This window comes from Staurois parvus, unplaced genomic scaffold, assembly GCF_062004578.1.
Source record: "Staurois parvus isolate SC_StPar_1 unplaced genomic scaffold, SC_StPar_1.0 ptg000283l, whole genome shotgun sequence".
In the NCBI taxonomy this organism is placed as follows: domain Eukaryota; kingdom Metazoa; phylum Chordata; class Amphibia; order Anura; family Ranidae; genus Staurois; species Staurois parvus.
In genome coordinates this window covers 5,927,900-5,992,686 of record NW_028318079.1, presented here as the reverse complement: position 1 = coordinate 5,992,686, position 64,787 = coordinate 5,927,900, and the positions used below count along the sequence as shown (strand labels likewise).

Genomic DNA, 64,787 nt, shown 5'->3' with positions numbered 1-64,787 from the left:
TGCCTTTGTAAAGTGTATTTATTTTATAGTTTTTTATAGTGGTGAGGGATTGGAACCTCTCTTCCCATTGATCTCTGTCCCTGGGTCAAAAAGTGAGCGAGAATCCAAGATGTTATATTTGTCACCAGAAATGGACGAGAAGAGTAATTGAGGACACTTAATTTTGGTGACAGCTTGTAGCGGACATTGCACTTCAGGCAGGGTCTGCATAAGCAATGCAACCCCCTTACTGATGCTGCATAAGGCCCCATGCATACTAGGTTTTTTTACCCTGGTGCATATGGCTTTGACCTTTAGCTGCTTGAGGAGAGGGTCCAGATTGTAGACTTCTTGCATCAACGACATTCATTTCTGGACATATTCAGCGCTAAACATTCATAGGGCTAGGTGCACCGTCCAGCCCCACCAGCTGTCATCCTCTCATACAGTTTGACAGGCTCCTTGCAGTGGAGCTGGAAGGTACACACAAATGCCACAGCCCCATGCACCGGTGCTAAACACTCAGTGGGCAGGGGCCCTAAGGCTGGCCATATATACAATTTTCCTTTAGATTTACCAAGACCATATGAGGTCAAACCTAAACATTTTCAATTTGTAGGTATTCAGGCAGGCCCTTGCACTACAGAGGTGAAAGTAAATCTAAAGTAAATTGAGTAATAACATTGTATAATGTATGGCCTGCTTAAAAGTGCATAAAATAAACTGTGAAAGGAAAATAGTTTAATATACTCCCCTTTTCCCCACCTTTCCCCTAGTGCGGTGGGTGACATAATCTTCCTCCAACAGGATCCCTGGGAGTAGCCCAAATCTCACAAGACGCATCAGCATAGGTTAGGATCATCTTCTCATGAGATTTGGCTTTACACACACTGCTCAAAAAAATTAAAGGATCACATTGAAAACACATCAGATCTCAATGGGGAAAAATCCCCTGCTGGATATCTATATTGATATGGATTGGGTAATGTGTTAGGAATGTAAGGATGCCCCATCGTTTGATGGAGATGAAAATTACCAACCTACAGAGGACTGAATTCAAAGATACTCTGAAAATCAAAGTGAAAAAATGATGCAGCAGGCTAGTCCATTTTGCTGAATTTTCATTGCAGCAACTCAAAATGGTAGTTTGTATGGCCCCCACGTGCTAGTATGTATGCCTGACAACGTTTGGGTACGCTCCTAATGAGACAACGGATGGTGTCCCAGGGTATTTCCTCCCAGATCTGGACCAGGGCATTACTGAGCTCCTGGACAGTCTGAGGTGCAACCTGGCGGTGTAGGATGGACCGAAACATGACATCCCAGAGGTGTTCTATTGGGTTTAGGTCAGGCGAGCGTGGGGGCCATGCAATGGTATTAATTCCTCCATCCTCCAGGAAATGCCTGCATACTCTCACCAAATGAGGCAGGGCATTGTCGTGTACAGGAGGAACCCAGGACACATTGCACCAGCGTAGGGTCTGACAATGGGCCCAAGGATTTCAATCCGATACCTAATGGCAGTCAGGTTGCCATTGTCTAGCCTGTAGAGGTCTGTGCGTCCCTCCATGTATATGTCTCCCCAGACCACCACTGACCCACCACCAAAATGGTCATGCTGAACAATGTGACAGGCACCATAATGTTCTCTATGGCTTCTCCATACCCTTTCATGTCTGTCACATGTGCTCAGGGTGAACCTGCTCTCAGCTGTGAAAATCACAGGGCACCAGTGGTGGACCTGCCAATTCTGGTGTTCAATGACAAATGCCAATCGAGTTCTATGGGTCTGGGCAGTGAGCACAGGGCCCACTAGAGGACGTCGGGTTCTCGGGCCACCCTCATGAAGTCTGTTTCTGATTTTTTTGGCCAGAGATATTCACAACAGTGGCCTGCTGGAAGTCATTTTGTAGGACTGATTCTGGCAGTGCTCATCCTGTTCCTTCTTGTGCAAAGGAGCAGATACCTGTCCAGCTGATGGGTTAAGGACCTTCCACAGCCCTGTCCAACTCTCCTAGAGTAACTGCCTGTCTCCTGGATTCTGCTCCATGCTCTTGACACTCTGCTGGGAGACACAGCAAACCTTCTGGCAATGACATGTATTGATGTACCATCCTGGAGGAGTTGGAATGCCTGTGCAACCTCTGTAGGGTCCATGTATAGCTTCATGCTACCAGTAGTGACACTGACCCTAGCCACATGCAAAACTAGTGAAAAATAGTCAGAAAAGATGAGTAGGAAAAAAAAATGTCAGTGGCCTCCACCTGTAAAACCATTCCTGTTTTGGGGGTCGTCTCATTGTTGCCCATCTAGTGCACCTGTTGTTAATTTCATTAACACCAAAGCAGCGGAAACTGATTAACAACCCCCTCTGCTACTTAACTGACCAGATCAATATTCCAGGAGTTTATTTGATTTGATGCTATACTCTAATTAAAAAGTGTTCCTATTTTTTGAGCAGTAGTGTCACGGTATAGGGGCCGATTAATGATCCGGAGTGTCACAAGTTCTCTGCCAGCCCAGTTATTAATTCCCAGTTATTAATTCCTTGTTCCTTTAATCCCTCCTGGCCATAGGAAGAGCATCCTCCAATTAGTATTCTACTCCTGTAATTAACGTGCCCCCTCCACAAAAGGTCCCAAATTCAATTAGTGTATCCTCCCCATTGTTATCCTGTTTACAGCTACAAATCCAATTATTGTGTTTCCTTGTCCATCCTGTCTTGTGCCCAGATGTCCTACACCCCTAATTAGTGCCTTACTTTTGTATTAATGTATTCTCCCCACTGGTATCCTTTTTACAGCTGCAAATTCAATTATTGTGTTTCCTTGTCCATCCTGTCCAACCAGTCTTTTACCTAAATATAATATCCTCCCCACTGTCCTCCTGTTTGCAGCTACAAATTCAATTACTGTATTTCCGTTCCTGTCCATTCTCTCCATTGTCATCCAAAATGTCCCTAAACTCAATTAAGGCAGTCCCTCCATTGTCATCCTGCTAATGACCCCCCCTCCACCTCTTGCCCTGCTCAGGTGGTTTAAGAGATCAGTACTGGTCTCTCCTGTTATTCCATTCTGCTGTGTAGCCACTGAGAGGAATCCCAGCTGCAGCAGGACTCTAGTGGCCAGAATCTGCTTAAGCCCCATTTGAGTAATGGGGACCCCAGAAGCTACAGCAGCCCTGCCTGAAACGCTGTCAGCTGTGCCTGAGACTACCACATCAGCTCTGCCTGAGACTACCCCATCAGCTCTGCCTGAGACTACCCCATCAGCTCTGCCTGAGACTACCCCATCAGCTTTGCCTGTGACTACCCCATCAGCTTTGCCTGAGACTACCCCATCAGCTTTGCCTGTGACTACCCCATCAGCTTTGCCTGTGACTACCCCATCAGCTTTGCCTGAGACTACCCCATCAGCTTTGCCTGAGACTACCCCATCAGCTCTGCCTGAGACTACCCCATCAGCTCTGCCTGTGACTACCCCATCAGCTCTGCCTGTGACTACCCCATCAGCTTTGCCTGAGACTACCCCATCAGCTTTGCCTGAGACTACCCCATCAGCTCTGCCTGAGACTACCCCATCAGCTCTGCCTGAGACTACCCCATCAGCTTTGCCTGTGACTACCCCATCAGCTTTGCCTGAGACTACCCCATCAGCTCTGCCTGAGACTACCCCATCAGCTCTGCCTGAGACTACCCCATCAGCTCTGCCTGAGACTACCCCATCAGCTTTGCCTGTGACTACCACATCAGCTCTGTGTGAGTGTATGCTTCCCCTGTGTTATCTGACTGCTTATGAACTGCCTCCTACCTCCCTGTTGGATTACAAACTGCTGTAGAGACTTTAACTTTGCCCACCGGGACTGGATTACAAGTATTTTGGACTCTCTCTCTGCACTACTCCCCATTGAGTGACTGTTGTCTGTTTTAATAAAGCTTTAAGTGTTTGCCGTCTGCCTTGTGTGTTCTGTTCTGCCTACCCTCCGTCACAAGTGTATATTTTAAAGTCCAGTTGTGTTATTACTCAGAGCCAGACTGTCTAAAAACTAATCAAGGAAGAATAAAAAAAACTTTCATAAAACCTTTAATACAATAGTAAAAACTGATACAAACTCCCTTTCTCATATAAAATAACAGAGGCCTACTCACTGCTTGGTGAAAATCCCTGTAGTGGTATTGGTAGATCAAACCAGGCCCTAGGTGGATTGTATGCGCTTCCTTATACCAAATACATTGCAAGTTCTTCTGTCTTGCGTATCCTCCAGTCTTCATCCCTCTCTTGTACCTTAACCAGCTTTAAGCTCTTATTATTACTGTCTCCTTCTCCTGAACTCACATTTTAACCCACCCAGTGAATTCAGCATTCTGCTGTGATCCACTCCTCGGCTGCCGACACCTTTTCTCCATCTTCTCTGATGTCATCAGGGGTGGGCTCTCTTATACGCTCAGAAAGCCCCCTGATAACAAATATCAGCTCCTTCCTCCTGCAGCTCCATGGAGAAGCTGAGGCCTGCTGACATACTGTATGTAATGTGGAAGGGGAATCAGGAGCTGGAGCACTGCATTGTCATCTAGGCAAGAGAGAGAGGAGGTGGGGGAGGTGGAGGTTTTCCACCTGAAAAAAAAAAAAAAATTAAAGGTCAGTAGCTACAAAAACTGTAGCTGCTGACTTTTAAAATACAGCCATTTACCTGTCCCTCGGTGCAGCGGTGTCCTCACCACCACTAGATTCACCTGCTATCTTCTCTCCCTGGCGCCGGCATCTTCAGTATGGGCACCCGGCTGTGACAGCTTGCGGCTTCACAGCCGGGTGCCCACTGCACATTAATGAGAAGAGCTGCGCTCTGTGAATAGTCCTGTAATCTACGGGGAGGGAAGGGGGGAGGATGACTTCCGCTTCTGATCGCCTAGGCGATCAGCAGCGGAGGTGGGAGTGGGTACCTGTCAAATTCGGGTACCCGCTCCCCAAAGGTGCCAAACTTTAATGGGGAGCTGGGGGACAAAGTCTTAAAGTGGAACTTCCCCTTTTGGGTGGAGCTGCATTTTAAACTCTAGGAATGCAGAGTATTCCATAAAATGTCTATTCCACGACCTAACAATTGCACATAGAATTCAACAGGAACAGGGCGCATTAAAATCCGGTATATATTTGGGGAATACTGTATCATACCTAATACATCAAGGTCATACATGACTACCCTAGCACATACAAAAGGAAAGAAAGCAGTCGCCTCCCTCCGGGGTGACAAAGGTACGCTGTGGTTGGTATCCCTGGATACGAAATATAATACTGAATAATATTCTGCCATTTTCTAGAATACCACCTGCATGTATTGGAAGTGATTAATATTAGTGTAAAACTATATTTGGAAATTGGTTGTAAATGTATTGGCCTCCCAGCACCCATCCCTTAAATTGGATTATAGGTGGTTTGTCTCTGTCCACACCGCTTTGATATCATAGAAAAGGGACTGACAGGACTTGTTAGAAAAGCTCTTGTTTTACCATCGACCAAGGAACACCCAAGAGAGCTGCGGCAACGTTTTTGCTTGGACAATTGGACTCTGCTAAAACCAAGGACTTTGCAAGTATTTTGCCTTCTTAACTTCTTTCTATTATTCTCTATTGCTTTAGCTCTCTTTAATTATTTGTAACATTCCTTTCTGTAAATATTTTAATTGCACCATTTGACTTTTTCATTGATCAACTCTACTTTGAAAAGTGTTAAAATTATCTCTAAGGCTTTTAATGAAAACTAAAGAATCCCTGTCTCTTGGAGAGTGCTACTGTATATAATAATCCTCTGAATATAACTGTCTGTGGTGATGGTGTGTGTTACAGACGTTTATTGTCCACATTTGTTCTTGCTAACACTGTGAAGGGTTTATAGTCCCATAGCTATCTGGTGGCAGTTTAGAGTTTGAAGGGTTAATTGTGTAATTAACCTAACCCAGTGACAATCACTCTCAGGCTGCTGGTAGTTAGATTGTGGTCCCGTGAGCTGGAAAATCTTTGAGCAAGGTGCAGCTGAGGGTGGCATTGTTACGCAAGTTACAGCATGGTGCGAGATCAGCTGCTGAGTTGGTGAGAAAGTCAGGGGTTGGGCACCACGTTTGTCACAGGAATAATATTTCTTACCAATCATCGACCAATCCTGCCCTGCTGTCCTGGTTGAAGAATGAAGCCGCTGAGTAATGTGATTGCCGGAGTGTCCGCGCTAAATATCGGGACCCTACTGAGCATGTGTCAATTGGGATATGACGCATGCGTAGTAGGGTGACAGATTTTTCGGGAACCTACTGCACATGCGCCAATCGGGATCTGATGCATGCGTAGTAGGGTGGCAGATTTTTCATGGCCATACTTTGCATGCATTGGTCGGGATCCAACACATGCACAGTAGGCACACAGATTTCTCAGGACACCACTGAGCATGCCTCAAAAGGGATTAGACACATGCACAGTAGGGTTGCAGATTTTTCAAGACCTTACTTTGCATGCGTTGGTCGGGATCCAACACATGCGCAGTAGGCACACAAATTTTTCAGGACACTACTAAGCATGCCTCGAAAGGGATTAGACACATGCACAGTAGGGTGACAGATTTTTGAGACCCTAAAAATGTGAATTAACTCAAGTGCTTGCTATGGTGAATACAAAATATAAATAAATAAGTATAATATGAATACTGTAGCCGCTAGTGCACACAACCCATGTCTCAGTGGGCTAAATAATGAATAATGTCAATGAAAATATGCTGCGCTACAAATAGCAAATGCACAAAAACCTATAAAATATATATGTGTAGAATGGTGATAACAAAAACAAAAATTGTGTGACACAAAAAAACTAATCAAAATTAATATTCCAAAAAAATATATAATCAAAGTCCAATTATTTGTGTTCTCCTGTGACCTGTCCTTGAGATGATGACCATCGTGTGAATCTGTCACAGAATTCCAGTGCAAAACATCCTCCACCATAACTCTGCTGACCTGTTGCTTGTGTTGAAGCATGGCACCAGTGAGACTGAGCCACTGAGACATCGCTTGCTGAGCTGGGACCACAGCTGGAATTGCCATGAGTGTGTGCAGCAAATGAGACCTACGGAGGACCAGAGCTGAGAGACTGAGCCTTGTGAGGACTTGTTCGGGAGACCTATGTCATCAGGTTCCAGGTACACGAGGACAGAAAATTTTGAAAAAGACGGTATTTTCTCATTTCTGTTAAAAAAAAATATCCAATAAACTCAAATTTCATTATAAATTTAGACCAACATGTATTTTACTATATGTCTTTGGTAAAAAAAAAAAAATTTTTTACTTTTTAATGTACAAAAACAGAATAAACTGGCTGATTGTTTGGTAAAACATAAAATATCATGGAATATCGAGTAAATAGATACCAAACATGACATGCTTTAAAACTGCGCACGCCCCCCGTAATGGTGATAAACTGCATACATTTTTTATATCCATAGGCGGCGCGTTAAAAGCCTTTACAGGCTACCGTTTTAGATTTACACAGAAGGTCTAGTGCTAGAATTACTACCTTCGATCTGACGTTCATGGCGATACCTCGCATGATGCGACCGCTGTTTACTGAAGGGGTGTGAGGGTGCTTTAATTTTAGTTCTTTTTAATTATTATTTAATTCTTTTTAATTATTTTTATACTGTCCCTTTCATTTCTTTTATCACTTTTTATTGTTATCACAGGAAATGTAAATATCCCCTGTGACAGCAATAGGCAGTGACATGTATTCTTTTAAGGGAAATTTGGGGTCTATTAGACTCTAGATATCTCCTCTGCCCTTACATCATCTGATCTCACCAAGTTCAGTGTGATCAGATGTTTTCCAAATTTACAAATGGCGCTGTTTATATCCTGCAAAACTGAAGTGATGAAATGCTCGTAGCTTCCGGTTTCTTATAGAGATGATTGGCGCCATTCTGATCTCCAATCAGCTCTATGGTCAGCTGGAGGTATGTCCTGACCCCGCCCACTGACCCATTGGTAGAGGGGAGGGCTGTTGGTGACCCTTGGCCATTTAAGGGCAGACAGGACACTTGGTTGGTTCAACTCTGAGGAAGGGGGCTCGACTCCAGAAACGCGTTAGCTTTCCGACCAGATGGTTCCAGGAGCACCGATGAATAGAGACTATTGATGTTTTACTTGTGTTTATTTAGGATTGTACATTGTATTTTTTTTACAGTGACACAATGTATGGGTTATGTAGTGTTATCACACATGATTTTTCTTATTACACGTATTTGGTAACAAAGATTTTCTACACTTTCCCTTTTAGGTATATCCAGTATACACACTGTGATAGCCTTCCAGATTTAATTAAACTTTATTTTTAATCTTGATTTTTTTAAATTCATCTTTCCCACCCCCCACCCTCCTCCTTTAGGATTTCGAACCCTTGTGCTTTACGGGAAAAGGCCTGACTTCATATCCATTTACCAGTAATGAAACTCAAACCAAAGCCTCTGAATATATAAAAGGGGCTTGTTTTGACACAGCCCAGTAAAGTATTACTACTACTACTGGACTTTTAATAGTTCCAGATTGCTTAACCACCTGCCTACAGGAACAACGCAAACACAACATAATACTCAATTGTTTGTTAAAATATAAAAGAAGGGGTTGTGTTGAATAGTAACCTATTCTAGGAGGATGCTTCATTTAATAGCCTTTACAGGTTATCATTTTACAGTTACCTGTGAATTATGGCCCCAGAATTATTGTTCTTACTCTGATGTTAGCAATGATATGTCACATGAGTGGTGTAATCAGTGTTTACATACATGTGCAGGACCTCTGCTCACATGTCCATTTTGTGAGTATATGCGAGAGGGACTGGAGTGATTTTATATTTTTTATTATTTTTATTTATTTTATTACATTTTTTTTTTTACACTTCTTAATTATTATTTTTTTCATTTATCTTTATTGCTATTTATTAGGCCCCTAAAGTCTCTCCTATAACACATTACATCCTAGAAGTGTAAAAAATACTCACCGTGCATCCTAAAAGTGTAACTGGACCTGCTTTCACTGCTGGAGCCATTGTTTAATTTTGGACACATGTATTAAAAATGCACACACTTTCTAAACCCCAAAATGTATATACTACTCTAGTACAGAGCTGCCTAAGAGTAGTTTCCACAAAGGCTGGTAGGTGGCAGCACAACACATAATAACAGTATCCAAGAGAACAGAGTATAAGAAGAATAGTGCAAACACCAGGAGACTGTAGCTGGTAGCCCAGAAAATCGCCCACAGGGTTCTCTGGACAGACTTCACAGAGGGAAGGCAGAAGAAGGTTGCAGTCTGGATGTCCAGGTAGCAGCAGGAGTCCCAGGGATGGCTGTGCAAAGAGGAGACTGAGGCTCCATGTACACTGCAGCTGATAAACTCACGTTTAGGAGCTTTTATGCATTTTTTTTCAGCAGCCCCTGACCTCTCCCTAATGTTTTCATATGTGTCCATGTACACATCGTTGTTTACAGTTGTTTACAGGCAGTTAAGTTTACAGTTGTTTTTTGTAACGCACCAAACTTGCATTCAGGAGTACATTTTTTCAGCGTTTCAAACACCAAACGCTTGTAAATGCGTGTAAACGTAGCTAATTGCAGCTAACTGCATTTAGAAGCGTTTGCATTTGAAATTTTTTTTAACTCTTCCATTTCCAGATGCTGTCCAGAGCCTTTTTTCATCATGAAAAATGCATGCAAAGCCTTTTCCCGGTACTCAAATGGACCCGGTACACCATACTTTGAGGTTGCACATGAAAGAAAATATGTTAGACACTGCTGCAATCATTTCTGCACAGAAATGAGCTGGAACACATCCAAACACCACAAAAAAAAAAAAGACAGTTAATCTCATCACCAAGGGCGGACTGACAACTCATGGGGCTCCCGGGCAATAGGGGATCATGGGGTCCCTGTGTCCTTGCCCAAACTCAAAAAGCCTATGAAAAAGGTACCAGGGGCGTCTCATGGGGCCCCCTACTACCCCGGGCCCTCGGGCAGTGCCCGAGTTTCCAAATGGTTAGTCAACCCCTACTCATCACATACTGCTCTCTCTGCTTCTACTCTCTCTATTTCTCTCAAAATGTCTGAAATAGTTAATTTTTTACTGTTTTTCAGTACATTCTGGGCATTTTGGAAGGTCTCCTGAGGTTATGTTTAAAAAACGCTTCTAAACGCAAACGCACATAAACGTGGTATGCAAACGCTGGTAAACTGACGTTTTTTAACCTACATTTTCCAGCAGTCAGTTTCCATCGTTCAGAAGTGTGTTCCAAACATCCCGTGTACATGGAGCCTGAAAAGCAGAAATATGGGGCCAACTAGCACAGTAGCCACCGCAGTGACTGGGACATAAAGGATAAGTTCACCTTTGGGAGCATGTTACATGTTCCACTCATTTTTTAGGGTGGAACATGTAACATGATCCCATAGGTGCAGCAGCACCTGCTGCCCCCCCCCCCCCTCTATGAAGCTCAATTCACATGCAATTTATGTGCCCATACACTGTGCAATCCCATCACCGTCACAATTCTGCTTTCTGCTCTTTAGTGCTCCGGTGAGTGAATTTGTGCAGAGTGGATGGAGCACAGGGCTCACGACCATATGTATGACAGATTGGATGCCTTTCATGCATCCAATCTGTCATGCATATTGCCATAAACCCTAATATTTATAAAATGAATAGAAACTATTTATTTACTTTTTGTGTTTATTTAGGATGGTTACATTGTACATTGTATTTTATTCACAGTGACACAATGTATGGGTTATGTAGTGTTATCACACATGATTTTTCTTATTACATGTATTTGGTAACAAAGATTTTCTACATTTTCCCTTTGAGGTATATCCAGTATACACACTGTGATAGCCTTCAGGATTTAATTAAACTTTATTTTCAATCTTGATTTTTTTAAATTCATCTTTCCCACCCCCCACCCCCTGCCCTTAGGAATTCGAACCCTTGTGCTTTACGGGAAAAGGCCTGACTTCATATACATTTACCAGTAATGAAACTCAAACCAAAGCCTCTGAATATATAAAAGGGGCTTGTTTTGACACAGCCCAGTAAAGTATTACTACTACTACTGGACTTTTAATAGTGCCAGATTGCTTAACCACCTGCCTACAGGGACAACGCAAACACAACATAATACTCAATTTTTTGTTAAAATATAAAAGAAGGGGTTGTGTTGAATAGTAACCTATTCTAGGAGGATGCTTCATTTTATAGCCTTTACAGGTTATCATTTTACAGTTACCTGTGAATTATGGCCCCAGAATTATTGTTCTTACTTTGATGTTAGCAATGATATGTCACATGAGTGGTGTAATCAGTGTTTACATACATGTGCAGGACCTCTGCTCACATGTCCATTTTGTGAGTATATGCGAGAGGGACTGGAGTGATTTTATATTTTTTATTATTTTTATTTATTTTATTACATTTGTTTTTTACACTTCTTAATTATTTTTTTTTTTCATTTACCTTTATTGCTATTTATTAGACCCCTAAAGTCTCTCCTATAACACATTACATCCTAAAAGTGTAACTGGATCTGCTTTCACTGCTGGAGCCATTGTTTCATTTTGCACACTTGTATTAAAATTGCACACACTTCCTAAACCCCAAAATGTATATACTACTCTAGTACAGAGCTGCCTAAGAGTAGTTTCCACAAATGCTGGTAGGTGGCAGCACAACACATAATAACAGTATCCAAGAGAACAGAGTATAAGAAGAATAGTGCAAACACCAGGAGACTGTAGCTGGTAGCCCAGAAAATCGGCCACAGGGTTCTCTGGACAGACTTCACAGAGGGAAGGCAGAAGAAGGTTGCAGTCTGGATGTCCAGGTAGCAGCAGGAGTCCCAGGGATTGCTGTACAAAGAGGAGTCTGAGGCTCTATGTACACTGCAGCTTATAAACGCATGTTCAGGAGCTTTTCTGCATTTTTTTTTCAGCAGCCCCTGAACTCTCCCTAATGTTTTCCTATGTGTCCATGTACACATCGTCGTTTACAGTTGTTTACAGGCAGTTGAGTTTACAGTCGTTTTTTGTAACGCACCAAACTTGCGGTCAGGAGTACATTTATCAGCGTTTCAAACACCAAATTTTTGTAAATGCGTGTAACCGTGGCTAACCGAGTTTATAAGTGTTTGTATTTGGAATTTTTTTTTAACTCTTCCATTTCCAGATGCTGTCCAGAGCCTTTTTTCATCATGAAAAATGCATGCAAAGCCTTTTCCCGGTACTCAAATGGACCCGGTACACCATACTTTGAGGTTGCACATGAAAGAAAATATGTTAGACACTGCCGCAATAATTTCTGCACAGAAATGAGCTGGAACACATCCAAACACCACAAAAAAAAGACAGTAAATCTCATCACATACTGCTCTTTCTGCTTCTACTCTCCCTACTTCTCTCAAAATGTCTGAAATAGTAAATTTTTTACTGTTTTTCAGTACATTCTGGGCATTTTGGAGGGTCTCCTGAGGTTATGTTTAAAAAACGCTTCTAAACGCAAACGCACATAAACGTGGTATTCAAACACAGCTAAACAGACATTTTTTAACCTATGTTTTCCAGCAGTCAATTTCCATCGTTCAGAAGTGTGTTCCAAACATCCCGTGTACATGGAGCCTGAAAAGCAGAAATATGGGGCCAACTAGCACAGTAGCCACCGCAGTGACTGGGACATAAAGGATAAGTTCACCTTTGGGAGCATGTTACATGTTACACTCATTTTTTATGGTGGAACATGTAACATGATCCCATAGGTGCAGCCGTACCTGCTGCCCCCCCATGAAGCTCAATTCACATGCAATTTATGTGCCCATAGACTGTGCAATCCCATCACCGTCACAATTCTGATTTCTGCTCTTTAGTGCTCCGGTGAGTGAATTTGTGCAGAGTGGATGGGAGCGCAGGGCTCACGGCCATATGTATGACAGATTGGATGCCTTTCATGCATCCAATCTGTCATGCATATTGCCATGAACCCTGATTTTTATAAAATGAATAGAGACTATTGATTTACTTTTTGTGTTTATTTAGGATTGTTACATTGTACTTTTTTCACAGTGACACAATGTATGGGTTATGTAGTGTTATCACACATGATTTTTCTTATTACATGTATTTGGTAACAAAGATTTTCTACGTTTTCCCTTTTAGGTATATCCAGTATACACACTGTGATAGCCTTCAGGATTTAATTAAACTTCATTTTAAATCTTGATTTTTTTTAAATTCATCTTTCCCACCCCCCACCCCCTTCCCTTAGGATTTTGAACCCTTGTGCTTTACGGGAAAAGGCCTGACTTCATATCCATTTACCAGTAATGAAACTGAAACCAAAGCCTCTGAATATATAAAAGGGGCTTGTTTTGACACAGCCCAGTAAAGTATTACTACTACTACTGGACTTTTAATAGTGCCAGATTGCTTAACCACCTGCCTACAGGGACAACGCAAACACAACATAATACTCAATTTTTTTGTTAAAATATAAAAGAAGGGGTTGTGTTGAATAGTAACCTATTCTAGGAGGATGCTTCATTTTATAGCCTTTACAGGTTATCATTTTACAGTTACCTGTGAATTATGGCCCCAGAATTATTGTTCTTACTTTGATGTTAGCAATGATATGTCACATGAGTGGTGTAATCAGTGTTTACATACATGTGCAGGACCTCTGCTTTCATGTCCATTTTGTGAATATATGCAAGAGGGACTGGAGTGATTTTATATTTTTTATTATTTTTATTTATTTTATTACATTTTTTTTTACACTTCTTAATTTTTTTTTTCAATTATCTTTATTGCTATTTATTAGGCCCCTAAAGTCTCTCCTATAACACATTACATCCTAAAAGTGTAACTGGATCTGCTTTCACTGCTGGAGCCATTGTTTCATTTTGCACACTTGTATTAAAATTGCACACACTTTCTAAACCCCAAAATGTATATACTACTCTAGTACAGAGCTGCCTAAGAGTAGTTTCCACAAAGGCTGGTAGGTGGCAGCACAACACATAATAACAGTATCCAAGAGAACAGAGTATAAGAAGAATAGTGCAAACACCAGGAGACTGTAGCTGGTAGCCCAGAAAATCGCCCACAGGGTTCTCTGCACAGACTTCACAGAGGGAAGGCAGAAGAAGGTTGCAGTCTGGATGTCCAGGTAGCAGCAGGAGTCCCAGAGATTGCTGTACAAAGAGGAGACTGAGGCTCCATGTACACTGCAGCTGATAAACTTGCGTTTAGGAGCTGTTCAGGGTTTTTTTCAGCAGCCCCTGACCTCTCCGTAATGTTTTCCTATGTGTCCATGTACACATCGTTGTTTACAGTTGTTTACAGGCAGTTGCGTTTACAGTTGTTTTTTGTAACGCACCAAACTTGCATTCAGGAGTACATTTTTTCAGCGTTTCAAACACCAAACGCTTGTAAATGCGTGTAAACGTGGCTAAACGCAGCTAACTGCATTTATAAGGGTTTGCATTTGGAAATTTTTTTAACTCTTCCATTTCCAGATGCTGTCCAGAGCCTTTTTTCATCATGAAAAATGCATGCGAAGCGTTTTCCCGGTACTCACATGGACTCGGTACACCATACTTTGAGGTTGCGCATGAAAGAAAATATGTTACACACTGCTGCAATCATTTCTGCACAGAAATGAGCTGGAACACATCCAAACACCACAATAAAAAAAAGACAGTTAATTTCATCACCAAGGGCGGACTGACAACTCATGGTGCTCCCGGGCAATAGGGGATCATGGGGCCCCTGTGTCCTTGCCCAAACTCAAAAAAGCCTATGAAAAAGGTAACAGGGGCGTCTCATGGGGCCCCCTACTACCCCAGGTCCTCGGGCAGTGTCCGAGTTTCCAAATGATCAGTCCGCCCCTGCTCATCACATACTGCTCTCTCTGCTTCTACTCTCTCTATTTCTCTCAAAATGTCTGAAATAGTTAATTTTTTACTGTTTTTCAGTACATTCTGGGCATTTTGGAAGGTCTCCTGAGGTTATGTTTAAAAAACGCTTCTAAACGCAAACGCACATAAACGCGGTATTCAAACGCTGCTAAACAGACATTTTTTAACCTATGTTTTCCAGCAGTCAATTTCTATTGTTCAGAAGTGTGTTCCAAACGTCCCGTGTACATGGAGCCTGAAAAGCAGAAATATGGGGCCAACTAGCACAGTAGCCACCGCAGTGACTGGGACATAAAGGATAAGTTCACCTTTGGGAGCATGTTACATGTTCCACTCATTTTTTAGGGTGGAACATGTAACATGATCCCATAGGTGCAGCAGCACCTGCTGCCCCCCCCCCCTCTATGAAGCTCAATTCACATGCAATTTATGTGCCCATACACTGTGCAATCCCATCATCGTCACAATTCTGCTTTCTGCTCTTTAGTGTTCCGGTGAGTGAATTTGTGCAGAGTGGATGGAGCGCAGGGCTCACGACCATATGTATGACAGATTGGATGCCTTTCATGCATTCAATCTGTCATGCATATTGCCATAAACCTTAATATTTATAAAATGAATAGAGACTATTGATTTACTTTTTGTGTTTATTTAGGATTGTTACATTGTATTTATTCACAGTGACACAATGTATGGGTTATGTAGTGTTATCACACATGATTTTTCTTATTACATGTATTTGGTAACAAATATTTTATAAATTTTCCCTTTTAGGTATATCCAGTATACACACTGTGATAGCCTTCAGGATTTAATTAAACTTTATTTTAATCTTGCTTTCTTTAATTCATCTTTCCCACCCCCCTCCCTTAGGATTTCGAACCCTTGTGCTTTACGGGAAAAGGCCTGACTTCATATCCATTTACCAGTAATGAAACTGAAACCAAAGCCTCTGAATATATAAAAGGGGCTTGTTTTGTCACAGCCCAGTATTAAGCACAAAGAGATAACAATATTCATGTCACTGTTTTTATCTTCTCCATAAAATAGTTCATCTACTGGAATTTTAATAGTGCCAGATTACTTAACCACCTGCCTACAGGAACAACGCAAACACAACATAATACTCATTTTTTTTGTTAAAATATAAAAGAAGGGGTTGTGTTGAATAGTAACCTATTCTAGGAGGATGCTTCATTTTATAGCCTTTACAGGTTATCATTTTACAGTTACCTGTGAATTATGGCCCCAGAATGATTGTTCTTACTTTGATGTTAGCAATGATATGTCACATGAGTGGTGTAATCAGTGTTTACATACATGTGCAGGACCTCTGCTCACATGTCCATTTTGTGAGTATATGCGAGAGGGACTGGAGTGATTTTATATTTTTTATTATTTTTATTTATTTTATTACATTTTTTTTTTACACTTCTTAATAATTTTTTTTTCATTTATCTTTATTGCTATTTATTAGACCCCTAAAGTCTCTCCTATAACACATTACATCCTAGAAGTGTAACTGGACCTACTTTCACTGCTGGAGCCATTGTTTCATTTTGCACACTTGTATTAAAATTGCACACACTTTCTAAACCCCAAAATGTATATACTACTCTAGTACAGAGCTGCCTAAGAGTAGTTTCCACAAAGGCTGGTAGGTGGCAGCACAACACATAATAACAGTATCCAAGAGAACAGAGTATAAGAAGAATAGTGCAAACACCAGGAGACTGTAGCTGGTAGCCCAGAAAATCGGCCACAGGGTTCTCTGGACAGACTTCACAGAGGGAAGGCAGAAGAAGGTTGCAGTCTGGATGTCCAGGTAGCAGCAGGAGTCCCAGGGATTGCTGTACAAAGAGGAGTCTGAGGCTCTATGTACACTGCAGCTTATAAACGCATGTTCAGGAGCTTTTCTGCATTTTTTTTTCAGCAGCCCCTGAACTCTCCCTAATGTATCCCTATGTGTCCATGTACACATCGTCGTTTACAGTTGTTTACAGGCAGTTGAGTTTACAGTCGTTTTTTGTAACGCACCAAACTTGCGGTCAGGAGTACATTTATCAGCGTTTCAAACACCAAATTTTTGTAAATGCGTGTAAACGTGGCTAACCGAGTTTATAAGTGTTTGTATTTGGAATTTTTTTTTAACTCTTCCATTTCCAGATGCTGTCCAGAGCCTTTTTTCATCATGAAAAATGCATGCAAAGCCTTTTCCCGGTACTCAAATGGACCCGGTACACCATACTTTGAGGTTTTGCATGAAATAAAATATGTTAGACACTGCCGCAATAATTTCTGCACAGAAATGAGCTGGAACACATCCAAACACCACAAAAAAAAGACAGTTAATCTCATCACATACTGCTCTTTCTGCTTCTACTCTCCCTACTTCTCTCAAAATGTCTGAAATAGTAAATTTTTTACTGTTTTTCAGTACATTCTGGGCATTTTGGAGGGTCTCCTGAGGTTATGTTTAAAAAACGCTTCTAAACGCAAACGCACATAAACGTGGTATTCAAACACAGCTAAACAGACATTTTTTAACCTATGTTTTCCAGCAGTCAATTTCCATCGTTCAGAAGTGTGTTCCAAACATCCCGTGTACATGGAGCCTGAAAAGCAGAAATATGGGGCCAACTAGCACAGTAGCCACCGCAGTGACTGGGACATAAAGGATAAGTTCACCTTTGGGAGCATGTTACATGTTACACTCATTTTTTATGGTGGAACATGTAACATGATCCCATAGGTGCAGCCGTACCTGCTGCCCCCCCATGAAGCTCAATTCACATGCAATTTATGTGCCCATAGACTGTGCAATCCCATCACCGTCACAATTCTGATTTCTGCTCTTTAGTGCTCCGGTGAGTGAATTTGTGCAGAGTGGATGGGAGCACAGGGCTCACGGCCATATGTATGACAGATTGGATGCCTTTCATACATCCAATCTGTCATGCATATTGCCATGAACCCTGATTTTTATAAAATGAATAGAGACTATTGATTTACTTTTTGTGTTTATTTAGGATTGTTACATTGTTACATTGTACTTTTTTCACAGTGACACAATGTATGGGTTATGTAGTGTTATCACACATGATTTTTCTTATTACATGTATTTGGTAACAAAGATTTTCTACGTTTTCCCTTTTAGGTATATCCAGTATACACACTGTGATAGCCTTTCCGGATTTAATTAAACTTCATTTTAAATCTTGATTTTTTTTAAATTCATCTTTCCCACCCCCCACCCCCTTCCCTTAGGATTTTGAACCCTTGTGCTTTACGGGAAAAGGCCTGACTTCATATCCATTTATCAGTAATGAAACTGAAACCAAAGCCTCTGAATATATAAAAGGGGCTTGTTTTGACACAGCCCAGTAAAGTATTACTACTACTACTGGACTTTTAATAGTGCCAGATTGCTTAACCACCTGCCTACAGGAACAACGCAAACACAACATAATACTCAATTTTTTTGTTAAAATATAAAAGAAGGGGTTGTGTTGAATAGTAACCTATTCTAGGAGGATGCTTCATTTTATAGCCTTTACAGGTTATCATTTTACAGTTACCTGTGAATTATGGCCCCAGAATTATTGTTCTTACTTTGATGTTAGCAATGATATGTCACATGAGTGGTGTAATCAGTGTTTACATACATGTGCAGGACCTCTGCTTTCATGTCCATTTTGTGAATATATGCAAGAGGGACTGGAGTGATTTTATATTTTTTATTATTTTTATTTATTTTATTACATTTTTTTTTTTACACTTCTTAATTATTATTTTTTTCATTTATCTTTATTGCTATTTATTAGGCCCCTAAAGTCTCTCCTATAACACATTACATCCTAGAAGTGTAAAAAATACTCACCGTGCATCCTAAAAGTGTAACTGGACCTGCTTTCACTGCTGGAGCCATTGTTTAATTTTGGACACATGTATTAAAAATGCACACACTTTCTAAACCCCAAAATGTATATACTACTCTAGTACAGAGCTGCCTAAGAGTAGTTTCCACAAAGGCTGGTAGGTGGCAGCACAACACATAATAACAGTGTCCAAGAGAACAGAGTATAAGAAGAATAGTGCAAACACCAGGAGACTGTAGCTGGTAGCCCAGAAAATCGCCCACAGGGTTCTCTGCACAGACTTCACAGAGGGAAGGCAGAAGAAGGTTGCAGTCTGGATGTCCAGGTAGCAGCAGGAGTCCCAGGGATTGCTGTACAAAGAGGAGACTGAGGCTCCATGTACACTGCAGCTGATAAACTCACGTTTAGGAGCTGTTCAGCATTTTTTTCAGCAGCCCCTGAACTCTCCCTAATGTTTTCCTATGTGTCCATGTACACATCGTTGTTTACAGTTGTTTACAGGCAGTTGAGTTTACAGTTGTTTTTTGTAACGCACCAAACTTGAATTCAGGAGTACATTTTTTCAGCGTTTCAAACACCAAACGCTTGTAAATGCGTGTAAACGTAGCTAATTGCAGCTAACTGCATTTATAAGGGTTTGCATTTGGAATTTTTTTTAACTCTTCCATTTCCAGATGCTGTCCAGAGCCTTTTTTCATCATGAAAAATGCATGCGAAGCGTTTTCCCGGTACTCACATGGACCCGGTACACCATACTTTGAGGTTGCGCATGAAAGAAAATATGTTACACACTGCTGCAATCATTTCTGCACAGAAATGAGCTGGAACACATCCAAACACCACAATAAAAAAAAGACAGTTAATTTCATCACCAAGGGCGGACTGACAACTCATGGTGCTCCCGGGCAATAGGGGATCATGGGGCCCCTGTGTCCTTGCCCAAACTCAAAAAAGCCTATGAAAAAGGTAACAGGGGCGTCTCATGGGGCCCCCTACTACCCCAGGTCCTCGGGCAGTGTCCGAGTTTCCAAATGATCAGTCCGCCCCTGCTCATCACATACTGCTCTCTCTGCTTCTACTCTCTCTATTTCTCTCAAAATGTCTGAAATAGTTAATTTTTTACTGTTTTTCAGTACATTCTGGGCATTTTGGAAGGTCTCCTGAGGTTATGTTTAAAAAACGCTTCTAAACGCAAACTCACATAAACGCGGTATTCAAACGCTGCTAAACAGACATTTTTTAACCTACGTTTTCCAGCAGTCAATTTCTATTGTTCAGAAGTGTGTTCCAAACGTCCCGTGTACATGGAGCCTGAAAAGCAGAAATATGGGGCCAACTAGCACAGTAGCCACCGCAGTGACTGGGACATAAAGGATAAGTTCACCTTTGGGAGCATGTTACATGTTCCACTCATTTTTTAGGGTGGAACATGTAACATGATCCCATAGGTGCAGCAGCACCTGCTGCCCCCCCCCCTCTATGAAGCTCAATTCACATGCAATTTATGTGCCCATACACTGTGCAATCCCATCATCGTCACAATTCTGCTTTCTGCACTTTAGTGTTCCGGTGAGTGAATTTGTGCAGAGTGGATGGAGCGCAGGGCTCACGGCCATATGTATGACAGATTGGATGCCTTTCATGCATTCAATCTGTCATGCATATTGCCATAAACCTTAATATTTATAAAATGAATAGAGACTATTGATTTACTTTTTGTGTTTATTTAGGATTGTTACATTGTATTTATTCACAGTGACACAATGTATGGGTTATGTAGTGTTATCACACATGATTTTTCTTATTACATGTATTTGGTAACAAATATTTTATAAATTTTCCCTTTTAGGTATATCCAGTATACACACTGTGATAGCCTTCAGGATTTAATTAAACTTTATTTTAATCTTGCTTTCTTTAATTCATCTTTCCCACCCCCCTCCCTTAGGATTTCGAACCCTTGTGCTTTACGGGAAAAGGCCTGACTTCATATCCATTTACCAGTAATGAAACTGAAACCAAAGCCTCTGAATATATAAAAGGGGCTTGTTTTGTCACAGCCCAGTATTAAGCACAAAGAGATAACAATATTCATGTCACTGTTTTTATCTTCTCCATAAAATAGTTCATCTACTGGAATTTTAATAGTGCCAGATTACTTAACCACCTGCCTACAGGAACAACGCAAACACAACATAATACTCATTTTTTTTGTTAAAATATAAAAGAAGGGGTTGTGTTGAATAGTAACCTATTCTAGGAGGATGCTTCATTTAATAGCCTTTACAGGTTATCATTTTACAGTTACCTGTGAATTATGGCCCCAGAATGATTGTTCTTACTTTGATGTTAGCAATGATATGTCACATGAGTGGTGTAATCAGTGTTTACATACATGTGCAGGACCTCGGCTCACATGTCCATTTTGTGAGTATATGCGAGAGGGACTGGAGTGATTTTATATTTTTTATTATTTTTATTTATTTTATTACATTTTTTTTTTACACTTCTTAATAATTTTTTTTTCATTTATCTTTATTGCTATTTATTAGACCCCTAAAGTCTCTCCTATAACACATTACATCCTAGAAGTGTAACTGGACCTGCTTTCACTGCTGGAGCCATTGTTTCATTTTGCACACTTGTATTAAAATTGCACACACTTTCTAAACCCCAAAATGTATATACTACTCTAGTACAGAGCTGCCTAAGAGTAGTTTCCACAAAGGCTGGTAGGTGGCAGCACAACACATAATAACAGTATCCAAGAGAACAGAGTATAAGAAGAATAGTGCAAACACCAGGAGACTGTAGCTGGTAGCCCAGAAAATCGGCCACAGGGTTCTCTGGACAGACTTCACAGAGGGAAGGCAGAAGAAGGTTGCAGTCTGGATGTCCAGGTAGCAGCAGGAGTCCCAGGGATTGCTGTACAAAGAGGAGACTGAGGCTCCATGTACACTGCAGCTTATAAACGCATGTTCAGGAGCTTTTCTGCATTTTTTTTTCAGCAGCCCCTGAACTCTCCCTAATGTATCCCTATGTGTCCATGTACACATCGTCGTTTACAGTTGTTTACAGGCAGTTGAGTTTACAGTCGTTTTTTGTAACGCACCAAACTTGCGGTCAGGAGTACATTTATCAGCGTTTCAAACACCAAATTTTTGTAAATGCGTGTAACCGTGGCTAACCGAGTTTATAAGTGTTTGTATTTGGAATTTTTTTTTAACTCTTCCATTTCCAGATGCTGTCCAGAGCCTTTTTTCATCATGAAAAATGCATGCAAAGCCTTTTCCCGGTACTCAAATGGACCCGGTACACCATACTTTGAGGTTTTGCATGAAATAAAATATGTTAGACACTGCCGCAATAATTTCTGCACAGAAATGAGCTGGAACACATCCAAACACCACAAAAAAAAGACAGTTAATCTCATCACATACTGCTCTTTCTGCTTCTACTCTCCCTACTTCTCTCAAAATGTCTGAAATAGTAAATTTTTTACTGTTTTTCAGTACATTCTGGGCATTTTGGAGGGTCTCCTGAGGTTATGTTTAAAAAACGCTTCTAAACGCAAACGCACATAAACGTGGTATTCAAACACAGCTAAACAGACATTTTTTAACCTATGTTTTCCAGCAGTCAATTTCCATCGTTCAGAAGTGTGTTCCAAACATCCCGTGTACATGGAGCCTGAAAAGCAGAAATATGGGGCCAACTAGCACAGTAGCCACCGCAGTGACTGGGACATAAAGGATAAGTTCACCTTTGGGAGCATGTTACATGTTACACTCATTTTTTATGGTGGAACATGTAACATGATCCCATAGGTGCAGCCGTACCTGCTGCCCCCCCATGAAGCTCAATTCACATGCAATTTATGTGCCCATAGACTGTGCAATCCCATCACCGTCACAATTCTGATTTCTGCTCTTTAGTGCTCCGGTGAGTGAATTTGTGCAGAGTGGATGGGAGCACAGGGCTCACGGCCATATGTATGACAGATTGGATGCCTTTCATACATCCAATCTGTCATGCATATTGCCATGAACCCTGATTTTTATAAAATGAATAGAGACTATTGATTTACTTTTTGTGTTTATTTAGGATTGTTACATTGTTACATTGTACTTTTTTCACAGTGACACAATGTATGGGTTATGTAGTGTTATCACACATGATTTTTCTTATTACATGTATTTGGTAACAAAGATTTTCTACGTTTTCCCTTTTAGGTATATCCAGTATACACACTGTGATAGCCTTTCCGGATTTAATTAAACTTCATTTTAAATCTTGATTTTTTTTAAATTCATCTTTCCCACCCCCCACCCCCTTCCCTTAGGATTTTGAACCCTTGTGCTTTACGGGAAAAGGCCTGACTTCATATCCATTTATCAGTAATGAAACTGAAACCAAAGCCTCTGAATATATAAAAGGGGCTTGTTTTGACACAGCCCAGTAAAGTATTACTACTACTACTGGACTTTTAATAGTGCCAGATTGCTTAACCACCTGCCTACAGGGACAACGCAAACACAACATAATACTCAATTTTTTTGTTAAAATATAAAAGAAGGGGTTGTGTTGAATAGTAACCTATTCTAGGAGGATGCTTCATTTTATAGCCTTTACAGGTTATCATTTTACAGTTACCTGTGAATTATGGCCCCAGAATTATTGTTCTTACTTTGATGTTAGCAATGATATGTCACATGAGTGGTGTAATCAGTGTTTACATACATGTGCAGGACCTCTGCTTTCATGTCCATTTTGTGAATATATGCAAGAGGGACTGGAGTGATTTTATATTTTTTATTATTTTTATTTAATTTATTACATTTTTTTTTTACACTTCTTAATTAATTTTTTTTTCATTTATCTTTATTGCTATTTATTAGACCCCTAAAGTCTCTCCTATAACACATTACATCCTAGAAGTGTAAAAAATACTCACCGTGCATCCTAAAAGTGTAACTGGACCTACTTTCACTGCTGGAGCCATTGTTTCATTTTGCACACTTGTATTAAAATTGCACACACTTTCTAAACCCCAAAATGTATATACTACTCTACTACAGAGCTGCCTAAGAGTAGTTTCCACAAAGGCTGGTAGGTGGCAGCACAACACATAATAACAGTGTCCAAGAGAACAGAGTATGAGAAGAATAGTGCAAACACCAGGAGACTGTAGCTGGTAGCCCAGAAAATCAGCCACAGGGTTCTCTGGACAGACTTCACAGAGGGAAGGCAGAAGAAGGTTGCAGTCTGGATGTCCAGGTAGCAGCAGGAGTCCCAGGGATTGCTGTACAAAGAGGAGTCTGAGGCTCCATGTACACTGCAGCTGATAAACTCGCGTTTAGGAGCTGTTCAGCATTTTTTTCAGCAGCCCCTGACCTCTCCCTAATGTTTTCATATGTGTCCATGTACACATCGTTGTTTACACTTGTTTACAGGCAGTTGAGTTTACAGTTGTTTTTTGTAACGCACCAAACTTGAATTCAGGAGTACATTTTTTCAGCGTTTCAAACACCAAACGCTTGTAAATGCGTGTAAACGTGGCTAAACGCAGCTAACTGCATTTATAAGGGTTTGCATTTGGAATTTTTTTTAACTCTTCCATTTCCAGATGCTGTCCAGAGCCTTTTTTCATCATGAAAAATGCATGCGAAGCGTTTTCCCGGTACTCAAATAGACCAAGTACACCATACTTTGAGGTTGCGCATGAAAGAAAATATGTTAGACACTGCTGCAATAATTTCTGCACAGAAATGAGCTGGAACACATCCAAACACCACAATAAAAAAAAGACAGTTAATCTCATCAGCACAGGCGGACTGACAACTCATGGGGCGCCCGGGCAATAGGGGATCATGGGGCCCCTGTGTCCTTGCCCAAACTCAAAAAAGCCTATGAAAAAGGTACCAGGGGAGTCTCATGGGGCCCCCTACTACCCCGGGCCCTCGGGCAGTGCCGAGTTTCCAAATGGTCAGTCCGCCCCTGCTCATCACATACTGCTCTCTCTGCTTCTACTCTCTCTATTTCTCTCAAAGTGTCTGAAATAGTTAATTTTTTACTGTTTTTCAGTACATTCTGGGCATTTTGGAGGGTCTCCTGAGGTTATGTTTAAAAAACGCTTCTAAACGCAAACGCACATAAACGCGGTATGCAAACGCTGCTAAAGAGACGGTTTTTAACCTATGTTTTCCAGCAGTCAATTTCCATCGTTCAGAAGTGTGTTCCAAACGTCCCGTGTACATGGAGCCTGAAAAGCAGAAATATGGGACCAACTAGCACAGTAGCCACCGCAGTGACTGGGACATAAAGGATAAGTTCACCTTTGGGAGCATGTTACATGTTCCACTCATTTTTTAGGGTGGAACATGTAACATGATCCCATAGGTGCAGCCGCACCTGCTGCCCCCCCCCCCCTCTATGAAGCTAAATTCACATGCAATTTATGTGCCCATACACTGTGCAATCCCATCACCGTCACAATTCTGCTTTCTGCTCTTTAGTGTTCCGGTGAGTGAATTTGTGTAGAGTGGATGGGAGCACAGGGCTCACGGCCATATGTATGACAGATTGGATGCCTTTCATGCATCCAATCTGTCGTGCATATTGCCATGAACCCTGATTTTTATAAAATGAATAGAGACTATTGATTTACTTTTTGTGTTTATTTAGGATGGTTACATTGTACATTGTATTTATTCACAGTGACACAATGTATGGGTTATGTAGTGTTATCACACATGATTTTTCTTATTACATGTATTTGGTAACAAATATTTTCTACATTTTCCCTTTTAGGTATATCCAGTATACACACTGTGATAGCCTTCAGGATTTAATTAAACTTTATTTTCAATCTTGATTTTTTTAAATTCATCTTTCACACCCCCCACCCCCTGCCCTTAGGAATTCGAACCCTTGTGCTTTACGGGAAAAGGCCTGACTTCATATCCATTTACCAGTAATGAAACTCAAACCAAAGCCTCTGAATATATAAAAGGGGCTTGTTTTGACACAGCCCAGTAAAGTATTACTACTACTACTGGACTTTTAATAGTTCCAGATTGCTTAACCACCTGCCTACAGGGACAACGCAAACACAACATAATACTCAATTTTTTGTTAAAATATAAAAGAAGGGGTTGTGTTGAATAGCAACCTATTCTAGGAGGGTGCTTCATTTTATAGCCTTTACAGGTTATCATTTTACAGTTACCTGTGAATTATGGCCCCAGAATTATTGTTCTTACTCTGATGTTAGCAATGATATGTCACATGAGTGGTGTAATCAGTGTTTACATACATGTGCAGGACCTCTGCTCACATGTCCATTTTGTGAGTATATGCGAGAGGGACTGGAGTGATTTTATATTTTTTATTATTTTTATTTATTTTATTACATTTGTTTTTTACACTTCTTATTTTTTTTTTCATTTATCTTTATTGCTATTTATTAGGCCCCTAAAGTCTCTCCTATAACACATTACATCCTAGAAGTGTAACTGGACCTGCTTTCACTGCTGGAGCCATTGTTTCATTTTGCACACTTGTATTAAAATTGCACACACTTTCTAAACCCCAAAATGTATATACTACTCTACTACAGAGCTGCCTAAGAGTAGTTTCCACAAAGGCTTGTAGGTGGCAGCACAACACATAATAATAGTATCCAAGAGAACAGAGTATAAGAAGAATAGTGCAAACACCAGGAGACTGTAGCTGGTAGTCCAGAAAATCGCCCACAGGGTTCTCTGGACAGACTTCACAGAGGGAAGGCAGAAGAAGGTTGCAGTCTAGATGTCCAGGTAGCAGCAGGAGTCCCAGGGATTGCTGTACAAAGAGGAGACTGAGGCTCCATGTACACTGCAGCTGATAAACTCACATTCAGGAGCTTTTCTGTGTTTTTTTCAGCAGCCCCTGAACTCTCTGTAATGTTTTCCTATGTGTCCATGTACACGTCGTCGTTTACAGTTGTTTACAGGCAGTTGAGTTTACAGTCGTTTTTTGTAACGCACCAAACTTGCATTCAGGAGTACATTTATCAGCGTTTCAAACACCAAATGCTTGTAGATGCGTGTAACCGTGGCTAACCGCGTTTATAAGTGTTTGTATTTGGAAATTTTTTTTAACTCTTCCATTTCCAGATGCTGTCCAGAGCCTTTTTTTCATCATGAAAAATGCATCCAAAGCCTTTTCCCGGTACTCAAATGGACCCGGGACACCATACTTTGAGGTTTTGCATGAAAGAAAATATGTTAGACACTGCTGCAATAATTTCTGCACAGAAATGAGCTGGAACAGATCCAAACACCACAAAAAAAAGACAGTTAATCTCATCACATACTGCTCTTTCTGCTTCTACTCTCTCTACTTCTCAAAATGTCTGAAATAGTTAATTTTTTACTGTTTTTCAGTACATTCTGGGCATTTTGGAGGGTCTCCTGAGGTTATGTTTAAAAAACGCTTCTAAACGCAAACGCACATAAACGTGGTATGCAAACTCTGGTAAACTGATGTTTTTTAACCTACGTTTTCCAGCAGTCAGTTTCCATCGTTCAGAATTGTGTTCCAAACGTCCCGTGTACATGGAGCCTGAAAAGCAGAAATATGGGGCCAACTAGCACAGTAGCCACCGCAGTGACTGGGACATAAAGGGTAAGTTCACCTTTGGGAGCATGTTACATGTTACACTAATTTTTTAGGGTGGAACATGTAACATGATCCCATAGGTGCAGCCGCACCTGCTGCCCCCCTCTCTATGAAGCTAAATTCACATGCAATTTATGTGCCCATAGACTGTGCAATCCCATCACCGTCACAATTCTGCTTTCTGCTCTTTAGTGTTCCGGTGAGTGAATTTGTGCAGAGTGGATGGGAGCGCAGGGCTCACGACCATATGTATGGCAGATTGGATGCCTTTCATGCATTCCATCTGTCATGCATATTGCCATGAACCCTAATATTTATAAAATGAATAGAGACTATTGATTTACTTTTTGTGTTTATTTAGGATTGTTACATTGTATTTATTCACAGTGACACAATGTATGGGTTATGTAGTGTTATCACACATGATTTTTCTTATTACATGTATTTGGTAACAAAGATTTTCTACATTTTCCCTTTTAGGTATATCCAGTACAGGGGCGGACTGACCATTTGGAAACTCGGGCACTGCCCGAGGGCCCGGGGTCAGTAGGGGGCCCCATGAGATGCCCCTGGTACCTTTTTCATAGGATTTTTTGAGTTTGGGCAAGGACACAGGGGCCCCATGATCCTCTATTGCCCAGGGGCCCAATGATTTGTCAGTCCGCCCCTGATCCAGTATACACACTGTGATAGCCTTTCCGGATTTAATTAAACTTTACTTTAATCTTGCTTTCTTTAATTAATCTTTCCCACCCCCCACCCCCCTCCCTTAGGATTTCGAACCCTTGTGCTTTACGGGAAAAGGCCTGACTTCATATACATTTACCATAAATGTAACTGAAACCAAAGCCTCTGAATATATAAAAGGGACTTGTTTTGTCACAGCCCAGTAAAGTATTAAGCACAAAGAGATAACAATATTCATGTCACTGTTTTTATCTTCTCCATAAAATAGTTCATCTACTGGAATTTGAATAGTGCCATATTATTTAACCACCTGCCTACAGGAACAACGCAATCAACATAATACTAAATTTTTTGTTAAAATATAAAAGAAGGGGTTGTGTTGAATAGTAACCTATTCATGGAGGATGCTTCATTTAATAGCCTTTACAGGTTATCATTTTACAGTTGACTGTGAATTATGGCCCCAGAATTATTGTTCTTACTTTGATGTTAGCAATGATATGTCACATGAGTGGTATAATCAGTGTTTACATACATGTGCAGGACCTCTGCACACATTTGCATTTTGTGAGTATATGCGAAAGGGACTGGAGTGATGTTATATTTTTTATTATGTTTATTTACTTTATTACATTTTTTTTTACACACGTTTTTCAGCAGCATCAAGCTCAGCCAATAACCAGGAACAGATTTCCCAATAGGCACTGTAGGCATGTGCCTACAGGCACCCTTCCTAGAGGTGGCGCCCCTCTGAATGAGTTTTTTTTTAGTTGATCTTACTGTCTTTTTTATTGGAGGGGGTGCCCTTCAGGATTTTCTGCCTATAGGCTCCTGTGATGTAAATCCAGCCCTGCTGATAACTGATCAGCTGAGATCAGAACTGCAATGCATGAGCAGTACAGCACAAATGGCTGGATTGGAAACTGTCCTTACTAGAGCTTGTTTCTGTGCATTGATAGTTACAGACAGGGGAAAAGCCCCCTGTTTTTTACAGTCTGTCCCCTCAGTAATAGACAGTTAGTAACTCTGCTCCGGGGGGGGGGGGGGGGTTAGACCCCCCTACCCACCTATTATTTATGCCCCTGCCTGCAGCTACGCTCATGACTATCCCGGTATCAAAATTTGCAGCTGGTAGTTCTCTATTTTGTAGAAGTAATTTGAGTGGCTATACAGCCACTCAATCACTTCTACAGGCGGCGGAAGAAGGTGCCCCCCTGTAGGGGGGGCGGGGGCCTGGATGAGCTGCACTGACTACACCATGTTGTAAGAGGGTGGACTATGCCAGGTTGTGGGCAGGGTTGCTCGCCCTGCACATGAGGTACCTTTAGTCTTCATTTACTGGCCACTGGACTCTGCACTCTCCACTGGACTCTGCACTGGCCTCTGCACCCTCCACTGGCCTCTGCACCCTCCACTGGACTCTGCACTCTCCACTGGACTCTGCACTCTCCACTGGACTCTGCACTGGCCTCTGCACTCTCCACTGGACTCTGCACTCTCCACTGGACTCTGCACTCTGCACTGGACTCTGCACTCTGCACTGGACTCTGCACATGGGGTACCTTTAGTCTTTGTTTATTGGCCAGTGAAGCAGCTGATCAGACCGATCTGTGTCTGATCAACTGCTTTGGAGGCCAGAGGAGAGATCTGGGGTCTAACCAACCCCAGATATCTTCATAAAAAGGACCTTTTTATGCTATCCCATGCTATCACAAGCGATGTTGTTCATCCCTTGTGTCAACAATAAAGTTTATGAAAAAAAATAAATAAAAAAGGGACAGAGTAAAAAAAAGGTTTTGAATCAAATAATTACTATTAGCAAAAAAAAAAAAATTAAAGCACCCCTGTCCCCCCACAAATGTGAATGCTTACATAAGTCCCACATGCATATGTAAACGGTGATCACATTACACATGTGAGGTAATGCCGCGAGTGTCAGAGCAGGAGCAATAATTCTAGCCCCAAATCCTGTGTAACTCTAAACTGGTAACCTGTAAAGGCTTTTGAAGCGTCACCTATGGAAGTTTTTGGGTGCCGTAGTTTGGGAGCATTTCACGGGAGTACGCAATATTAAAGCATGATATATTAGATATCTATGTACTCAGCGTAACATAATCTTTTATATTCTACAAAGAAATTGGGCATTGTATTGTGTTTGCGTTCATTTATTTTTTTCCAAAACATTTGCATTTCAAAAACTGCTGAGCAAATACCGTGTGACGTTAAAAATTTACAACACCCATCTTGTTATTCTCTAGGGCCTCTGCTTAAAAATATATAATGTTTGGGGGTTTTAAGTAATTTTTAGCAAACAAATACTGTTTTTTACATGTATGTGAGAAGTGTCAGAGTTGACCCGATAAGCAAGTAGTTAAACGTTACTGGTAAAAACCCAAGCAACCTCCCAAGTATTTCTTGCCCCTGTGCTTTCTGTGAAATGGTCTGACTTCAAACAGATATACCAAACATGAAACTGAAACTAAAACCCTTGAAGGTATAAAAGGGACTTGTTTTCAGGAAATAACTGGATTCTGCACTAGACATCCAAATATTAGGGAGCAAGGTAAGAAATCTTATGGACAATTATAAAAGTATGTTTTTGCTTTACATATTACTGTTGTTGTTTTTTTAAAACAACTCTTTAAATGCTGCTTCAAATTGCTAAGGGTTAAAAATGATCTCTTGTCAAAACTTTCTTTTTTATTTTTGCATAGAGTTGGGAAAGTTAGAACTCCTGTTAGGACAAAAAATGATAGGAAACCTAAATTTTACATTTGTCGCTAGAGCAGGAGGTGAGGGAAAAGTGGGGACATCTGTGGAATGGTGTAAGGGTACATTCTCACTAGTCACTGCATTACAATACAGGTGGGATGTGGTGAGAGTGCCGATCGCAGTCCATCGCACTGTTCGTGTTTTTTTTTTTTAACCACTTGAGCTCCTGAGGATTTACCCCCCTTAATGACCAGGTCTTTTTTTGCTGTTTGGCGCTGCACTAATTCAAATGATAATTGCGCGGTCATGCAATGCTGTACCCAAACGAAATTTACGTCCTTTTTTTCACACAAATAGAGCTTTCTTTTGGTGGTATTTTATCACCTGTGCGCTTTTTATTTTTTGCGCTATAAACAAAAAAACCACAAAAATTTTGAAAAAAAACAATATTTTCTACTTTCAGCTATAAAAAATATATTGTAAACTCAAAGTTAGTCATAAATTTAAGCCAAAATGTATTCTGCTACATGCTTTTGGTAAAAAAAATCCCGTGCATTAGCGGGCAAACTGGCGCTATCTGGGAGGGGCGCTAGCACTATCGGAAGTCACCAGTGACACTAATACAGTGATCAGTAAAAATCTGTTCACTGTAATCAATGACACTGGTGACAGGGCATTGAAGGGGTTAACTGGGGGGGGAGGGGGGCGATCAAGGGGTTAAATGGGATTTCTGGTGCACTAGCGGGCAAACTGGCGCTATCTGGGAGGGGCGCTAACACTATCGGAAGTCGCCAGCAATACTGATACAGTGATCAGTAAAAATCGGTTCACTGATCAGTGACACTGGTGACAGGGCAGTGAAGAGGTTAACTGGGGGGGGGGCGATCAAGGGGTTAAATGGGATTACTGGTGTACTGGCGGGCAATCTGGCGCTATCTGGGAGGGGCGCTAACACTATCGGAAGTCGCCAGCGACACTGATACAGTGATCAGTATTCTGACTCAGATTGTTGTGATAGCGATTTATCCCTTGTGAGACCTCTCTGCCTAGCCTGTATAAGCAGATATAATCACTGTGGACAATCCTTATCAGATAGCTGAACTCACCAATACTGTGTTCATCCAGAAGTTGCTTTATTCTGTACATATGAAACAGGATACAGCAGAATGAATGGTTTCCAGTATTATGCGGTCAAAAGATGATACTTTCTGTAGCGTACTATGCAGAATACATGTGTCCCTGTTACATGTGGTCTGTTAGCTGCATCCATGACACAGGAAGTGCTGAACTCATAAAGAAGGGAGGAGCTTCATATACAAAGGAATTGTGTCATAGATCTCAGGGAAGCAATATAAAAACAAATGCATTACCAAATAAGACCACTGGATGGCAGCATTACTAATTATAGAAATGTCCATAGGAAATGGTACAAAAAATAAACTATATGAATTCTCATGTACATTAACATAAATATTAACTGTGTAACAGCATACTCCCCGTCTGGCATTGTAAATGTCACTATTTAAACCATAACGGTAGTTATACAATTGCAAATAAACAACAGTGCAATTTGCTTGATGTCTTGAAGACCTGAAAGACATAAAAAAGAGAACATGCATATAGTGCAACAATTATAACATAAGGCTTCAAGTTGTATCAATTCAAGTTCAAGACACTTCCTTCTTGAAGTCACAGGTTGGATCCAGCAGCATACGCAAGCAAGTTCATTCTCCAAAGGGCAAGAGCAGAACAAGTTCCGTGATAGGTCTGCTGAAAGTCTTTACAGTCCCTTGTCTTGCAACTTTCACCTCCACCTTGCGTACCTTGCCGTCATCGCTAGGAATGCTCTTTACAATGAGTCCCATAGGCCACTCAATTCTTTCAGCTTGTTGGTCCTTCAGCAGAACAAGATCTCCAACTTTAATGTTAGGGTTCAGGCGTTGCCATTTTCTGCGTCCTTGCAGAGTAGAAATATACTCCATTCGCCAACGATTCCAGAAGCAGTTGGAGAGGTGTTGTACTCGCTTCCACTGGTCATAGCACAGATTTCCTGCTTTAAAGTTTCCAGGTGGAACAGGAACGGACCCAAGCTTCTGGGTAAGTAGAGTAGCTGGGGTAAGGATAGTTGGGGTCTCTGGATCTGTAGAAACTGGAACAAGTGGTCTTGAATTGATTATGGTAGATGCTTCTGAGATGATGTGAAGCTCTTTTCCCTGACTTGTAGCAAGGGAAGCTGAGGTGTAACAGCGTGGTATACTGATTCCATCTAAGGCATGTAGAGATTGTTTCCAGGACTCCCACTTTGGAAGCTTGTCTGTAGGCAGCGGAGCATCCCAACCTTTAATAGACTCTGAGAACTGTCTAAGTAAGGCTTTACCTTGTATGGGGCGATCAAGGGGTTAAACGGGATTACTGGTGTACTGGCGGGCAATCTGGCGCTATCTGGGAGGGCCACTAACACTATCGGAAGTCGCCAGCGACACTGATACAGTGATCAGTAAAAATTGGTTCACTGATCAGTGACACTGGTGACAGGGCTAGTGAAGGGGTTAACTGGGGGGGGGGCGATCAAGGGGTTAAACGGGATTACTGGTGGGCAATCTGGCGCTATCTGGGAGGGGCGCTAACACTATCGGAAGTCGCCAGCGACACTGATACAGTGATCAGTAAAAATTGGTTCACTGATCAGTGACACTGGTGACAGGGCAGTGAAGGGGTTAACTGGGGGGGGGGCAATCAAGGGGTTAAACGGGATTACTGGTGTACTGGCGGGCAATCTGTCGCTATCTGGGAGGGGCGCTAACACTATCGGAAGTCGCCAGCGACACTGATACAGTGATCAGTAAAAATCGGTTCACTGATCAGTGACACTGGTGACAGGGCAGTGAAGGGGTTAACTGGGGGGGGGGCGATCAAGGGGTTAAACAGGATTACTGGTGTACTGGCGGGCAAACTGGCGCTATCTGGGAGGGGCGCTAACTCTATCGGAAGTCGCCAGCGACACTGATACAGTAATCAGTAAAAATCGGTTCACTGATCAGTGACACTGGTGACAGGGCAGTGAAGGGGTTAACTGGGGGGGGGGCGATCAGGGGGTTAAATGTGTCCTCTAGTGTGTTCTAACTGTCAGTGTGCTGTTTTACTCACTTTTACTGTTTCTTTTTCTCTGTCTGGAATGTGTCCAGGCAGAGAAGAATGACATCATATCCTGCCCTGTGTAAATGTCAACACAGGACAGGATAGGACAGGGACCGATCATCTGATTTCAGCCAGAAATCACTGGCTGAAATCTAATGATTGATCCCTCCTGAATTGAATCGTGTCACCCGCGGGTCGGCGGGAGCGCGCGCGCCCCCTACCCGCGAAAGTATCGGGAGCGCGGAGCCCATTTTAAAACGTGGTTTTGCGCTCCACTGCCACCCTGCACACGTATATATACAGTGGCAGGGCGGCAAGCGGTTAACCTACGTTATTGAAATATTACATAGGGACATTTGATTAAGTTCTTATGGCTGCAGTTCAGAGGGGTGGATTGCAGCCCAATGCGGTCCTACAGTGTGAATGTACCCTGAGAAGGGATTTCTCCACCATACGGAGAGACTTTTCTCCCATTTCATGTTGTATCTCTATGATGGGATGTAAATGGAAATCTTCCCAATGGGACCCAGACAGGAAAAAATACACCTCACAAAAGTTCTAATCATTCACTAATAAAAGCAAAAAAAAAATATGCATAGATGCATTTTAGGCTTATCAGCTCTTGTATTGAAGTACCCATAGACATAGTTTTTGTGTGTTCCTAAATACCCTTCATAACATGTGGGGTTGGTTTACTAAAGGCAAATAGACTGTGCAGTCGCTCCAAAGCTTAGTAAATGAGAGAAAGAACTACTTACTTCCATCATTCAATCATGTGTAAGCAAAAATGCAACTTTTTTTTATTTTCCTTGCATGTGATTGGGTATTCTTTGTAAAGTGAAGATTGACCTCATTTACTAAGCTCTGGAGCAACTGCACTTGCAGAGTGCACAGTCTATTTGCCTTTAGTAAATCACCCCCATGCTATATGTAGCGCTACCTCTTTGAGGGCTGCTGAATATTTTTGGGTTCTCTGTCTGACCTGAGCCCGCCTTGGAAGCCTAACCCCTGCTGACACCACTTTTGACCTTTTACCAAGAGAACCCCTGGTGTGAGACCTAAAAAAGATGCACAGTTTAGAGTGAACTAATATTCTGGCTATACCGAGATCAGAGTGTAAAGAGTGCAAGCACAACAAAATACATGAATATATGTGCGTAGAATTAAAGCTAAACACTCTTAAGAGAATCAAACAAGTGTTGCAACACAGTACCACTTCAATCAATTCTTAGATGTCCTGCAAATCAGAATTTAACCAGTTGCCTACCGGGCACTTTTACCCCCTTCCTGCCAATTTTTACCTTTCAGTGCTTTTGCACTTTAAATGATAATTGCGTGGTCATGCAACACTGTACCCATATGAAACTGTTTTCACACAAATAGAGATTTCTTTTGGTGGTATTTAATAACCACTGGGTTTTTTATTTTTTGTGCTATAAACAAAAAAAGACCACACATTTTGATTAAAAATGTGGTTTTCTTCGTTTCTGTTATAACATTTTGCAAATAATCTTTCTACACAAATTTAGGCCAAAATGTATCCTTCTCCATGTCTTTGATGAAAATAACCCAAATCAGTGTTAATTTAGTTGGTAGGAAAGTTACTGAGTCCACAAATGATGTTATATATCTAAAAATGGTTAAATCCTGATGTACTGACGACTGATCTCATTTCTTGAGGCCCAAAATGGCAGGACAGTACAAATATTTATTTATTTTTTCAGGTACTTCTATAGCGCCATCAATTTATGCCGTGCTTCACATATATATTGTACATTCACATCAGTCCCTAACCCTCAAGGGGCGCACAATCTAAGGTCCCTAACTCACATTCATACATACACATACTAGGGACAACTTAGACAGGAGCCAAATAAGCTTCCTGCATGTCTTTGGAGTGTGGGAGGAAACCGGAGTACCCAGAGAAAACCCATGCAGGCACAGGGAGAACATGCAAACACCAGGCAGGTGGTGCCGTGGCTGGGATTTGGACCAACGACCCTAGTGCTGCCAGGCAGAAGTGCTAACCACTTAGCCACTGTGCTTCCCCAAAATAACTGCTTTTCGGAAAGTAGACAGTCTGATGTATTTAGTAAGAGGCATGGTGAGTTTTTTGAAGTTGTAATTTTTTTGTCACAATTTCGTGGAAAATGAAGAACTGAAAAAATAATGTTAAACTTGTTTTCTTTTTGTTGTACATACTCTCACCAGTGCAGTACAGTGTCATCATATAACTGGTGTGGCGGTGATCAGGGACACTGACAAGCAAGAGTATTTAAAAAAATAATAATAATTTTTTTATTCAATATTTTATGTTTTTAATGATTTTTTTTCTACTCCAGTGCCTAGAGCAGTGGTTCTTAACCTTCTTAACTCCGCGACCCTTTAATACAGTTCCTCATGTTGTGGTGACCCCCAACCATAAAATTATTTTTGTTGCTACTTCATAACTGTAATTTTGCTACCATTATGAATCGTAATGTAAATATCTGATATGCAGGGTGCATTTTCATTGTTACAAATTGAACACAATTAAAGGATAGTGATTAATCACAAAAACAATATGTAATTATATATTGTGAAATATTTATTTCTAATTGCAAATAAATAAAATTTACACTTTACACATGTGTGACTAGTCCACATAAATACATTATGGTGCCAACCCTGTCACATACACCTGTATTTGTACGGGGTGTATGTGATGGGGTTGGCGCAATGATGTCATCACGCCGGGTACTCATATGTGGGCGTATCTACATGTGGGCGGACCCGCCTGGAGACGGGTAGAGGAGCGGTGTCTCAGTTCCTAAGCCCATTGGAAATATGTGTTTTCCGATGGTCTTAGGTGACCCCTGTGAAAGGGTGGTTCGACACCCAAAGGGGTCGCGACCCACAGGTTGAGAACCGCTGGCCTAGAGCAATACAATGTTACCATAGTAAAAAAGTTGGTCATAGCTGATCACATGCTACAGATGGGCTGTGACTGGCCCAGTCTGTACATGTGACAGCACAGTTGTAAGCAATGACTGGTATGAAAGGAAGCCATTCATTGTTTAGAACTGTCATGTGATCTGCTGTGATAGGGCACAGCAAATCACATGACACTGGTAGTGGGCTGGTGTAGTGGTCTGTCATTGACCGTATCCCATGGACACTGCCGGTGACAGATTGTGCTGGAGTGCGGCCCGCGTGGCACGCATGAGGCACGATCCTGGGAGGACATCATATGACGTCTTCCCAGGATGATAGGGTTCCCACTTGGCCATCATATTGCAATAGGCCGGCCGGGAAGGAGTTAAGCAACAATCCCAACTCTGGGATATTTCTCTCCAAGTGAGCTGGAAGGAACTATCAAATTATCAGACTAACTCACATTTGGGTTCTCAGTCACTGGTGGTGGAGTTTAACTATGTGAGTTCTTTGGTTAGGAACATTAATTTTGTTTGTTTTATTTCATTAACACAGAGATGTACAATTTTCTGCGCACTCGATGGGGCCCTACTTGGTGCACATAAAGGTTCAAATCTTTTTTGGTGTAAAGGCAAGATCAAGATCTTGTAAACATAAAGAAGGGGGAACTTCTCCTTCAAGTGATGTTGAATTTTGATGATATCTCTTTAACACACAGAATAAAGTCTGAGATTAAACTGCGGTTGTAGAAAGGGGCAGAAGCAGACTTCAGCAGGGGTTAATTCCTCATTAAATGGTGGCAAGCTAGTGCGATGAGGAAGTTCCTTTGTGATTGGAACAGACTGGAACTGAGACCCTAATGTAGTTAAATATACAGGAAGTATATATTGCAGCAAAGTCCTGTGATTTAAGATGTTGATAATGTAATAATCAGTAGGCCGCAGGATAGGCCGGACGATCTAGGCCTTAGTCTAGGTAACTGTTAAATAAAGTGTGCTAAACTGAAAGGAAGGCAACTGAGCTTAGCAATGTCATTTGCAACTTTAGATGATTTGAGTATGGAACTCTCTCACCCAGGGGCGGACTGACAACTCATGAGGCCCCCGGGCAATAGGGGATCATGGGTCCCCTGTGTCCTTGCCCAAACTCAAAAAAGCCTATGAAAAAGGTACCAGGGGCATCTCATGGGGCCCCCTACTGCCCCTGGGCCCTCGGGCAGTGCCCGAGTTTCCAAATGGTCCAAATGGTCAGTCCGCCCCTGCTCTCACCTGATTGGTAGCCTTGGTAATATGGCAGAGAGTCTCTCAGCAGGGAGCCCCTGTGTTCCCTTGGTTCCTCCATTGAAGAGCAATGCAGATGACAGTGCTGTAGTTCACCTGCTCGCAGGATTGTCTGTTCTGCTTTGTCAGTTGTGCAATCAGTCTGTGATTCCTCCTCACTCCGTTACTGAGGTCTGGCCCCGCCTGGATCTCCAGCGTCCCGCACAGCCTTCTCCACACGCCCACTCTCCAACTCTCACCATTCACTTCCTCAGGTTCCCAGGCTTCTGTATTTATATGCCCCCACCCCTTAGCCAGCTCCTCTGGAAAGTGTAGTCTGTTTGCGTGTTTTCCAGACAGCAAAGTCCTGCTACCAGCCTAGAAGTCCAACAAAGTTTTTTTTTCAGTAGAATCTGCATAACTGAACTGCAAAACACTGCCATCTTGTGTCCACTTAATATTCTACAACCAATATTACTGCAGGGTGTTACATATACAAAGACATTCTTATAAATAGGTTGTCTGATCATAAGATGTGAAAAGAAACACTTTTCTATATCGATTTTTCATCAGAGTTCAGTAAGATTTAGGTATTATGCCTTTAATTAAATGTAGCACTACCCCCTCAGGAGTTGCAGAAGATTTGGGTTCCCTTATGGTCGTGCTCAGCCAGGCAACATGCATTTTCACACAGACTTGCATCCAAGAGTCAGTAACCAGTCCATGAACTTGTTTTGATGTTTTATTATAGGGATGGGTTGATGGTTCAAGGCAAACATAAGTTCGACTCGAACATTGGCTGTTGGAGTGTTCGCCAAACACAAGAACGTATGGGGCATTCAGCGGGATGTTTGCACCCCATATTGCAATGCGCTACGACACATTGTGATTGGCCAAAGCATTGCACCTGACCACAGGTCCCTGTGTGTGTCCCTGCTAGTCCAGTATATGCCCGACTAGAGGGTCGTATCTTATTATACCAGTTTTATACCAATCATGTTATGATATTATTTATTACTATTTACTATATATATATATGCATCCAATCATATATATATATATAATATATATTTTTTTATCTATTCAATTTTCATCCTTTCTTCATTTATTATGTATGACTATATTCATATTCTTTATTTATTTTCAATATTTTTTTATATAGTTTTTATTATTTATCATCTTTCTTTTTTTATTTTTCTATGCTTCACGTTTTGGGCATCAGCATTCCCCATTTTTGAACCCTTGATAGTTGGTCACTCAGCACACTGCATTGGGTCATTATATTCCCATTATCATAGTATTCCATTTATTTGGATGGGATCCCGCATGTGTCCATTAGTGTGTACCTCCAGCACCACTCAGGGAGCCAGTTATCCTTTTCCGCTCTACGTTTGACACACTTCTTCGGTGTGTGTCGGGCGGTGCGGCTACCCGGCGCATGCGCTATTCATCTGTGAAACGGTGCGCATGCGCCTGGCGCAGCTTACCATTACCTCATGTGCGCCGCTCCCTAGAGCTAGTCACATCCACATCAACCAGCGTGGCGAGCAGTACGGACGCTGCGCTGGTTGCTGACTGCCAGTCATGATGAATTTGGATGTATATTGTGTACATCAGCTTGAGTAACGTATTTTGTATACAAGATCCTATGTGCGGCAGATACCCCGGGACAGAGTCCTTATATTAGAGCCATTCTAATCCATCTTGAGGCTATGAGTGAGTACAGTTCATCCTTCAATTTCATGCTTTCATTCATTTAGACTCTTAGCTATTGATGTGGCTTGTGCATTCATTATCTATTCATCCATCCATCCATTCATGCATATACATCTAATTATTTCTATTTTCACTTTTATTATAATTTTTTTTTTGTGTAACGCTTACTCATTCACGTGGGTGGGGGCCGGTATCTGGGGGCCCCCTTTGTTGAGGGCATGTGTTCTGGTATGGTTCAGGAGGGGGGGCGCTCGCTTGTCCCCCCCCCCCTCCTTTCCTGACCTGCTGGGTTGCATGCTCAGATAAGGGTCTGGTATGGATTTTGGGGGGAACCCCACGCTGTTTTTTTTTTTAAATTTCGGCGTGGAGTTACCCCTTAATATCCATACTAGACCCAAAGGGCTTGGTATGGATGGGAGGGGGGACCCCACAACGTTTTTTTTAATTTTTTTATAATTCCCTACAATGCGGCTACATTCAACTGTCAGTGAGGAACTCCGCCGACAGCTGAAACAACGCTGCATTGCTTTTCACTACTAAAACGCCGCATGAGTTGATAAAATAACTCATGCGGGATTTTAGTAGCAACAACCATGTGTTAATGTTTCAGCTGTCAGCGGGGTTCCCCACTGACAGCTGAATGTAAAATAATTCCCGTAAATTAGATAAATAATAAAAAAACGGCGTGGGGTCCCCCTCCCATTCATACCAAGCCCTTCGGGTCTGGTATGGATTAAGGGATAACTCTACGCTGAAATTATTCTGATAAGCCCCTCAGTCCCAAAGCACACCTCCCCCCATGTTGAGGGCATGTGGCCTGACATGATTCGGGGGGGGGTCGCTCGTCCCCCCCCCTTTCCTGACCTGCCGGGCTGCATGCTTGGATATGCTTGGATAAGGATCTGGTATGGATTTCGGGGGGACCCCACGCCGTTTTTTTTTTTTTTTAATTTCAACGTGGAGTTACCCCTTAATATCCATGCCAGACCCGAAGGGCTTGGTGTGGATGGGGGACCCCATGCCGTTTTTGTTTTTACATGTGCTGGTGGCAGCATCTTTGCTTTTTGTCTAAATGATCCCTAGAATGTGAATTAGAATGAGGCCTTGTCTGTTCAAACACCTTTAAAGTTGCACCTTATGTGAGTGTCAAATGATGGGATGAGATAAGGGCCTGGACTAATGATTGATTTGATAATGCTGGTTTGCACTTCACCCCTTTTGGGAAGGTGAGAGAGAGAGAGAGAGAGAGAGAGAGAGAGAGAGAGAGAGAGAGAGAGAGAGAGAGAGAGAGAGAGAGAGAGAGAGAGAGAGAGAGAGAGAGAGAGAGAGAGAGAGAGAGAGAGAGAGAGAGAGAGGGATTTTAAAAAAATAAAATAAAATAATGGCATGGAGCCCCCCCCCCAAATCCATAACAGACCCTTATTCAAGCATGCAGATACCGCATGCCTTTAAAGATTTAATTCCTTTGTTGAATTGCCTGCTTGGTTCACACTCGATGCGAGGAATAGTGCCCCATCATTAGTGTCAGTGGGAGGAATAGTGCCCCATCATTGGTGTCAGTGGGAGGAATAGTGCCCCATCATTGGTGTCAGTGGGAGGAATAGTGCCCCATCATTTGTGTCAGTGGGAGGAATAGTGACCCATCATTGGTGTCAGTGGGAGGAATCGTGCCCCATCATTGGTGTCAGTGGGAGGAATCGTGCCCCACCACTGGTGTCAGTGGGGGAAGGAATAGTGCCCCATCGTTGGTGTCAGTGGGGGGAGGAATAGCGCCCCATCGTTGGTGTCAGTGGGGGGAGGAATAGCGCCCCATCGTTGGTGTCAGTGGGGGGAAGAATAGTGCCCCATCGTTGGTGTCAGTGGGCGTAGGAATAGTGCCCCATCATTGGTGTCAGTGGGGGGTGGAATAGTGCCCCAGTGGTGTCAGTGGGGGGAGGAATAGTGCCCCATTGTTGGTGTCAGTGGGGGGAAATAGTGCCCCATCATTGGTGTCAGTGGGAGGAATAATGCCCCATCATTAGTATCAGTGAAACCAATGATGGGGCACTATTCCTCCCGCTAACACCAATGACAGTTAACTTGCTGACCCCTGCTCCAGCCTAGGTGGTGCTACAGCCAGCATACCTGGTTGCAGCAGCACCATCTGCATGACATACTTACCTGGTGATCAGCTGTCCTCCTTCATTCACTACGGGCCGGCCGCTCCCTCACTCGATGTTCGTGCCGCCACTCGGCTCCATCTCGCAGGTGATTGCCCGCCTGTGTTACTTTCCTGAGCTACAGTTCTGGCGTCCAATCACTGGTGAGGAGGCGGAACTTGCAGAGGGTGTCATCCCGCCCAGGCATCAGACCTGTAGACCTCTCTACCCCTCCTCCAGCAGCGCTTCCTGGACTGGATCGTCGTGGGACTGGGACCAGAGCCAGGTAAGACACAGCAGCCCCCCGCCGCCCCTGTACTAAATGTCCCTTTCGTTGAAAGCGGGGGCGGCGGCACCACGCCACCCCCCTAAAAAGTGCCACCCTAGGCAAACACCTTGTTTGCCTCGTGGCAAATACGCCCCTGGTCACATGGGTGCGTTTCCGATACTTATTTCTAAAGTAGTACATGTACTACGTTTGTGGCGAATTGCATAGATATCTGTGTCAGATGTCTTCCAAATCTCAAGAAAATCTGTATTTTTACTGTATGTCACACAATTTCTAAATCGGTGTAAGACCTTTTTATGTTTGATTTCCTGAGTGTTTTTCCAATTTATGGGAAATCCCACATATTAGCAAAAGTGAATTGACATTTTCAGTATTGCATGCAAGATGTGGTCATGTGACTGCCTTAACTCATGCGATAATCTGGAGTGAATTGTGCCCATAGGGCCAAGAAATATTGCCAATACGGTTCCCTTTCACATCCCTGTTCAATGTTCTGTTGTATGCTGCACAGGTACATTTTACTGTGGCTTTCTTTCTGACTCTGATTTGTGGGGCCTGTATACCAAAGGTTAACGCAGGTGGGAAGAGAATTAATCAGCTGAAAACACTTTCTATGACCAAATAAATGACAGTGGTGGGTGTGGCCTACCTTATATAAAGAGTTGCAGTAGTTGATGATGTTTTCCTTGTACAGGCCACATTATTTTCTGCAAGTCCTTGTCTGTGGTGGTTTGGAGAGGAAGAGATATTGTGGTGAATTGCCCCAGGCCACACCCACGCTGTGTTTTGATGTGGGCTGTAAATGTTTTGCATTTTTTTTCCTCTAAGGATTGTTTGTGTGTTATTGTACAATGATTGTGTTTATTATCTTTGCATTGTAATCCTAACACATGTCAATTGCTCTGCTCTTCCAAGTTTGCTTTATTTAGACTGAAATGCAGTTTTCAAACCTGATGAGAAATGTATGTGTGGGGGATTTGGGGAGGTGGGAGGTGTTTTATTTTGGCACGTATGTATTTTTATATTGATATTTTCATCTGCAGCTTGTTTTGTGGATAGATAAGCCTACTATGTGATTTATATTAACTGTTTGTTTCCTGCTGTAACCTGTGAAAGCACAGTTCATTAGAAGTATAATCTTTTAGATTGTAAGCTGTTATGAGCAGGACTGTTCTATTTTAGCAACATCAATCCTGCTTTTTTTTTTTTTCACCAAGAAATTGAATGTACCTACTTGTTGTTGCTGTCCTAATAAATGTGGAATGTGTATTTGATCAATAAACATTTGGACTCTGTATTTTTGGGTGATTATTTCATGTTCTAGTTGAATGTAGCACAGCGGCTAAATGGTTACCACTTCCGCCTGGCAGTACTAGGGTTGTTGGTTCGAATCCCAGCCACGGCGCCTCCTGCCTGGAGTTTGCATGTTCTCCCTGTGCCTGCGTGGGTTTCCTCCGGGTACTCCGGTTTCCTCCCACACTCTAAAGACATGCTGGTAGGTTAAGCGAGTCATTATAAACAGTGAGCTGTGACTCTAAGTCACCATGTGCGGGCTGCTTAGGATGATAGCCTCATCGTAGTCTTAATGCCTCGTGCCTTTCCAATATGGAGCTGAAGCAAACTGCTTCTTCCCTCCTCGTGGGCACCGCACCCTATGAAGACGCCAAGCGTTATGATGTCATCACGTTGACACGTTTCGTCCGCCAATCACCGCAGACTTCGTCAGAACTGGGGGGGGACTTTCTTCCATTGCCTTATATAGTGCCTTAATTGCATATAAAGTTGTTTATTTCGCCCTCTTGTGTTGAAAAACCATCACTACATTAAATTTTGGATATATACTCTTGGTACGTTAGTTCCACATGGACTAAATACAGAACTTAATTTTAAAGTCTTTTTGAATTGAATAAAAGAATTAAATCTCCTTGGTGAGGATATGCCCACATTGCCATTTGAGTCTAAGGAATTATATTCCTTTTTTCCAAGTTTCCATTTGATAATCTATCTGAAGATCTTTTCCTTTGAATAAGGCCTTCCCTGTAATGTCACTATCTAGTATATGTTTATTTGATTTTTGGATTTTAATGTAGTGATGGTTTTTCAACACAAGAGGGCGACATAAACAACTTTATATGCAATTAAGGCACTATATAAGGCCCTCTTTTGGGGGAATTTTTGAACTCCTATTGGAGGAATACGTTTATACTACACTACATATGTGCTGTGATATGTGATATCAGTCTCATATATATCTAAAAGGAACCGCATCATTTCTCAGCAAGAGCAATTTTTGGAAACCCTGATTTGGGTACATATATTCAGGTATATACTGCCTGCTATAATCAGCTTGGACTTTATATGTATAGACCACCTGGCTTTCCACCCCCATATTCATCATTAGAAACACAAAGACCTGATCTCATTTCAAGTGAGGTGGAGTCTCCTTGATCTTGCATATGGTAATATATTTTTTACCCTACATTTATTTTATTCAGGTATTTTTTGATATTCATGATTTATGTTTATACATTCTTAGAATCACTTGCTATTGTGGATTCATTTCTATTTGGGGTGGTCACCCAGGAAGGCCCTACATTCATTATTTCATGATGGTCAAGCTCATGAGAAGGTAATGGAATTACTAGTTTACTACCAAGTTTGGTTATTCTGTTTCAGTACATGATCAGTGCATATATTATTTTCTTTATGTTTCCACTACTACGATCCTACTTTGGTTTCCATTATAGGAAGTCATTCCGTTTATTGTGGTGTTTACCAAAGAATATTTCTGAAGAATGATCTCTCTATCCAGATACCATGTGGAACCATATGGAATTCTTGGATTATATAGTTAGGAAACTTCATTGCCTTATGTGGATTCCTGTTTACCGATAAATAACCAGATTTGAAGACGTTGAATGTTTTTTAATTTTTTGATTTTATTATGATTTGTTCACCGTGTCCATGTCTAACCTCTTTATGATCCATGTGATCAAATAAAATATTTTTGTAGCTATTATCTATGCAATTACATTACTCCGCATGGGTTTTCAATTAACCACTTTCTGCAGGCAGTGTTGCACTTGTCATACTGCCATTTTTTCTATACACAGGATTGACAGATGTAGAACCTGTAATAGTTGGGAAGGACACCAGGGGCGCCAATATAAGTGCAGCATAATAGGTAGTGTGAATAGCACAAGAAATTTGGCAGAACCAGACGGAAAGCACATGTAGTAGAAGATAGCAGTGATAGTAGGTGTGTTTATCTGCTGTCTGGATCAATTCAAAGCACATCACTGCAATAGTTGTATACAGTGTCCAGGGATCCAGGAAGCAGAGGGACAGTTGCCTGCTTGACAAAGATGCAGAAGCCTCAAAATGCGTAACCAAGCCCCCTTGTCATCACTTCTGGTCCAGATGCAGAACACTGTCTCTCTGCATTCTGGCTCAATGAACACTGTGTACAAGATAGCAGTGGTGTTAGGGATCCGGGTATGACCAGAAATGTGTGGACTGACACAGGGAAACACAGGCTCCAGGTATAGTATAAACAATACAATTTATTAAAGACTAAACAATACATAAACGCAGTGCAAGACTAAACATAAACACAGTGCAACCAAACCTCCAACAGATAACAATAAGAACAATACTAAACGTAGTCGAGCAGGCCGGGTCGGTAGCAAACGGGCAGGCAAGGTACAAGGAGCAGGCGGAAGCATAGTCAGGAATAGCCGAGGTCAGGACAGGCAGAGTTCATGCAGAGTCAGGATTAAAGCAGAATCAGGATCAGGCAGGAAGCAGACAGGATGCAGGTACAGGGGCTCATGGGAAACATTCACCAAGGCCCTGATCACAGGCCTGGCCATTCCTTAAATACACCTGCTGTAATCAGCCTCAGGTGATGGCTCATTGCAGGAGTGGGCCTCTGGTTGCTGAGAGCACCCGCTGGCCAGCCCTGGTACTGCAGCCCACAAGGCAGGTGAGTCCCACCACCACTGGCAAGTCCATTCCTGACAGTACCCCCCCCCCAAGGAGCGGCCTCAGGATGCTCCAAACAGTCCGTAATGGCCCAAATGTTCCACCGCCTGGGTCCAGCAACTGGCTGGACATCCCACTGCCGGAATCAAGCGATTGGCTGGGTCTCCTGCTGATAGGCCTATCTTTTTGTAGGAGACTGCAGGAAGGCAGATTGCTGGACACAGGATTTCCAGAAGCAGGCTGGTCATCAGGAGCTGGTACGTCAGGCTGGGCAGCAGGCAGAGGCATGTCAGGCTGGGCAGCAGGCAGAGGCATGTCAGGCTGGGCAGCAGGCAGAGGCATGTCAGGTGGGACAGCAGGCAGAGGCATGTCAGGTGGGACAGCAGGCAGAGGCACGTCAGGCTGGGCAGCAGGCAGAGGCACATCAGGCGGGACAGCAGGCAGAGGCACGTCAGGCTGGGCAGCAGGCAAGGCAGCGGGCACCGGGCCATCAGGCGGAGCAGCGGGCACCGGGCCATCAGGTGAAGCAGCGGGCACCGGGCCATCAGGCGGAGCAGCAGGCACCGGGCCATCAGGCGGAGCAGCAGGCAAGGCAGCGGGCACCGGGCCATCAGGCGGAGCAGCGGGTACCGGGCCATCAAGCGGAGCAGTGGGTACCGGGCCATCAGGCAGAGCAGCGGGCTCCGGGCCATCAGGTGGAGCAGCAGGCACCAGGCCATCAGGCGGAGCACCGGGCCATCAGGCGGAGCACCGGGCACCGGGCCATCAGGCGGAGCAGCAGGCAAGGCAGCGGGCACCGGGCCATCAGGCGGAGCAGCAGGCAAGGCAGCGGGCACCGGGCCATCAGGCGGAGCAGCGGGTACCGGGCCATCAGGCGGAGCAGCAGGCACCGGGCCATCAGGCGGAGCAGCAGGCAAGGCAGCGGGCACCGGCCCATCAGGCGGAGCAGCGGGTACCGGGCCATCAGGCGGAGCAGTGGGCACCGGGCCATCAGGCGGAGCAGTGGGCACCGGGCCATCAGGCGGAGCAGTGGGCACCGGGCCATCAGGCGGAGCAGTGGGCACCAGGCCATCAGGCGAAGCAGCGGGCACCGAGTCCTCTGGCAGAACCACGGGCACTGGGTCACCAAGCTCGACAGCGGGCACCGAGCCATCTGGCACGACAGCGGGCACCGAGCCATCTAGCAGAACCGCAGGCACTGGGTCACCAAGCTCGACAGCGGGCACCGAGTCATCTAGCAGAACTGCGGGCACTGGGTCACCAAGCTCGACAGCGGGCACCGAGTCATCTGGCACGACAGCGGGCACCGAGTCATCTGGCATGACAGCGGGTACCGAGTCATCTGGCACGACAGCAGGCCCCGAGCCATCTAGCAGAACCACGGGCACCGGGTCACCAAGCTCGACAGCGGGCACCGAGTCATCTGGCACGACAGCGGGTACCGAGTCATCTGGTACGACAGCGGGTACCGAGTCATCTGGCATGACAGCGGGTACCGAGTCATCTGGCAAGACAGCTGGCACCGAATCATCCGGCAAGACAGTGGGTACCGAGTCATCTGGCAAGACCGTGGGCACTGAGTCATCTGGCAAGACCGTGGGCACCGAATCATCTGGCAAGACAGCGGGCTCCGGGTCAACTGACACGACAGCGGGCACCGAGTCAACTGGCAGGACAGCGGACTCCGGGTCATCTGGCAAGACAGCGGGCACCGAGTCACCAGGCACGACAGCGGGCACCGAGTCACCAGGCACGACAGCGGGCTCCGAGTCAACTGGCATGACAGCGGGCACCGAGTCATCTGGCAAGACAGCAGGCACCGAGTCATCAGGCATCGGGTCATCTGGCTCGACAGTGGGCACCGGGTCATCTGGCTCGACAGCGGGCAATGGGTCATCTGGCATCAGGTCATCTGGCTCGACAGCGGGTACCAGGTCATCTGGTTCGACAGCGGGCACCGGGTCATCAGGCATTGGATCGTCTGGCTCGACAGCGGGCATCGGGTCATCTGGCATCAGGTCATCTGGCTCGACAGCGGGTACCTGGTCATCTGGCTCGACAGTGGGCACCGGGTCATCAGGCATTGGATCGTCTGGCTCGACAGCGGGCACTGAGTCATCTGGCATAATAGGACCATCAGGCTGGGTAGACACATCAAGCTGGGTAGGGTACACTGGGTCATCGGGCATCAGGGTATCAGGCTGAACCACGGAAGGCGGGTTCTCAGACGGCAGGCTGACCGGTTTGGATACTGGCAGGATGGTATTGGTTGGAAAGAATTTTTGCTTTTTCCTGGTTTTAGTTACTGGAGCGCAGGAAGTAAGCGCAGGTTTGTAAGTGGATAGAGCAGCTGTAGGCAGAGAAGTGCTGAGGGATGGAACAAAGGAGGGAGCAGTTGCTACAGAGGACTTCTTTACAGGGTTAAAGATAGGATAGGTGCAGCGAGTGGGAGCAGGGGACTGATATGGGGTAGTTAGTAGAGTATACTGGGCCGTCACTGGGGGTGCTGTTGGGGATGCAGGAAGAGTGCCTTGAGCAGAGGAATGACATTGCAAGCTGACTGAGGCTGGGTGCAACAAGTCTGACCATGTCTGCAGTACGGGTTGAACAAAGCTCATCTTACACAAAGCCTGTCTGGTCAAAGACTGCACTGCGTTTATACAATCTCTTAGCACCTGTTGTGAACATGCAGAATAACGCTCCAAGAAGTAATCCACATCATCCTCCAATAACCACACCAGGGACTCTACCTGGTCGGTACTAAATGGCGGCAAAAAATCATCCTTGCATTCGGGGGTACCAGATGAAGCCAACTCTGCACAAACCTGAATCAATGGTTGCACCTCAGAGAACTCTGTGCCCTGATCTACTAGGCAATGATCTACTAGGAAATGCATTCTAGCAGTTCATCCCGGGTATACTCCTTCAGAGTCTGATAAGCATAATCTCTGTCATCAAAGACTAGCAGAGACAAATACACCACCTCATCAAGATGCATCCTTCCCAGCAACAATAAGCCAAGATGGCTTCCCTATGCAGCCACTTTTTCATGAATGGCCTTGGTGTTCTGTTAGGGATCCGGGTATGACCAGAAATGTGTGGACTGACACAGGGAAACACAGGCTCCAGGTATAGTATAAACAATACAATTTATTAAAGACTAAACAATACATAAACGCAGTGCAAGACTAAACATAAACACAGTGCAACCAAACCTCCAACAGATAAGAATAAGAACAATACTAAACGTAGTTGGGCAGGCCGGGTTGGTAGCAAACGGGCAGGCAAGGTACAAGGAGCAGGCGGAAGCGTAGTCAGGAATAGCCGAGGTCAGGACAGGCAGAGTTCATGCAGAATCAGGATCAGGCAGGAAGCAGACAGGATGCAGGTACAGGGGCTCATGGGAAACATTCACCAAGGCCCTGATCACAGGCCTGGCCATTCCTTAAATACACCTGCTGTAATCAGCCTCAGGTGATGGCTCATTGCAGGAGTGGGCCTCTGGTTGCTGAGAGCACCCGCTGGCCAGCCCTGGTACTGCAGCCCACAAGGCAGGTGAGTCCCACCACCACTGGCAAGTCCATTCCTGACAAGTGGTGTGCTATGGACTGACCTAGACAGCAGCTAAACGGACCCACTATCACCACTATCTTCCACCACATATGCTTTCCATCTGGTTCTGAGTGCGGTGCCAATTGTCTTGTGCTGTTCACACTACCTATGATGCTGCATGTAGATTGGCACCCCCTGGGGTTCCTCTCAGCTATTACAGGTTCTACACCTGCCAATCCTGTGTGTATGCCCTGAAGCCTTGCCTTTGCTGAGACCTGGATTTTTGATGGATGATACACTTAGATTGCACACTCTGCTGTGCTTTATGTGCTATTATAGAGATCTCTTCAGTCTCCTGGAGGTGTTGCATAAAGGTTCTCTTATCTCTTCTCCTCGCAAGCTATGAACTATACACCCCAGACTCTTCCAGAATTCAAATATGCAGTTATGGGCTAAGACCCCTAGTTATCTCTTTGTGCCATATCACTCCCTAAACTTCAATAATTAATTTTACCTTTTCCAGCACTGGTTTGATGGGAAGATCAATGTCCTGTGTATAGAGACTGTCCCTGATTTAATATCAAGAGAGAAACGTTCATCTTGGGTTCTTACACTTCACTGGCAGCAGGTAAGCTTGGTCAACAGAAATGCACAAGGTGTGGTATAAACTGACTATAGGAAAATGGAAATGTGTTGTGAATCCATAGCTGAAAACGCAGTTCTAGTACAACAAAAAATAAAGTGGAGTTGGGCTTTAATCAGAGATTCCTGTACTTAGTGTTTGGGTGCCTATAGGGGAATGGTGCAGTGACAGGTGCTAATCAAGGGGTAATCGTGCCTGTTTGTTAGTTCATAGGGAAAGATTGCCATGTTAAGAAAAACCTGCCCTGTACAGCCATGTGAGAGACTTCATTGGTGGAGCAAAACCTATAGAGAGAGTCTGCCTTGTTAAAGTCTTACTAAACCCACAACAGTACATTCAGTCTGTATATGCAGTAAAGCATGCTTGTTATACTCACTGTGGAACCTCAGGGGTTAATCCTCTGCATTGTGTAAAAAGGATGTTTGATCCTGTCCTCTCTGATCTTCCCCTTCTACTGTCCCAAATTCATCTGTTGATAGTACAGAGCCCTAGGAGTCACTCTGCACATGCTCAGTTTAGTGTGTATAACTGGAGAGTTTTTTTTCTTATCTTTGGGAGGGTGCGTGTTATCAGCACAGTGCCAATCAGTGCTGTCCAGACAGAGAGTCAGGGGTTATGCAGTCTCATAGGACAGCCAGAGAAGAATGAAAACTCCTATTACAATCTTTTTTTTTTTTTAAATCAGATCTTTTTTTTAGTAATTGAAGTATGGGTCCATGTACAAATATAATCAGACAACCACAATCTCCAACGGAGTGTAGTCATAGTATCAACAAGTTACATCGTTATAATATAAAAGGGGTACAAAGTCATGTATACCAAAGATAACCATCGATTCCAGGCCACAACATTTTGCAGATCCTTTTTTTGAAAAAGAGAAATAAAAAAAAAAAACAGATTTCAAAATAGGCTGGGAAAAACCAGAAGGAAATTAAAATAACATGAGTTACAAAATCAAAATGGATTTTAACAATTTGACAACAACAAAAACAGGAACCAAAAACCAGCCTTCTTCGAACTGAACTCCGAGAGTCAAACCTCCTCAGCTCGTCCATGTGCAATATAGTAATTATAGAGTCTAAGCTAGCTTTTTGCCAATAGTAGAGTTTTACCGTATGGATACATCTATATCCCAATTCCTATTAAAGGGTTGATGGAAGGATAGTTATCTCACAGTACAGTAGACCCAATGGGGTTCCACAGCTTAAAAGCCTGTCCTTAACTAATTGTGCTGGTGCTAATCCCGGAGTCCCCAACCAGGCATCCCAGACTTTAGTAAATTTCTGTGCACATCCTCTATGCTGATAAACAAATTTTTCTCTAATCAGAGTATCATTGACCACTTTAATCCATTGAATATGGGAAGGAGGTGAGGGTGATAACCATTTCAGATCTATAAGTTTCCGAGCAATAAATTTCCATAGCATATGGATAAGCGTGCCATTATGAATTTCACATCTAGGGCAAAGGGGAGAGTCCCTCCTATTCCAAACGTATAGCCGCCTCCAAACATTCCACCAGATTATCATTGGACAAAAAAACCATTAAGAGCGGCTTAACAGTGTCTGCATGTTTACCATCCTGCCAAGCAGTGAGATGTTGAAGTTGTGCAGCTATATAATAGTAAAATAGATTAAGTACCTCCAATTCCCCAGCTTCTCTAGATTTCTGTAATGTTTCCAGTTTTATACGAGGAGAGCGTTTTTTCCAAATCAAAGATCGGAACACGGTATCAAACTGTTTGAAAACATACATAGGGATCCAGTTTGGTGCATTATGCAAAACGTATAATAACTGAGAGGCCCAGATTATGAGGTTACACCTACCAACTACCGAAAGCGGTAGTTTGTTCCAACTAACCATTTTCTGTCTGAACTTAAGAAGGAGAGGGCAGAGATTAAGCTGTACATATTTAGACAGGGTAGGATGGATATGAATTCCCAAATAACGGAAGGAGTCCGTCACCTGGATTTGGGACCCAACCTGTGGTAAAGGGGCAGGAATCGGGTCTAAGGGTAACAGGGTAGATTTATCCCAATTAATCTTGAAACCAGAAAAAGATCCAAAGGGACATCAATCTCGTAAGGGAGTGGGACGTATTGCCCAAGATTAGTAGAGCATCATCTGCGTATAAAGCTATTTTTTCTTCAACCTCACCTTGTTTAAACCCCTCTATAGTCTGGACCTACCTAATAGCCGCTGCCAATGGCTCTATCGCCAATGCAAAGAGCAAGGGCGATAATGGGCATCCCTGTCTTGTACCTCTGTATAGTGTAAAGGAGGAGGATGAAGCATTATTCACTCATAATCTAGCAGTGGGAGCCCTATAAAGCAGTTGAAGCCAAGAGATAAACTCATTCCCCAAATTAAATTTATCAAGAACCTGCCATAAATAATGCCATTCAACACTATCAAAAGCCTTAGCGACATCAAGTGAGAGAATGGCTCTATTACCGATATTTTCCTTCGGTAGCTGCAAATTAAGGTATACCCTGCTGAGATTAATTGATGTCTATCTATTAGGGATCAATCCCGACTGATCCGGGTGTATGAGTTTAGCAATTACTTTAGAAAGCCGTGTAGCGAGCACCTTTGTAATAATCTTCAAGTCAGTAGGCAACAGGGAAATAGGGTGGTATGATTCGGCCTGAGTAGGATACTTCCTCAGCTTTAATAGAACTACGATGATCGCCTCATTCATGGAGAGTGTCCTGTGCCACAGCGGTCCTAATTGTCTGCAAGAGTTCTGGGAGCAGTATTTCCCCGAACATCTTATAAACTTCTATGGGCAGGCCGTCACTATCTGGAGACATGGAATTAGGGAACGAATTTACTGCCAATTGCAATTCCTCCAGAGATATCGGAGCATTTAGGTTCTTGCTATCTGCTGTCGAGAGCTGCGGAAGACTCACCCAAGCAAGGTCAGTGAGCCTATCCATGGGGTAGGATGCTTTAGAGGAGTATAACGAAGAGTAAAATGAGTTAAAGCCCTGTAGAATGGTATGAGTGTCTGTAGCCATCTGTGTTGGAGACAGTTTCAGTGCTGAAACATAGGTTGACGGTTGTCGCTGGGGTAGGGTTAGATAGATATTCCTGCTCTGCTTTATCTACTGCTGTACTGGCATCTTTTACCCATCGTCTCGTATAATTTTTAATCATGGAGATCTCCTGAATACAAAAGCCTCTAAAATAAGCTTTCAGAACGTCCCACAAAATCATAGGTGAGGTTGAGTGCCTATTATCAATCAAAAAGTTTTGAAAATGCGATTGTATATTGTCAGTGTTGGGAAAAAGAAGGGATTAAGTTTCCACAATATTGGGTAACGAGAATTATGTAACGACAAGGACAATTTAACCGACGAGTGGTCAGACAGACCTCTAGCTAAATATTCAACTTGAGGGTTCAGAGTAAATGTCATCTCCGTGCCAAAGATAAGATCTATACGTGAAAGAGATGTGTGAGTCAGAGAGTGACACGAAAATTGGGCTGCAAGTGGGTGTCTTGTCCGCCAGAGATCCATTAGGCTCACCTCGACCTCATGTCAGGCAAAAGGAGTCAAGGCTCTGGGGCCCTGCGGACAATATTGTTTGTATAAATCAAGTGAAAAATCGCCAACCACTATGACTGGTATTTGAGGATAGCATGCTATAAATCGAAATAAACACTGTAGAATCTCAGGATGGAAGGGAGGCGGAATATAGATGTTAGCTAAAATACAGACATATGAGTCCCAGTTACACAGCAGAAAAATGAAGCTGCCTTTAGAGTAAATTTTTGTGAAGTTCATCTTTAAAGGAGTATTACGGGAAATCAATATGCTCACTCCTCGGGAGTATTGTGTATGCATAGAATGAAACTGGACGGGATGTTAGATGTGTAGAGTCTTCAGTCAGATGTGTCTCCTGTAGGCATAGTATAGCAGGTTTATGAAGGCTAACCATAGTGAAAATGGCTGTTCTTTTCTTCGGATCATGTAATGCCCTCACATTCCAAGAGAGAACTGTGTCTGAATGGATAGTCATTGGTATAGATCAACATTGAGTCCAAGTTCCGGATCAAGAACCATTCCCTGATAGGAGGGAGAGGGCATATGGAAGGGGGACCCAGGAACCAGCAACCAGGCACTAGGGAGATCATACGGCAGTCCAATTAGAACTTGAAATAGTGGCAGGCATAGGGTGTAGAGCACGGTGGACAAGCTAAGGCAACCGATAAATAGGGTGGAACAAACAAAAACCTTAAACAATACAAAAAAGCTAAGGCCCAATCTGAAAATTTGTAATTGGGCTCAAAAATGCCCCGCAAGGTCAAAATGAGGGTATAAACAAGGGCTTTCGCCAACAGTATCATATAATCAACCATGTAAGCAATCATGAGGACAACTCAGATCCGTCAGGACATTCTTCATTAGCTCCAATAAAAGTGATGCAGAAAAGCTTATTCAAACAGATTTTCTGGTACCCTTTAATAGACCGATCAGGCGGGTTCTGGTCGAAAGTTGCGCTGATTACGGTCCAACCATTGAGATGCCATTGCTGAGGAATCAAACAATTGAACTGGGCCATTAGCCACAACATGCAATTTTGCAGGATATAACATGGAGTATGCCACAGAAATGGAACAGACGTCTTTTAACATCCAGAAATTTGGCCCGCTTTCTCTGGACCTCAACTGAGAAATCAGAGAAAATAGACATTATGGAGCCCTGGATTTCCATTGTTGTTTTCTGCCTAGCCAGGCGTAGGATAACATCTCTATCTTTATTCTGAAGGAGTTTCAACAGAAAAGGCCTATCAGGGCCCCCTGGTGGCGGAGCCCTGGGAGGCACTCTATGTGCTCTTTCAATAGAAAAAAATGGAGTCAGATTATCTTTGCCAAACGTAGTAGACAGCCAATCTTCAGTAAAGTCGACAGGGATCTTAACCTCAGCTTTTTCAGGCATACCCACAATGCTCAGATTATTGCGTCTGAGTCTATTTTCCATATCCTCGACTCTGGATGCATACTCGGATGTTTTAGCACTAATGGTGCGCACTGTTTGCTCCAGGGGGATCAATTCATCCTCTACTGTGCTAATTCTACACTCCAGTACAGTGGCTCTTTCCCTTATCTTCTGCATATCATGTCTAATATGTAGGATATCCTCCTTCCTGCCCTTAAATTCTAGTGTCAATTGATTAAGTGAGGAGCCATAAGTGTGGACCGCTGTAAGGATTTCTTTTAGTGTGGGTTCTGGGTGGTCCTCTTCTGAATTCCCTGTGGGTAAGGGTGAGGGCCCCAATGTACTCACCGCAGTCCCAGGGGAAGAGGGCGTCGGAGGCCCTTTAGTTAGGTGATCTGCATCAGAATGCTGTGAAGGGGAGGAGGACGGAGGATCCGAAGGTGATTGAACCCTGTATGGCGTATGTGCATATTTCCCCAGCCTCGCATCTGCATCTCGGTCCCTCGTAGCACACTGTGGGAGTGGGGTCCCACCATACTGGGTAGAGACACCTTCCTCCTAGTCATAGTCCCAGACCCCAGAGCAACGGAGAGAGAGACAGGGTGAGTTGCCACGCAGCTGTGGCAATAATACTTAATGGTACTGTGGATATTCAAGTCGCTATGCAGAAGAAAATACAGGATTCTGTCGGAGCTGTGGAACAGTGTGTCTGCTCACATGGCTGGCCAAGCCACGCCCGCCTACAATCTTTAACCAGTGCTCAGCTGGACACTGGTAGAAGTCACAAGACTGCTCTATACTGCTGATGAGAAAAAGCATTTAGCAGTTTATATTTGCTAAAATAATTGATTTCCATGTACTGTGGGAGACCAGATATAGGTCCCGGGTTTAGTAACACAGAGAGTGGCAATTAGTGACTCCTCTGCTGAGAAGAGACTTGTACGTGAATGATTCCTCTGTTGGGGGAAGACTGCAGTACTCACCTCATCAGAGATGCAGTGATTGACGTTACATTAGAATGGCAATACAAGAAGATGCGCAGAAGAGTCAAACAGGAGCCAGGTATTGGGGGAGTCTCTATGTGTAGCTATACATGTATTGGTTGGGAAAGTTCCTTGAAAACTATTGTTTGAAGTAGGTCATCAGTATGGTAGATGCTCAATAATCTAAAGGAAGCAATTTGCAAGTGGTCATCAGTCACAGAAGGATGGGGATGGGGGAGATGGAACAAGAGTGGGCACATGAACAAAAGGATCTGTGCCGCATAAGTGGTTGGAGCTTAGGAGAATTATAACAACTTGAGGTGGGGGCATGTTTCACATCTAACTGGACAATTTAATCAAAGAAGGGCAGGTCAGGTGCATTCACAGTAGGACTCTGGCAGAGAAGGGAGGTTTCACCCAACAGAACAGGTGACACTAGAACTGTGATTTCATCTGCAGTGTTTCATAACTGTCACTAGTGGATAGAAGGGGCCAGGATGATTCTATTGCTTCATCATGTTTTTCAAATGTTTTAGTTTAAACTTTTCTGTACTCTGCACATTAGCCTGAGTTCTGCTGTAATGAGTATCTATGGTCAAAATGTAAAATTATATTTTTCACATTCAGAAACTTACTTTGTGAAGATCCCACACATTTCGTTCCTTGAATTCTGTGACCTGTAGTCACTATGTCCTCTCAGTAAGCACTGCTGTGTCACACATTTCACAGAGCCTGCCTTCTGATCTACAGAGGAACTGAGAGGAGGAGATTCAGGAGGCGGAGTCAATACAGGAATCACTGTTTGCAAGCAGCAAGGTACCGTGGGATACAGTCAGGTCCATAAATATTGGGACATCGACACAATTCTAACATTTTTGTCTCTATACACCACCACAATGGATTTGAAATGAAACGAACAAGATGTGCTTTAACTGCAGACTGTCCGCCTTAATTTGAGGGTATTTACATCCAAATCAGGTGAACGGTGTAGGAATTACAACAGTTTGCATATGTGCCTCCCACTTGATAAGGGACCAAAAGTAATGGGACAATTGGCTTCTCAGCTGTTCCATGGCCAGGTGTGTGTTATTCCCTCATTATCCCAATTACAATGAGCAGATAAAAGGTCCAGAGTTCATTTCAAGTGTGCTATTTGCATTTGGAATCTGTTGCTGTCAACTCTCAAGATGAGATCCAAAGAGCTGTCACTATCAGTGAAGCAAGCCATCATTAGGCTGTAAAAACAAAACAAACCCATCAGAGAGATAGCAAAAACATTAGGCGTGGCCAAAACAACTGTTTGGAACATTCTTAAAAAGAAGGAACGCACCGGTGAGCTCAGCAACACCAAAAGACCCGGAAGACCACGGAAAACAACTGTGATGGATGACCGAAGAATTCTTTCCCTGGTGAAGAAAACACCCTTCACAACAGTTGGCCAGATCAAGAACACTCTCCAGGAGGTAGGTGTATGTGTGTCAAAGTCAACAATCAAGAGAAGACTTCACCAGAGTGAATACAGAGGGTTCACCACAAGATGTAAACCATTGGTGAGCCTCAAAAACAGGAAGGCCAGATTAGAGTTTGCCAAACAACATCTAAAAATCCTTCACAGTTCTGGAACAACATCCTATGGACAGATAAGACCAAGATCAACTTGTACCAGAGTGATGGGAAGAGAAGAGTATGGAGAAGGAAAGGAACTGCTCATGATCCTAAGCATACCACCTCATCAGTGAAGCATGGTGGTGGTAGTGTCATGGCGTGGGCATGTATGGCTGCCAATGGAACTGGTTCTCTTGTATTTATTGATGATGTGACTGCTGACAAAAGCTGCTGGATGAATTCTGAAGTGTTTCGGGCAATATTATCTGCTCATATTCAGCCAAATGCTTCAGAACTCATTGGACGCCCCTTCACAGTGCAGATGGACAATGACCCAAAGCAGACTGCAAAAGCAACCAAAGAGTTTTTTAAGGGAAAGAAGTGGAATGTTATGCAATGGCCAAGTCAATCACCTGACCTGAATCCGATTGAGGATGCATTTCACTTGCTGAAGACAAAACTGAAGGGAAAATGCCCCAAGAACAAGCAGGAACTGAAGACAGTTGCAGTAGAGGCCTGGCAGAGCATCACCAGGGACGAAACCCAGTGTCTGGTGATGTCTATGCGTTCCAGACTTCAGGCTGTAATTGACTGCAAAGGATTTGCAACCAAGTATTAAAAAGTGAAAGTTTGATTTATGATTATTATTCTGTCCCATTACTTTTGGTCCCTTAACAAGTGGGAGGCACATATGCAAACTGTTGTAATTCCTACACTGTTCACCTGATTTGGATGTAAATACCCTCAAATTAAAGCTGACAGTCTGCAGTTAAAGCACATCTTCTTCGTTTCATTTCAAATCCATTGTGGTGGTGTATAGAGCCAAAAATGTTAGAATTGTGTTGATGTCCCAATATTTATGGACCTGACTGTATGTAGTTCTTAGAAATTGAAAGTAAACAGCAGAGGAGAAGCTGCAAAGCATGCAGGCAATCCAGGAAGATGTGGAAAGAGACGGCCAGAAAAAAACGCAGAGCTGACAACATGAAATAGTATATAGTGAATATTTATTGCACAGGAAGTAAATGTGTGGGGATCTTCACAAAATATGTTTACAAATTTAAAGGTAGACATAAAAACAAAAAAAAACAACATATACTTATCTCTTCAGTGCAATAGTTTAGCACAGAGCAACCCCGATTCTCCTTTTCTTAAGTCTCCGCCATTGCTCCTGACACCTCCCCTCTGCTAAGTACCCCCATAGCATGGGGGCTTTCATGTGTGCTCACTCCCGAGCTCACTCTGTGTGTCCATAGTCACTGGCTTTCACTTCTGCGTCTAAGCTAAAGAGGAGGGAGAGAACCGGGGGAGCCATTGCTCTTGTGCACGTCGTTGAACTGAAATTGGGTTCAGGTCAATATTAGGGGGGGGCTGGAGTGAGAGCTGCACACAGATTTTTTTGCCTTGTGGCTTTAGAAACACTTTAAACATCATTCAGTAATAGAAGTAGGCTAGAAATAATTGAAATACAATACAATTGACCATTGAAGTGCTTTAAAGTGGTTCTAAAGCCTTAAGGTTTTTCACCTTATTGTATTCTATGTATTAAGGTGAAAAACGTTCTGTGCTGCCGAATCCCATCCAGCACCTCCCCCCCCCTTATACTTACTTGAGCCTGATCTGCTCCATTGATCTGCTCTCGCTACTGTCTCCTTCCTCCCTGGGCAGATTGATAGCAGCAGGAGTTATTGGGTCCCGCTGCTGTCAATCAAATTATGTGTCAAGCCAGTGGGGAGGGGGAGGCACAAACCCCCCAATCTGTGTCAATGAATGCAGACACGCCTGCTCAGGAGCAAGCTCACAGGGGTGCCCCCATGAAAAGTGAAGAGGAGGAGCCTGGAGCACCAGTGGGGGACCACAGAAGAGGAGGTGTCAGGGCTCCCAGGTATGACCAGAGGTATGTGACTGATGCAGGGAAACGCAGACTTCAGATATGTTATAAACAATATAATTTATTAACACTAACAATACAAACATAAACGCAGTGCAATACTAAACATAATACAGTGCAAACAAACCAAACCAACCACCCACAGATAACAGTACATACAAGCAAGCGTCGTCAGGCAGGCCGGGTCAATATCAATAGGGCAGGTAGGTACAGGGGGAGCAAGCGGAGATTGGTCGGGGTCACAGGCCAGGTTCAGCAGGTAGCAAGCAGCGTAGTACAGAGGGTCAGGCAGAGGGATGGTCAGGGTCTCAAGCCAGGGATCAGAACAGGTAGCAAGCAGCGTGGTACAGAGGGTCAGGCAGAGGGATGGTCAGGAGCGAGCCGGGATCAGAGCAGGAGAAGTCAGCAGCGGTTCAGATCAGGCAGGGTCAGCAAAGGAACAGAAACAGGATGCAGGACAGATACAGGGCCCAGGACAAACACAACACCAAGGCAGAGTCTGTGGGTCTGGCCATCCCTTAAATACCCCAGCATAATCAGTTCCAGGTGTTAGCTGGCTGCAAAGTTGAGTCTCTGATTGCTGGGAGCACCCGCTGGCCAGCCCTGGTACTGCAGATCAAAAGGCAGGTGAGTCCCACCATTGCTGGCCAGTCCATTCCTGACAGGAGGATTCGGGCTGCTCTGTGAATAACTATTGCACAGAGCAGGTAAGTATACCATGTTTGTTAGTACAAAAAAAAAGAAGGTGTAATGTCATGTGGACCTTTAAGACAAAAACAGAAGATCCCTTGATATGATCAGTTCCTCCTCCTTCTTTAAAAATCATCTAATGTTAGTAGTTCCAAAATGTACCTGTAAAAAAAAAAGATGTATACTTACCTTACCCCATCCTCCACCATAGTGCCTAGGTGAGGATGATAGATCCTGGGGAATATGGAGCAGCCACTGCACTGCAAGTTTTGCTATAAATGGTAATTTCACCTTTTCATGAAAAATGACAAGGTGAAGTAACTCTGAAAACCCTTTCTGCCACTGGGGCTGTGTAGTGAAGTGTGCAGTGGATATGGCAACTTGTGGAGGTGACAGGAGAGTGGCATTAGATCAGTGATGTGCAGCATGGACCGGGAAGCAGAAGGGAGGGGGACGTTTGGCACTAGATCACCTTTTTAATTTTTTATGAAAGGGTGAATTTAGTAATATTTGAATGTTTCTTCATTACTGAAATTCTGGAAGGAAATTTAAATAAAGAATGCAAAAAAAGGGTGAATGTACCCTTTCAAACAGGCATATAATACAATTCATAGACAAATAATCCTAACATATGAAATGTGCACATATTTTAACTGAAATTGGTTTACCTAAAATATTTTTTATTGTATTTATAGAGATGTCAGGCCAAGAATCCAGTGACTGTTCTGCCAATACTGATCTTACCAATAGACTGAAGGAGATGGGTTTGGATCCTGAATACTGGCTTTCCATCATAGAAGAATATTTAGGCATACAAAATATTCAATCAATAAACTACATTCAACCTGAAGACTGCTCTGTGATAGAGGAAAAGTTTCGCTATCCCTGGGAAAAGAGGGCATTGCATAAATTGTTTAATATACCTGACAGCAATGTAATTATTGCTGAATTGCAAGAAAAGAGAAACCAATTGATAACAGAGGAAACTAAAAAAGCACATAATCAAATAGCAGAGTTAAAAAAATTGTCATCTGAAGGGAAAAGTCGAAACGATGACATTGTTAAAAAGCACGAAAAAGAAATTTGGAAGATTCTGGAAGTTAGTTCCGAATACACAGCACTCCCTGAGAAATCAATGTTGGATCTTATAAATCACTTTGAACAGCAGATTAACCTCAGGGAGGAATCATATTTAAAAAGAGAAAACTTAACTGATGAACAGGTCATCCAACATTCATCTGGAGGCCTAGCACTAGAGGGAATTTACCAAACCAAAAACTCAGAAGATATGTTTAAGAAACGTGAACCACTATTGTGTATCCCAGAAGGCTTCAAACTTGTTGGACCAGAACAAAGTCCTGTTTTTGAGCAAAAAGAATTTACCTCTCAGAAAGCAGAATCAAATTTTCGTAAAACAGTTGAGAAATTTGGGTTAAGTTTAAGTAGCTCAATTACTGCAGGTTTCATGGGATTTGGTCTAAAAAGTAATTCTAGCTATAGCAATTCTGCAGAGTCTGAGAACACAAGCAACCAGTCAGTTCAACATGGCTATGTTTGCACCACCAGATATAATTACATTCCTTTAGCATCCTGTTACTTCAGAAAGGATCAGCTGAGACTTTCCCCCTCTGCTCTAAATGCATTACAGGAGATAGAGAATTTATTAAGAATTGATTCAAATGCACCAATTTTGTCAATAAAATGTTTAGAGTTTTTCCAGAGGTTTGGCTCACATGTTAATCTTGGGCCGATACATTTTGGTGGGATATTCTGGTGGAAGGCGTCCATGGATGGAGTAGACAGCAGCAAGATGGAAGAAGCAAAAAAGATGACATCTGAAGCACTGAATGTGTATGTGGGTGTCAGTTATGCTGGATTTGGAGGAGATATTGACTTGTCAAAAACAAATACACAGGGATCTGTGTACATTTCAAAAATATCCGAACTTCAGAAAGATGTTCAATTGTTTATTACTAAAACTGGAGGTCCATCAGAAGCTGATTCTCTCCCACAGTGGAAATCTGGTTTAATTACCAGTAGCAAAACCTGGAGTGTCATAGATCGTGGATTTCAGCTGATACCAGTATGGAAGATAATTGTGGACAATCACAAGGAAGAGCTTAAAGATAATTTAAAACTCGCTTCTTGTTTGATTGACCATTACAGGTCTGAGACTGGTCTCGCCACAGAAATGATGATTGGAGAAAATTTACCAAATGCTTTAGAAAAAGCAAATTTATTCTTGCAGGGTGTGAAGTTCTGGAATGTGAAAAATGCAGAAAAACACTTACAGGAGTTAAATGATTTTAAAGTGGAACTCTGTAAAAAAACAGGAAGTTACAGTGCTTGGAAAATTGTTTGTCTGTCAGATAAAAACCTGCAAGCATTTTTATTAAGTATTGTTGACAAATACAAAGACAGTTCTACAGAAAACACAAATCTTTTAAAAGCTTTAATGAAATCTTTAGTGGAGACTCACATTTATTCCGTTGAAAACTTTCCCAATACTTCACATATCATGAGATGGATATATGACTCTGACAAGGATGAACTTGACAGAATTACTGTGTCTGATTTTGAAGAGCTTCTTGGTATTTTAGAGAATTCCATGGATGAAGTTCTGCAAGTTACAGTCAGAATAAACTCATCCAGTGATGATCAACATCAAGCAAAGATTAAAGCTACAATAAATATTAGTCTTTCATTGTATTCCTTTCTAAGTTCCCTCAGGAACAATAATCAAATGGACACCGAATTACTGATGCTCTACATTGCCAACAACTCTGGGTACTGTATTAAAAACTATAACTTTCAAAATCTTTTAGGATGCAAAGACATAGAGTTTCTAAAAAATCAGATACAAGAAACCTATAACAAGCACACAAGCATCAGAAGTCAGTGCAATGATCGGGCCCAAGCTTTTGTCCTTTACACAGGCCTGACATCTGTAGGTGAATACCAAGAAATGTCTCTAGAACAGAAAAAAGAACGTCTACATTTTATGAAGAAACACATGGCAGGACATATTTCTCTTGATGTTGATAAAATAATAAAAAAATACTCAGAACATGAATGGTATAAAATAGAAGAAGATCTCAGAGCATTTAGCTATGGGGAATTGACAAACATAGAAGTGAAAAAAGATGAGATTGCCATTGAGCTGAATAATATATGCAAGGAAGAACAAACATCTACTAAAAATGATACAGCAACTGATTACAGCAGCACGGACAAAGACTTTTTACAACTGCTGAAGAGACTGGACCTTGAGAAATATTACCCACAAAAAATGAAGAATGCTGATTTTCATAAGATTTGTCAGCCTTCTTTGGTTGAAGAACAGATTTCCGAAGAAACACAACTTCCCCTCCATTTCCTGCAGAAATTACTCATGTTGGACTATCGTGCAAGATATGTACAGTGTGAATGCAATAGTGAACCTGTCCATGCAAATGTTAGGAGCATTCAAGAAGAAAACATGGACACAACTGATATTTTAGAACAATTTTTAGATGTTGATGAAAATGAAGATTTTGAGCATCAAAATTCAAGCAGTGAACAACCTATTCACCCAATGGATGTCCAAATGTCAATTTTCCATTGTGCTAATGATTTCATGAGACAGTATCTTTGCACAAAACTTTCATTTTGTCAGTTTGCACTTCCACTTTTGGTAACTCTTCCCAGTACAAGTTATATAGAGTTCCCACTTTGGACTTTTCAGGAAGTTAAAAAGAAGTGGAAAAATAAAAGTGGAGCATCTTATGACAAGTTCATTAAGGAAGCAGAAGTTCCCATCATATCCTTCATGCGTATTGGTCCATCTTCTACCTCTAAATCACAGCTAATGAACTGGTTGATTAGTAAACAGAGGCATAATATCTTCTATCATAGGCATTGCAGAGGGAGCACACAAAATGCTTTTCTGATGAATGGAGTGACAGAGATTGCCTGGTATTGTCCAAGGGGAAAAGAGGATGACACATTTGATGACTGCATTGCATTCACCAATCTACATGGTGATGCCAGAGAACATGACCAGCAAGTTAAATTCCTAAAAGAAATTTCTTCAGTCATTGTCATTCTATTCACTGAATTGGATACAAAAGGCAAAGAACTGTTACAGTGGCTATTAAAATCCTCAAA

At 42.8% G+C, this 64,787-nt stretch overlaps 1 protein-coding gene and 1 long non-coding RNA gene across 2 annotated transcripts in view; one reads left to right on the top strand and one right to left on the bottom strand.

Annotated features, from left to right (window-relative positions):
* Positions 1-4,045: 4,045 nt before the first annotated feature.
* LOC149458569 (uncharacterized) lies at positions 4,046-32,203 on the bottom strand. The gene is made up of 2 exons (XR_016313411.1): positions 32,004-32,203; positions 4,046-7,200 (listed from the first exon to the last, which is right to left on the bottom strand). It is a non-coding gene; the product is annotated as an uncharacterized LOC149458569 (long non-coding RNA).
* An 18,210-nt stretch (positions 32,204-50,413) lies between these two features.
* The window catches only part of LOC149458568 (interferon-induced very large GTPase 1-like), an 18,452-nt gene continuing 4,078 nt past the window's right edge, over positions 50,414-64,787 (top strand). The window contains exons 1-2 of the mRNA XM_089682049.1: positions 50,414-50,514; positions 61,337-64,787. The exon at positions 61,337-64,787 is cut by the window's right edge and continues 4,078 nt beyond it. Of these exons, the coding sequence (XP_089538175.1) occupies positions 61,339-64,787 (3,449 nt within the window). The 5' untranslated portion in view covers positions 50,414-50,514; positions 61,337-61,338. The remainder of the gene's footprint in view (positions 50,515-61,336) is intronic.